At 43.2% G+C, this 72,089-nt stretch overlaps 1 protein-coding gene across 1 annotated transcript; it reads right to left on the reverse strand.

The window, feature by feature from the left end:
• Positions 1 to 788: 788 nt before the first annotated feature.
• On the reverse strand, positions 789 to 35,612 carry LOC126344004 (keratinocyte proline-rich protein-like). Its single transcript, XM_050001986.1, has 2 exons — positions 35,494 to 35,612; positions 789 to 2,649 (listed from the first exon to the last, which is right to left on the reverse strand). Exons 1-2 carry the CDS (start codon positions 35,506 to 35,508, stop codon positions 1,687 to 1,689), a joined length of 978 nt encoding a protein of 325 aa, XP_049857943.1. The 5' UTR covers positions 35,509 to 35,612; the 3' UTR covers positions 789 to 1,686.
• Between the last annotated feature and the right edge of the window lie 36,477 nt (positions 35,613 to 72,089).

Below are 72,089 nucleotides of genomic sequence, written 5' to 3' on the forward strand. Positions count from 1 at the left end.
TTGTACCACATCACATCCCCAGGATGGGAGGGAGGAGACATCGTGGACAGGCCTCGGGTCGCGACCCCTGCCCACCTCGCCTCCGCCAGCACCCTACCTGACCCATCTCAAAAAAAAAAAAAAAAAAGACGCTTTTTACTTTCTGGTTCAGATAGTTTATAAAGCTGTTACTGATATCCTCTTTATCTCCTACAACAATTCTAGACCACTCCTCTGTTTCCAATATTTGTAAACATAAATTATTTCAGAAACATTACACTGATATATATGGTATGACTAATTTCCATTTCATTCTTCAACAATCAATTTCGCACTAGTGTTGCATCTGTAATGAGGGCAATAACGACACCTCAGTATCTAAATATCCGCGAACGGAATATTGAAGGCCTCTGATACAGTTAAGAAAGAGACAAAAATTTAAAAAAGTTTCCTCATTGATTCCCTAGGTCCACAAGAGTAATCCCTAACATGCTACTTCCTGCAGACAGTTTAAAGGCATACGTTCGTTAACTTTCAACGTACAGTTGACTGGAGATACTATCTCAGAGTAATAGGAAGCCTAAGTGCCTTGACTAGCCCTTCTCCACAAACCGTCAGGTGGCTTGCGGAGTAAGATGTGGATGTAGATATATCGTTTTATTGAAACCATAATAAATAGAGCACGTGGATATAGGAGTCACGCGAACTTAATATTACGCATTGAGTTATGTCAATAATTTCGAAGAACTTAGTGGAAAGGATGGGAACATTCGACAAATGCTTGGAAATTTTAAGGGAAATGACAGTAGTTTTTGTTAAAAACACAAACATTTTATTGTTTACGCACCACATTATTTGTGAGCACATTGTTATACACGTCAGTACAGATACAACAGGAATTTATAACCTTATTCAGTTCATAGCACCTTGACCCCTAGGTCTTTGAATGGTTTATGGATCAAGGCTCGCTTAACGCTGTCGACATCAAAATCAACACGTTTCAGAAAAAATGGAAATTGAAATGCTACTTAACAACTTTCTATTGAACTAAGCAAATATGCAATGTGTAACAAAAAGGTGAAGAACTTCCAAGAATTTTAGAGTGTATGCCGAGGAATAAAATGAGGATGTGACCCATTTTGATGCAATGGGACGAAGAAGCTGTAGGGGGAATGTGCATTTGCGTCATTCTTGGACTCGTTCCTCTCCATCTAACGTAGTACATGGTGTCAGGCACAGAGCAATAAATTCCACTTGCTCTCTAACAGCGTACAAAGTCGAGTTTGTTGCCTGAAGGTTGATTAGCGGCTTATTTTTCGGAACAGGGTTTCCTAAAGTTAAATTTTTCCTTAAGAGGTTGTACAACCACTGAAATGTACGCAGAGTAGACATACTGCCTAAGTCAAACAGAGTGACCATCTTGTAGAAATAATAATATTAGTAATAGATTTGCAGCTTCAGGTCATACAGATGATATCTTTACCAGTGTCGACTCACTATTAATTCGTCATCATGTGATCTACTTTAAAAGGAGATGACTTGGTAGGAAGCTGAAACAGGTAATGCTACAAACTATGTGACCTGAGGACAGAATAAGTAGTATAAAAGAAATTTCCTCGTAGTTCGTCAGTATGGTTTTGTTCAAACTGCGAAGAAAAAAATAAATCACAGAAAGGGACATGCATATGTGTAAGCGTTATCTAGTCTTTAGCAAGGATGTACAGTGTAACACAGATTTGGCATGGTAGGTTGTTGTGGGACACAGCCAGGGTTGTACCATGGTCCGCAGCTGGGAGGTTGGGGACACTGCAGGAAAGGCCACCACGGTATCGGACGGCACTGCTGTGGGATGTCGTACAGTACCTCTTGCGTTTGGGACCGTCGCTGAGGTTGGAACTGTGGATATAAGATCTGTTGGGGAACGGCGTAAGGCTGGGACCCCGAGATGGGGAAAGGGACTGGCCAGGGCTGCGAAATGGGAATGGACTGTGACTGAGGCACGGGGATGGGCTGCGGTTGTGGAATGGGGATGGGTTGTGGCTGAGAAATGGAGACACGTTGTGGCTGTACAAGTGGGTAAGGTTGTGGCTGTGGAATCGGAATGGCTTGCTGCTGTGGAATGGGGATAGCTTGTTGCTGTGGAATGGGCATGGGACGTAGCTGTGGGAAAGGCATGGGCTGTGCCTGTGGCAGAGGTATAGCCTCGGGCAATGGGTACGGGAAGAACGGCCGCAGCTGCCTTTGTTGGGGAGTCGTCAGGGGCTGCTGGGGGAAGGTGTAGGGCATGTACTGGGAACAGCACGACCAACAGCAGGGCCCGCCGAAGCCCGCCTGCCAGCACTGGGAGCAGTTGACGCGCGAGCACGCCTCCGGGGGGCAGAAGGGCCCGCACGGCGGCAGCCCGTCGCAGCCCACGTCGTTCTCGTCGCAGTCGGACAGCAGGCAGTCGCCCGTCGGGGACGGCTGAGGCTGCAGCACCAGCCTGGCCGAGGTGTCGTTGCCATGCTGCACGGTGCGCGTCACGTCCACCGTCGGTGGTACGTTCACCACAATGGTCTGGTTCACCTCGCCGGGCTTTATTGGTGGCACCTTAATGATTGTTGAGCTGCACGTCGCCTTGTCAAGCGACACTGCGAGCATCAGCAGCAGCACGGTCAGACCCATCTTCGTCTGAAACATGGACGTAGTACTTTTTGTTGAGGCATTTAAACTATAACAGCATCGTTTAAACTATAACAGCATGTTACGACAGTTAAAAAAATGTTCATATGTGTGTGAAATCTTATGCTAAGGTCATCAGTCCCTAAGCTTACACACTACCTAACCTAAATTATCCTCAGGACAAACACACACACACATGCCCGAGGGAGGACTCGAACCTCCGCCGCGATCAGCCACACAGTACATGACTGCAGCGCCTTAGACCACTCGGCTAGTAACTATAGTTACTCTCAAACTAAATATCTCCTACTCTTTATAGTGACTAAGTGTCTACGCCAGTTTACGTATCAGTACTAATAAACCTGGTCAGCTACTGCTCACTAGTAGGCGTACCAACGTTCATGGATAGTGGCAGGAGGTATTTATTACACGTTTGCATTAGCTTCTCATAAAATTTTATATGAAGTATTTTGTAAGTAATTATTAGTACATACTTTATCTTCCTGTAACTGTGCTTTATAAACATGAGGTCACTTCTCTACTTAATAAATCATCATTACAGTGAAATGAACATACTTAGCTGCTTACAGGCGTTGACATACGTCAATGGGGATAGATGAGAATCTGTGCCCCGAATAGGACTCGAACCAGCGATTTCCTGCTTACATGGCAGACGCTCTATCCAACTGAGCCGCCGAGGACACATAGCGTAGCGCGCCTGCAGGGATTTATCTCTGGCACGCCTCCTGCGAAACTCACATTCTCAACGTATTGTCCCGCACTACATTCATAGTGCCCCTGCCCATTATACTCATTACTCTCGGCCCGTTGCTGATTCCCGTAAGAGTTCGGGCACTGTTTGTGCATTCGCACAGAAGAAGAAGATGGTCAAGTGGCCGGTGAGCCGTATATATATATATATATATATATATATATATATATATATATATATATATATATATATATATACTAAGATGGTATATGTTCTTTCGGACATGTCCGAAAGAACAAAAGAACAGGATACCATCTTAGTATATAAATCACCATTGTCGGTTCAGTGGGCGGTTAAAAAATTTTACTCCTAACAGAGATACAAAAGTAGGTGGTAGCAAAAAATGTGGATAACCCTTGCACTACATCAATTCCCTGATTATCCTAGTGTGGAATATCTTGTTTGTGTATCACTTCTGCTTGTGAAACGTAGCTCTAACCGAAATGTCTGTGAACTGGAATTTGACCATCTAAGTCTGGTACATACAGTTAAGAATCTATGTTCGACATGGAAGAGAGGGAATACGCAGTGACCGAGAAATTGTTTATCACAAGCATAGATGCACTGAGCTGCATAGTTAGAGTACGAAGCACAAAACACATTTTATTGTACTGATGTTCCAATTCCCCGGAAAATTAGAGCAGATGTCAGGAAAATGACGATGAAAAATAGAAAAAAATGGACGATTATTTCCCGAAAATCAACTGAAATTACGTGATACGAAATACAGTTTATTCTAAATGTAATTTTGTTTATAATCTGTCAGTCTCCGACGAGTAAAGTATAAGTAATGCTGTGGGATTTCAAACCTAACACGCAGCATGATTCAGAAATGCAGTAAATAGCAGTTTCCGATGAAAACATGTGTATTTTGATCTACCGTGTTTCTCGATTTTCCGTGCAGTCTACAAATTTTGATCTTACTGCTAATGTCTTCTTCGTGTCGTTGTCCTGTGACTGGCAGCAGCAGCAGAAGAAGAGAGTTCCTAATCTCTGAACAGAGATGTGTTATTGAATCGCTCACTGCAGAACAAATTGCGTCAATTTTGGTGACGACGCTGATTTAAAATTCGGTGCGTAAGCGATGCTTTGTGAGATCAGTTGATAGGTTCGGTCAAGCATAGTCGATTCTCGAGATTGGCGTCTCAGTCGTTACGGGTGTTGGTACGTTTATTAAAAGTAGGAAAAAGTTGACTGGCGCCGCGTGACCTTACGTGTCTCTGTGCTATGTGTTCCTGGCTCGTACCGCCGCTCGCAGAGTGAGCGTGACGATTTGTGCACTGTTGGTAGTGAGAGCACACGAACAAGACCACATGTAAAGATATACAATTCTCTGGAGGCATCAATATGAGCCTTACTGAGTTACAGTAATTAGCCAGTGTTACCTAAGCGTTGATTGCTATTTTTATTCCATTCTTTCATTCTTTTCATGTGTAACATAGTACATACGATGGTGTTAATTTCTCTATCTGTCCAAGCGGTTCTAGGCGCTTCAGCCCGGAACCGCGCTGCTGCTACGGTCACAGGTTCGAATCCTGCCTCAGACATGGATGTGTGTGATGTCGTTCGGTTAGTCAGGTTTAAGTCGTTCTAAATCCAGGGGACTGATGACGTCAGATGTTAAGTCCCATAGAGCCATTTGAAGCATTTTTCTTTTCTTTTCCTGTTTTACTTTGTGACTCAAAAATTTCGTAAGGCAGAGATAAGTTCCAATTTTCATGGCGATATTCGTTATCAGCGCTATGAAACTCTTTCATGTAATTTACACTTTCGTTAATGCACGGTGTCGTTTGCCTGTACTGAAAAGATTTAATGCAGGCACTGATCACCGGTTACTTCCCGTTATTGTCACCTTCAATCCGAAAAGACTGCGTTCAAGATTAGCAAAGTTTAATACTTCGCTCCTGAAGAAAAGCGAAGTACAGATCCATCAAAAGTTTCATAAGAAACCTCGCTCTAAGCAAACTTGATGAAATGGATCTGAGACTGTCAGACTCTTAGATCCGATAGTTTCATGTATTCATGAGCCTTAGAAATTCAACAAAAAGTCCAATAGTTCCTGAGGCATCTTCAGACTCCTCTAACAATGAACGTACATGGAGAGACGTACAGCGGAGTATGAAGGTATCCGCTAGAATGTTGACAAAAATAGGAAAGGACATTCGCAATTTACCAAACATTTTACCACGCAAATAATAGAGGAAAACGAAAACAAGAAAATTTTGAAATGCATGGTGCCAGTCGGAAGAACTATAGTAACCAACGAGGGTTTAAAACCGGATGCGTATACTTCGAGTATTGTCGCAATACCTGAAAAACAATCATTTGACAACAATTCAGAGAAAATGATAACGAGAAGGCTACAGGACAAAACAACGAGGAAAAAGAAGTCTTAAAATTAGAAAAAAAAGATCTGTTAGTTCCTCCAACAGCACACATCACTAAATTTACTAAGATGAGGGAAACATTAAAAATGCTGCAGTTATACTGTCGTTGAAGAACGTTTCAGAGGAAGTCCTGAGAATTACCATCCTCCAAGAAAACCCTCGTTCTGCCAAAAGCTTTGTCAAAGAGATCGGTGGAGTGAAAAGTTTCAGGTCGCCCTCTTGACCTTGCGATACAAAACTGACACTGAAATCCAGGAGGAGACTTTCACTCTGCAGCGGAGTGTGCGCTGATATGAAACTCCCTGGCAGATTAAAACTGTGTGCCCGACCGAGACTCGAACTCGGTACCTTTGCCTTTCGCGGGCAGAAGTAAAGCTGTGAGTACCGGGCGTGAGTCGTGCTTCGGTAGCAGTCTGCCGCCGCAAGTGCTGCGAGGCGGTCACGCGCCAGAGCGCTGCGCGCGAGGCGCGCACGTTGTGTTTGTGTTTACTTCGGCCGCTGTAAGTGCCGTTTTCCCTTCTACACCACCATGGCGCACAACTATCGGAAGAAGACATTACGTTTCAACTTTTGTTCCGACTTTGCCCGACCCAAGGCCCTGCAGGTAGAACGATTTATTCGCGATGAAGTTAAGATACCACCAACGTATCTAATTGGTATCCACTTGTCGATAGTTAGCAGTACCGTCTACGTCAAAATGATCAACGATGCGGCGTGCGACAAGGTGCTTCAAGAGGCAAAACGTGGACTGCGCTTCTGCCATTCCGACGGAAACGTCGGACCCGTTGTCGTCGATCACGCAGGTCTCGGCACACGGACGATAAGGATCTTCGAACTGCCGTTCGAACCACCTGCAGACGTCGTCATCGAGGCGCTCCGTCCCTATGGCAACGTTCTGGAACATGTTGCCGAACGATGGGTACAATTTCAGACCTATCCCGTTTTAAACGGTGTTAGACAGGTCCGCATCGATTTGCAGAAACACGTGCCTTCTTATCTACATTTCGGAGGCTGCCGTGCCATTATAATGTACGACGGCCAACCTCGAACCTGTTCCGGTTGCGGGAAAGAAGGTCACCTACGGGCTGAATGCATTCGACGACGTGTCGCGCAGCACCCGTTGTCGGAAGCGTCCGTCACACCCACGATGACCGCCCTACCGGTCACTTACGCAGCGGCTCTTGCCACGTCTACAGTTTCGTCCAGTCCGTCACCCGGTCCTTCCGATCGGCACGTCCCACCGTTCAAGTCACATATGGACGGTGCGGGCGTCCCACCTGACGACCTTGCCGCCCAACAGGCTCCCGCACCGGACGCTGAGGAGAACAGTACTTCTTCACAACACCTGTTTGACAATTTCATTGTACCCACCGACGCATTCGAACCAGGTCGACGCTCTTCCTTGCCGTCGTCCGACACTGAGGAACACGTGCGCAAACAACGCTCGCCACGTAGGCGCAAACGCCGTCGCCGTTCACCCACGGGCTCTCAAAGCGTCGCCACCAGCGACGACGAAGACGACACCCAACCAGCCGACATTTCCATGCAGAAGTCGGCGGACAACTTTCAGGATGATCAAGACATTTCGCAGGACGGGACCACTATGGAGGTCGCCACGCACAATGTAACGATCGCTGCGCCGGTTGAGACCCCTGTCTCCCCGCCGACGACTCCAGATCTCTCTCACCACGACGCAATTCCTATGGACATTGGACGGACCCATGGCACAGGAGCATGGGCCGACGAGATTGAGGAAGATACGCCCCCTCCTCCGGATGAGTTTCCTCCGCCGGACAAGGCTGCCTGTTAACATCAAAAGAGAGGCCCTGCAGCTGATGGGATGGGACTTCCTGTCGGTGCCCTCCTCTTACTTCCCTTGGTGATGGTAGATGCGCGTCCACCACCGCTGAAACAAACGTACCGGTTTGCCACACTGAGCATCAACATGATCGGCACTGTACCCAAGCTGCAACTCCTATGTGACATGCTTCGGACCTCTGACGTCGACGTCGACCTTCTTCAGTAAGTACGCGTTGCCACACTACCACCAGTTTACGGCTACGACTCATGCACGTCCACATGTGATCAATCAGGGCGTGGCGTGGCTTTCTACATACGCGAAGGAATCCCACTCAAGGACACGACAATCCTTCCCTGTGGAAGAGGCATGGCTGTTACCATCTTCGACACGCACGTCATCAATATCTACACTCCGTCTGGCTCCAAGAACCGTCGGCAGCGGTCCACTTCCTTCGGACATGACGTGGCGCCCCTGTTTTCTGGACGCTATGATCGCCTTATCATGGGAGGCGATTTCAACTGTGTCCACCATCCGCAGGACCAAATGCCTGGTTATTCGCCATGCCCGGCGCTTCTCACCTTAATTGAAGATTTTCATCTAGTGGACGTTTAGGAGAAAATTCAAGGCAATACCCCCGGTTTCACGGATTATACAGCACATTCTGCGAGCAGACTGGACCGGTTATATGTCTCTGCCCACCTTGGCAATGACGTCGCCCAAGCTGAACGGTGGCCCCTTGCATTTTCGGACCACTGCGCCGTCATTTGCTCCCTGGCTCTGCCACCTCAGTCAGTGTGGCGCAGCAGAGGTTACTGGAAGCTTAATACCTCCCTCCTTAATGATCCACACTGCCCACAATGTATTGCCACTACGTGGGCGTCTTGCGAAAGACGCCTTCCGCAGTACACATTCACGTTCCATTCGTGGCTCAAATGTGCCAAACCTGCGATCAGAAAGGCCTTCACACAATGTGGCAAAGAAGCAGCAGCATGGAGACACCACAAATTTTCACTACGCCGTCCTCCGTGAGCTCGGTGCGCTCCCTCCATCACCTGACACCCATAGGGAACGACAACGTACTAAAGCTCGTCTCCTCTCTCTTCAACGTGCACGACTGCATGGTGTCGGGGTGCGTACCCGACGACAAGACCTACTCCACGACGAAACCCCATCCACAATCCATGCCGCATCCGACCATAGTCGTCGACGTCGACTTTTCGTCTCCAACATCACGACCTCCGATGGTGTTCACCACACAACACAGGCGGCGGTGGTGTCTGCCTTTGCTGAATATTATCGCCAATTTTATGATGATGAGCAGATGGCGACGCCCATTCCTGATGATCTCCGTCCTTCCCCTGACCGGACCCTCACCGTAGCGGAGTCAACGTCCATGATGTCTGCAATCACCGCAGAAGAGGTAGTAGATGCGATCAACAGAGGGGCCATGAACAAATCACCAGGACCAGATGGTCTCCCAGTGGAATTTTACCGGGCGTTCACCACGTTAATGCTTCCTCGCTGGACGGAAATGATTCAGGAACTCTTTGCTCCATCCTTCCCAATTCCACCTGAGTTCGTCACTGGCATTCTTCTACCTGGGCCTAAACCGAAGGGAGGGTCTCATGTCTCTGCATATCGCCCCCTTACACTACTGAATGCAGACGATAAAATCTATGCACGCCTCTTAGCAGCGCGCATGCGCACCGTCTTACCTACGGTCCTTTCACCTGAGCAGACTGCACGTGGTTGTGGGGCCACCTTACAAACAGCCCTAGGAGAATGCCGTGACCTCATTGCACTGGCGTCCGTTTGTCGCCTTCGTGCAGCACTGGTATCCGTCGATTTCACGAGTGCCTTTGATCGCGTTCGGCACCCATTCCTCCTCATGGTGGCGACACGTATGGGGTTCCCATTACTTTTTGTCGATGCCATTCGCCGGTTACTACTTCCCGCTGTTTCGATGGTACAAGTCAATGGGAGGCTTGTAGGACCGATTCCTATACGCCGCTCTGTACGTCAAGGATGCCGTATGTCTACTTTACTATATGCCATTGCACTTGAGCCACTCATCACTGGACTTATCTCTAAACTGCAGGGCATCACTTTGCGTAACTACACCTTTCACTGTAGGGCTTATGCGGACGATCTCTTTCTCACCTGCTCCTCCACGGAACTCAATGACGCCATCCAATGGATCCACCAGTATGGACGTCTTTCTGGTAGCATTCTTAATTTCCGTAAATCGACTATGATGCAAATTGGGCGCGGCCTCCCGGCTATGGTGCTGAACCCACTCCCAGTCAGTACCACCCTTCGTTACTTGGGTATCGAATTTACGAGCTCCACACACCGCACAGTGGCCCTGGCATACCGGCGGCTTTTGCAATCGATTCTGCACCATGTCCGCGGTCGAGTGCAACGTAACTTTAACCAACTCCAACGTGTGTCCTATGTCAACATGTATGTAGCCCCTAAACTGGTACACGTCGCCCAGATCCTCCCAATGCCGTTACTCCTTGGCCGCCGCATCCAATCAGCCTTTGGATACTTCGTGTCAGCAGGGGCACTTTTCAAAGTCCGCTACAACACTCTAACATTGCCTCCTGCAAAAGGTGGCCTCGGACTCGTCAACGTGCGGGCACGATCTTCTGCACTCTTTGTCCACACTCTGTTGCGGCACTGGCAGGGGACGGTTCCGTCCTTAACACGCAGTCTCATCGATATCCTCCGACCAGCTTCTCTCGATCCACCGATCAATGTGGCACCTATTTCTCCGTTATAGTACCACGTCACCAATTGTTTCATAGAACTCAGCTACGTTCGGGCCGATCTTCCAGTCACTCGTCCTCCCCGTACAAAAGATTATTATCGTTTGTTTATGCTGTCCAACCCTTGCTACCCCATGGTGCTACGGCATCCTGACATTAGCTGGCGCTCGGTCTGGGGGTGTGTGCATGCACCCTTTTTACCGTCGTCCGTGTCTGCACTCTGGTATGTTTTAGTTTATGGAAAATTCCCGACTAACAGTCGACTTTATCGCATAGGACTGGCCACCTCCCCACTCTGCCCTGACTGTCAGCTCGAAGACACCGACGAGCACCATCGTACGTGACCCCTGAAACAAAACGTATGGCTCCTCATCCAACGAATCGTGGGCTTTTACCTCCGCGCCCCGCCAACGACGGTAACCCCGGATATCCTGTTGTTGCCCCAGACATTTCATTATCCTCTTGCTAAGCACCATACCCTCATCTGGTATCGAGGACTGGCTTTAGAATACCTCTTTCAAAATGGTCCGCATACAGTCCTTGACTTCTGGTACAAAGTTGTGACCTCGCATAGCACCCTCACCCGAAAACCATCTTACCGACAAACTTTTGCCGGTTATCTCCTCAGCGTCTTCCTTGACCTCCCTCAAAGCTGGGGTGTACCATGCATGCCTGTCACATGATGCAACACCCTTATCCGCGTTACCATGCATCGACAAAAAAAAATTAAAAAAAAGCAAGAAGGCAGAATATGTTATATTTTGTTGTATTTAATGTTTTCCTTTTTAATGTATTTATTTTTTTTTTTTTTGCTTAACTAACAGTCATTTGTATATGTTTAAATGGAATGTTACCTTGAAGAACTCTTGCATAGTGAATATATATGTACTTTTAGTTTCTTCAATACAAAAAAAAAGAAAAAAGTTGGTATAGCACTTGCCCGCGAAAGGCAAAGGTCCCGAGTTCGAGTCTCGGTCGGGCACACAGTTTTAATTTGACAATGAAACGCTGAAAAATCAACAATGATCATCGTTATATGGACGCAGAAGGCAATGGAAGCAACTGCCAGAGAGATATTACTTGTATCGACAGCACATGTGGCTCGTAATTAAAAATGTATCAGAAAGATCACTTCATAGGCTAACGATCCTGGGTTAGTCCCCTATTCGAACCTCCTGGAGGCGAGTGTCAAGCGCGAGGAAACCAAGAACAGGAAAACCAACGAAAATATAACAATCTACGAGTCGAGGCGTGGAATGTAAGAATTTTGAGCGTCGCAAGGAAACTAAATTCTTGCTGTTGAGAAGAGCTATCACACTCGATTGTTCAAAGAACCTATAGAAATACACAAATATGACGAAAGCTTCAACAAGAAAGAAGAAAGCCTAAAGGTGAACGGATCCTTGATTTTCGTGCTGCAGCGAACGAACGCTCCAGGTAGCAAGGGTTGAACCGTAGCGGAAATGACAACAGAAAAGCCTTGGGCGTTGGTGCCCCAGACACGTATAATTTGCGGCCGCGAGTTCAATTACAGTCTACCACTAGCAATGGAGGGTGAAGCTTTGATAACGCCAGGCGCACGTGCTGGTGTAGCGTCGGAAAAATCAAAGAAACCGAGACGGAAGCCAACGGGAAATTTGCCAGACTGAAGTTTGACAGAATCATCTGGAAGACCTAATATGGAACTAAGTGGGATGCTGAAATACTGAGGAATGATAAGATGCGTTTTAAATTGTCTGAAGCATCAGGAACTGTGATAACGAGCATCATAGTTGGCAGCTTAGCTGCAGAGGAGTGAACATATCTAAAATGGCTATAAGAAAGCTCGACAGAAAAATATAATTGCAAAGTAGGTAACTGAATATACCTTGGGTAACTGAAGTAGTACTTCAAGTGATCGACGAAAGAAAAGAAATACAAAGACGAGCAGGAACAGACAGGAATACAGAATATGCAGAAAAGCCAAGACGAAATGGGTGCAGGAAAAGTGTGAAGAAATCTAAACTGGAATGTTAAATGGAAGGATAGATTCAGCAAACAGAAAAACGAAAACAACGTTCTGAGGGAACAATAAGAATGGACGACGAAGAACGAAATGTTCTGATTATAAACGATATAGGATAGGGACGCCATCTTTCACCAGTACTGCTTAAATTACACATCGAAGAAGTAATGACGGAAATAAAAGGAAGATTCGAGAGTGTGATTGAAATTCGTGTAGAAGGGTATCAGTGATAAGATTAGCACGTAACTCTGCTATCCTCAGTAAAGGAGATGAAAGCAGGACCTGTTGAAATAAATATTATGTCTAATGTGCACAGAAAATGGATAATGTGGATAGAAAATAAACTAACGGAACAAGAAAGTAATGAAGTTTAACATAAGTTAGTGATGAACTTCACACAAATTAGTGGACCACGAAGCAGTAGAATTTAAGAAGTGTTACTACCTTCGAAGGGAGATAACGTATTTAGGTGTAGCGCTTCATATCGCGCCTATGTTAAGTAAGAGACGGTAGTAGGCAAACAGCTTCAGATAATAAGTCATGGTTATTGCATGACAGATGCGCTCTGATCCAGTAGCTAGTTACAAGTAGCTCCGACTATGGCCGAAAGCTGGTAGCTTCTTACGGACTATAAAAGTTTCAATTTGTTAAAACCTTTTTTTGCAACAAAACAGTATTTATTGTGATCATTACTACCCTCATTAATTGTCCAATTTTTATTAATGTGAATGATGGTGTGAATGGAAGGTAAGATATTAAATAAATATTCTTATAGCTAGTACACATTTGTGTTGGGAACTTTGATTGTACAGAGAAATTAAATTATACTTTCCGGGCAGTTTAGTAATGCACGAATAGCCAGTTTATGGCGCTGGGAGAACAAGAAACGTTTATGATAATTCTGTTATTTAAAGAGGGAGTTATTCTAATATTTGTGGATTTTCTAAATCCGTTCATTTAGTAAACTGTTCACAAAAGCTATTGACGATAGCGCAGTTTAATACTACTGTCGGATTGGTAATGATATGTATCACTCAATCAAAGGACAGTACGTCCGCATGTATTTTGTTGCATGTTATACAAGCTGTGACCGCAAACAGAACATTTTTAGTGATCAAATCGCGTAATATTTGAGCGGGCATTCTGTCACAGAGAATCTGTTTGGTAATTGGTTCGGTTAGTCACCATAAACTAGCTATTACGAGTGACTGTGATTACGTCTGAGTGTTGAAACTTCAAATTCGATAGGATTTGGAAGTGTTAGTATATCGAAGTCTTCATCCACATACTACCTCTCTATTAATCGATCATTAAATTTGATACTGAGAAACTTTTCTTTCGCCCGTTGGGTTCCTAGAACGTCATTAGTAGAAAGACAAATACCAAGAGAGTGAATCGTGTAAGTAAAGGGGTGATAGTACTCCATTTTACAGGAAAATCTTGCAGATATGTGTTTAAGCTTCAGACACAGAAGGTTTTGATATGTGGGGAGCTGTACACGATGCGCTGGAAGAACACAAAGTAATTATATTAGGGAAAAGACACGACACCCAGTAGTTTTTCTGAGGATTCAAGATGAAGTGCAGTGCTTAGCTGACAGCGGCATTGATCTTTGTGCTGTCAGTCAGAAGTTGTTAGATGCTTTACCTAATAATAAGGAGTTTGTAATAACGCTTATCATCGGTATTCAAATAATTGTAACCACTGGAAATGTAAAGAATCCTGTTAAATTTGAAATGATTTACTTATTAACTTAAGTGGTGTCCAGTTGTGTAGCAACTTTCTCATAACTTCCGGTTTGAAGATCGACATGTAGATAGTGGTAGCTTTCTTTAAAAAATACAAGGGCAAGCTGGATTTCAGTGACGATTGTGTGTCTTTGTAAGTAAAGGGGTGATAGTACTCCATTTTACAGGAAAAGGAATCTCACAGGTGAGGAAAGTGACAATAATCGTATAAGGTATTGCAGGAAAAGGATATGGAAGGGTGTAATGAATACAGTGAAGAAATGGGGATGATCCAGAATAATCATTGGTAGCAGAAAAGCAAAAGGAGAAAACAACACATGAAAATATTAAGATAAACGCTTTAGCGAGAAACAGATGGCATGACGCTAAAGCATTTCCTACCAGCTTTCAGACTGGAGACCTAGTCTTGGTCGAAAGCGAAAAAATCTAAGAAGATAATGGTAGAAACCAAATTCTTTACTGATGAGTAACCGCGTCCGACCACCCTTATTTAGGTTTCCCATGATTTCCCTAAATCGTTTCAGGCAAATACCGGGATGGTTCCTTTGAAAGGGCACGGCCGACGTCCTTCCCCATCCTTCCCTAATCAGATGAGAACGACGACCTCGCTGTTTAGTTCCCTTCGACAAGTCAATCAACCAACCAACCAGACCACCAACTGGTTAGTACATGGTGACTGAGAAACCACATCCAAATGCCTATATGTTAGATTACTAGAAAACAGGAAAACTCTTAGAACTTCTCAAAACTGACTAAGAGAGATATGTACATCGAGGAGAGGAACAGGGAACGAAGATCTCAGAGGGCTTTGCACTCTTTGCAATCTCAGGTTACTGATGATCACCAGGTACTCTAGTTAATGGCGATATTATTTTGTTTTCATTTCATGTTGTCAATCTTACTCTTTTGTCTATCATCTTTCACCACCTTCACTATTGAGCGAAAAGAAGAGAGATTGCAGGATGTTGTGTCAAAGTTAATTATAGGAAAAATAAAGACATTCAGAGTAAAATATTTAGAAATTTGGAAAACTGATAATGAGGTCTATGATTAGCGAAGAAAGTAATTAATGGATATATTAAGTAATTTTTTCCTGAGAAGGGTGTGTTGTTGTCGTGAAAAATAGGCAAATGGATGTTGAAGTAGTGGTGTAATGATAAAAACTACAGGTGACATGTGAATGAAGTGATCAGTACAAGGAAATATATGGTAGAATTACCTGACTTGAGGTAGAATGGTGTTTTATTTGGTTGAAAAATAGCCAAGATGTTGTTGATGGTTCAAATGGTTCAAATGGCTCTGAGCACTATGGGACTTAACATCTAAGGTCATCAGTCCCCTAGAACTTAGTATTACTTAAACCTAACTAACCTAAGGACATCACACAACACCCAGCCATCACGAGGCAGAGAAAATCCCTGACCCCGCCGGGAATCGAACCCGGGAACCCGGGCGTGGGAAGTGAGATCGCCTCCGCAGGACCACGAGATGCGGGCTCAAGATGTTGTTGAACAGTGAGTTAAATAATACCCGATGCGGTTTATCAGGAATCTTAGTATAGGTAAACTAACTATTTATGGAATGAAGTACTGATTTTAGAAGACGTGTTGTTCTGATGAAAAATGATTAATGCGTTTTGGAATCGTAACGAAATACTTACAGGATGTGACAAAATAAACTGCTTGGTATGATAAAGTAGAGTTTTCGTCGGAATATTAAATAGTTTTCCTAACGTGACTAAACCCAAATGTGTGTGTGAGAGAGTGACAGAGAGAGAGAGAGAGAGAGAAAGAGAGAGAGAGAGAGAGAGTGGGCCAAAGATTGTGATATGAAGAATTTTGTAAATAACTTTATGATCTTGGACGTAATTTTCTTTATTAGGTTAAATATTTCATTGTGATTATTTTGAGAGACTTCCTAGCCTACCAAAAATATATTTGACTATATATAAACTGAAGAGAAACGGGTAAAAACAGTGCCAACTGTTTTATGCTTGTAACTTTGTAAAGGAATGATTTATGCAAGTTTTAAGCTCTTTTGAAAAAAATTGTAAAACCTAGTTAAGTAATATTTACTGAGTCATTTAAGTAAATATTTAAAATGCTTTCAAGTGGTTCAAATGGCTCTGAGCACTATGGGACTTAACAGCTCAGGCCATCAGTCCCCTAGAACTTAGAACTACTTAAACCTAACTAAGCTAAGGACGTCACACACATCCATGCCCAAGGCAGGATTTAAACCTGCGACCGTAACGGTCGCGCGGTTTCAGACTGAAGCGCCTAGAACCGCTCGGCCACACCGGCTGGCTAAAATGCTTTTACTAACATCCAGTTTTACTAATTTTATTGATGTTTTTCACTTTGGAAGTTCATGTTTTTCAAGGATATTCGTATTTGTGTCCTTTGAAGATGCCAGTTAAAGAAAAATTCCACCATTAATTTACTCTCTAAGACAAGAAGCAAACAACCCAAAACTGTAGCTGAAAATATAAAGCAAAATAATAAATTTAAGGAAAACACATGTACTAATATTTATCTTTCAGTAAGATACTGTATAAAATAGTAGTCTTAGATAAGTATGGTTTCAGGGAAATGGCCAAGCAACTGCAGCCTTGACTGCATTGTAAATAGAGGTAAAGTGTTAGGGAAACCACACAAGTAAGGCGCTGTGATGACCTAAGGAAAACGACTTCAAATGTAGGACACTACTGACGTGACGTACATAAGGTAGGTGTGGACCTATAATTATACACAGACTCATTACTGAGTGAAAATAGTAGAAGTACTTGGAGATGAAGTAAAAAAAATTGGAGAGAGTGTAAATAAATAAATATTTTGAAATTGAAAGAGAACATAAATTCCTTATTTAACTGAAATTCTGTAAGCAATCTGAATCGCTTTCGAAACAAATTAATTTTGTGTTTCGAAAAAGAATTTGTGTAAAGGACGTTAGGGAAAATGAGTTTTTGTAAATTAATAGACAAGATTAGTTTTAGAACTGGCAAGTCCAGAGTAAGAATTGTGTAGCTTATTTCACTAAGTTTGCTGTTGCAAAGTTGTCATGTTGCATAATGATAAAAATTGTTTATAAAATATGTTATAATTATAGGAAGTGTGAGTCACAGCGATTTATATCGAACTTATATTAAGTAAGAGACGGTAGTGGGCAGACAGCTTCAGAAAATGAGTCCTGGTTATCGCACGACAGATGCGTTATGATCCGATAGCTAGCTGCCAGCAGCTACGACTGTCGACCGAAAGCTCTCAGATACTTACGGACTATGAAACTTTGGAAACAAAACTATTAATTGCGCGTATTGTGGCTGTCAAATATCCTAATTTGTTTATTAATGTGAATGATAGTGTGAACGGAAAGTAAGATATTAAATAAATACTGTAATGTCTATTAAGTGGATACACATTAGAGTGAGAACTGTGATTGTGCAGAGAAAGCGAATTATACCCAGGGGAATTTTGAAATGTACAAATAGGAAGTTTATGGGCCTGGGAAAACAAGAAACGTTTCACGATAATCCTGTTATTGAAAGAGGGAGTTATTTTAATATTTACGGAGTTTCTAAAGTCGTCATATAGTAAATTTTCGTAAAAACTATTAAGGTGTGATTGCTCAAACATAAAAGTTACGGGATTGCGCGGTTTAATATTAATATTGGATTGGCTATGGTGTATATCAGCCAATCAGAGGAAGGTACTCTGGCACATATTTTTTCGTCTAAAGAATTTCTTTATTATGTCTAAAGAGTGGAGTTCGGAACTCAGCCACTATCATGTTTGTTTGCGAATATAAGGAGCCCTGAACACATGTGATAATTTTGCAGCATAATAACTACAAGTTGGCCGTGGGGTGCCGCAGAGTCGATGCTAACGTGAGAGAAATACGAAGATGTGAAATTCCGAATTGAATAACTGTAATTTGACTTGAATAACCAAAATCCGCGTAGCATACTACACAAGCCGTGACCGCAACCTGGACATTCGTAGTGGCCAAATTGTGTAATGTTAGAAGTAGTATTCTGTCACACACGCTTGATAAACTTTTTGGTGACGGGTTCTGTTGATTACAATAAGGTGGCTATTAGGAGTGACTGATTACGTGTGAGTGATGAAACTTAAGGCTAACATGGGCTTGGCAGTGTTTTTTCATAAAAAAAGTGCCAGTATATCGAAGGTTTCACTCACGAACTACCTTTTAATTAGTCGCTCAGCTAACCTGACACTGAAAAAGATTTGTAGCACCTGTTAAACTCGTACAATACTGCTGGTTACACTACAAATTTTCCAGTAGAGGAACATGTTTCGTTTTCAACAGGAAAGGCGCGTGGACAGGACTGCAGAGTAAGAAATCATCAGAAGGTGACTGAACATTATTTCTGAAGGACGAGCACATAGAAATTGCGAAATTGCAGCATGGCAAAAGACCATAAAGGCCATTAACAGCCGACTAGCACCGGAAAAGAGGACATTCCTGGACAAAAGAAGTCTACTACTATAAAATATAGGCCTTATTTTGGGAAAGAAATTTCTCAGGATATACGTTTGCAGCGCTACATTGTACGATAGTGAATTGTGGAAAAACGAGAAAAAAGAGAATCGGAGCTTGTGAGAAGTGTTGCTATAGAAGGTTGTTGAATACATGACGGACGAATCACATGGGAAATGAAACGACTCTTCGCAGAAGCTGCGAAAAAACGGAAAATACGGATTACACCGACAAGAAGAAGGGATGGGATGACAGGACGTAATGCCTCAGGGCATAACTTCCGTGGTACAATAGGGAGCTGTAGATGGTGACACCAACAACTATGGATGCAAAGTTGAAGGTTAGAGCCCATATAACATCATGTGTTATTTTCTGTTACTAGTTCATTGACAATCCGCGTAGCATACTACACAAGCCGTGACCGCAACCTGTACATTCGTAGAGGCCAAATTGTGTAATGTTAGAAGTAGTATTCTGTCACACACGCTTGAAAAACTTTTTGGTGACGGGTTCTGTTGATTACAATAAGGTGGCTATTAGGAGTGACTGATTACGTGTGAGTGTTGAAACTTAAGGCTAACATGGGCTTGGCAGTGTTTTTTCATAAAAAAAAGTGCCAGTATATCGAAGGTTTCATTCACGAACTACATTTTAATTAGTCGCTCAGCTAACCTGACACTGAAAAAGATTTGTAGCACCTGTTAAACTCGTAAAATATTGCTGGTTACACTACAGATTTTCCAGTAGAGGAACATGTTTCGTTTTCAACAGGAAAGGCGCGTGGACAGGACAGCAGAGGAAGAAATCATCAGAAGGCGACTGAACATTATTTCTGAAGGACGAGCACATAGAAATTGCGAAATTGCAGCATGGCAAAAGACCATAAAGGCCATCAGCAGCCGACTAGCACCGGAAAAGAGGACATTCCTGGACAAAAGAAGTCTACTACTATAAAAGATAGGCCTTATTTTGGGAAAGAAATTTCTCAGGATATACGTTTGCAGCGCAACATTGTACGATAGTGAATTGTGGAAAAACGAGAAAAAAGAGAATCGGAGCTTGTGAGAAGTGTTGCTATAGAAGGTTGTTGAATACATGACGGACGAATCACTTGGGAAATGAAACGACTCTTCGCAGAAGCTGCGAAAAAACGGAAAATACGGATTACACCGACAAGAAGAAAGGGATGGGATGACAGGACGTAATGCCTCAGGGCATAACTTCCGTGGTACAATAGGGAGCTGTAGATGGTGACACCAACAACTATGGATGCAAAGTTGAAGGTTAGAGCCCATGTAACATCATGTGTCATTTTCTGTTACTAATTCATTGACATAAATACCGATGAAACAGGTAGGCCTTTGGCAACGACAATTTCCGTTGGTTACAAAACAGATTGAGCGAGATATCAGATCTCAACAATAGGGCAATAAGAGCAGGCAGGCCTTGGTTAATAAGAGTTCAAGAAAACCCAAATTACTAAACTGCTCTTAATTAAAAAGGGAACAAGTAGGACTTCATTACTGGAGAGGTTAATGATCTGATGATACATGAGCAGTTTAATAAATATCCAAACTTGGCTTTTATTTTCACATGTTTCCACCTTTCAACCAATTCATTCTCGCTGAGGAGAACTACCCCAGCCTACAATAACAATTTACACTACACTAGACAGCAAATGAACCTCTGGTCAGCGATCACCACTGGACCAGGAAACACAACAACTAGGGATCAGTGCACCACTACGCGCTATGCTATCGGTATGCAAAATCATCAGCCCAAACTATTCATTTCTCGCGCAGCAGAGCTTAAATAGCTTTTATGCCTTAAGAGGGCTACATTCTGTAGTAATCCAGCTTAACGCGGCTAAATTTGCATAGACAGCACTTATGCTAGGTGACTAACCAGTACACTATCTTGAGAGGGGGAGAGTTGTGCACTCACACCTAACTTAGAATTAGGGGGCGGATCTGTTGGGTACAAGAAATTTTCTTACACTCTAACCCTTAATTTAATTGAACACAACACTGGCAAACAGTATGAAACGGCCACGCCAACTACACTTCATCGAATCACAGATTCATCAGTTCTTTGCACACGCTCAATGTGGCAAACAGACTTCCTGGTATATTTCACTGGGATACGTACGGAGTGTAATTCTTCCACAGGCATTGCCGCTAATGGCGCAACACTCTGCTTTTATCGCCGTGGCGCCCAAAAAAACAAATCTGGACAAGAACATCAAATGCAATCTTCCACGACCAACACACATGCGTAAAACCAGTATTATGTTCCGCCACAGGAATGTAAAACGTCACTGTGGACACTTACAGCAATCAAAACAGGGAGAGAAAGAGGGGGGGGGGGGGGAATTAGAGAGAATGAACGGCCATGTCTTGCTATTAGCCTAAAGCCAGATACAGAACAACAGCGATACCGTGCGACAACACTGGAACAACTGACGTCCGTGCTAACATGTGGCACTAGACACAGACAACACTAACCTTGTTCCGTGCCTGTTTATGGAGCACAACACCCACCACGGAAAGCTCAGCTAATCTGCAGCATCTCCTGCCAAGATGCTTCCATAGGATTATTCTTGATCGCTGCATTTGCAACAGCACCTTTTTTCACTGTAAGATGGTTTCTCTAACCAATAGCGAAAACTCGCCAAAACAGCAAGGCCAAGGAGCATCCAGTAACAGTAACGATGCAACAAAATGCGCACTGCACGCCACTCACAATTTCGCCGACCGGAGCGTGTCTACGGAAAACTACGACCAACCTCGGCGACGACTCTGCACTAAAACACTCAATAGCAGACCTGTGGTGCGACACGAAACCAGTCATATTAACGTAAATGGTCTACATTCAGTACGCTGGTATACGTCTTTTGCATCAAGAACCCCGCACACGATTTTAATATCCTCCCATCAAACCGACAGTTCAACAAATCGTGCGGAGTTCACAGAGCAAAAACTGCAGATCAAAGATGCGGCCAAGGACACCAGCCATTAACACCTGTCTGCCCAGGCTACGCTCGAAAAACGCACTCGAGTTAAGCCACTAAAGGCGACGCCAGCAATCCTGCCACGCGTCAGATGGTAAAGACAGCAGGAGAAGACAGAGATAGAAATATATCCAATGAATATCTGAGGACATAGAGAGTAGAGCTACTCTGAGATGAGAGTAACTCGCTGCGGGCCCCATAGAACTCGCCAGGAAGCCTATGACTCAAAATAAAGGCTCTTTACGTGCTTCTAACTCATCATCTGCAATTTACTCATTGAACAAGGATATGTCTAACAACCAGTATAACAAGCAGGATTTTGCAGTGTTTGTCTCAACCGTGGACCATATCCAAGTCATCGGCCTTATTCTTAAAACACAATGGAATAAATAAATATAGCGTAGCTGAGTATAAGAAATCATTTGACTCACTGGAGACGTTTTAGCGGCAATGATATTCATTATGATTCCTAGTGTCATTCAGAAGTACTTAATTTTCATACAGTCCTATTTACTAGCAGGCAACGACATAGTTGGAGTAGATTAAACTCTCATAACAATCAAAATCGAAGAAGCCGAATGATTTCGCCAGGAGGAAACAACATCTCCGAAGTTAATTAAGCTTGTATTGGATCATTGTTCGGAAGCTAACTCGTATTCTGTATATCAACAACAGCTTTGAGACTGTAAGCGTTTCTTACTGTCTTTCTGATCGATCCAAACCATAAAATTCCATTTTTTCTAAATTTTCGCTTCTTTGTTGTTGTTTTCGTTGGGTAATAGCCTGCAGGTGCCGTTAGCTTCGTTGTTTAGTGTTGTTTAGTGGTCTTTTTTCTTACCTACCCTTTATCACAAAGTCTTACATCTCTGAAGTGGATAGAGCTGCCATAAACACATCGCTGGCGTCTATCAAATATTTTCTGTTTTTTACATACCAGTTAAAGTATCTCTATTCCTGTACTATGACTTGATTTCTGTTCTGTAATCAGTGTGTACTTCAAAACTCATTGAGTTCTTACGTTTCGTACGCTCTGTGTTGTACTATCACAAGTGCTTTCCCCACTTGCTACGGTATTAATAAGATTACGCGTTACTTCCAGCATAATTATTCCGTCGAATGTGATGAGTTTCATCCTTGATTAGTTATTCATTGTCTCCCTAGACAAGATACGACTGTAATGAAATGAGTTCCAGTTGTAGATATTTATCGCACGCTACTGTAACGAATATTGACGGAAAGAAATTTGAGGAAACATCGGGCGCTCATTTGACAGGCGGCAAATCAGCGGAACGATAGGAATTATTCCAGTCGCGTCGTTCGTTTTCAGCCGCGAATCAATGCATCGTCATACCGCAGATCCATAGCAGAATTTCAGTACTGTACAGACAGCTACGCTAACTGTACATTTCCATATTCTTCATTTCGTGCGCTCGCGGCAGCTCCCTATTTGCGTAATTAATCCGTACGAGTTCCTGGAAATTGGATAAATTATTCAGACCTTTTGCACGGGCTAATTACCATTCTAATCAACAACAGCAAAACAAGAGTGCGCTCCGCATGTACCTGGGAAGCGTTGCGGAGTTGTAGCAATTTTAAACGAAGATTTATGTCACGAGCCAAGGGGTGCTTTATTACCGTAATCTGGGTGGGTGCAGCTAGCATGATTGGATTGTGTTTTAACGTGACGTCACGTTGAATGATTGCAAATGCGTGCGCGGTTACGCTCGCACAATGTTTTGTTGTTAGCGGCACTGAGGGGGGCCGTCATTCTGCGTGGTCAGAGTGCCACACCCTGCATTGGGCACAGGAAGCAGCGTACAGAACGGAAGTGTTTGCTACATGGACCCGTGTAACGGTAAGACGTCCAGCTATTGCCGTAACTAAATAACAAATGTAGGGCACCTGGAAAAAGAGAGATTAATTTCTTTATAATGGGACTAAATGAAAGCTGTGTGGTTTATCATGCAGATTTTGCAGTAACTTCCTTTATAATTGCTAATTATCGAAGAGTTCTTGGTGTAGTGTTCACACGAGGTGACTCTGATGTTTGTAGGTTATTTTATACGATGAGAAAAAAATCGCGTTGTAAATATTCAATCACCTGTAGATATGAGGGTGTGCTGAAAAGTACTGCCTCCTAATTTTTTATCCTTTTCTCGCTATCGGTTAAAGTATTAAATATGATGCATATTACTCGATCGACTCTCGCGCTTAATTGCAACACTTTGCCGCTAGAAGGCTCCAAACTGTAGCGTGTAACATGGTGGTGTGTAACGGAACTATGTCGGTGCATGAGACACTCTTAGAAAATTGGGAGCACGAATTCGAAGAGTACGTCCACGCATGGACCACTGTCCCATTATGACAGTGCTAGACCACACACGAGCAAACTGACATCTGCAAGATCGGCGTGGGTTCGCTGTTGTCGATCATCCTCCATACAGTGCCGAGTTGGCCCCATCCGATATTCATGTTTCCAAAACTTAAAGAACAGCTTCCGGAACTTCACTTTGATAGCGACGAGGCGATTCAAGCCGAGGTGAAGTTGTGGTTCCGTCATGGGAGTCAAACTTTCTACAGTTACTAGGATGACTGTTTAGAAATAAATATCTAGGAATTTGGCGCTCTGGCTAAACTTTAGCTGCATAAATGACGCAGTAAATCGTAAAATTAGTAGCATTGGTAGGTAAGGAAAGATACAATGAATGTATAAGAGAGACATTGGGGACCGTTGAAATTTGTTTGTTTGTTATTTGTTTGGTTATTTGTTGTGCACCGCATATCACTTAGCAATAGTCCACCAGGTATTTTGTATTCTTACAGAAAGTTTATATGAGTTTTCACATAAAATAATTCGGAGACTGTACTTTTCAGAACACCCGCGTACTACCCTAAAAATAAATGCGACCCTTTAAAAACAACAAAGAGACTTGAAACGGATTCGGCACAGAAGCCTTTCTAATTTATAAACGAAAAGTAGAAGGAAATCCGGAAATACTTGTGGTATCAACGTTCGATACCACATTTGTTAGGGGTTACAGATATCGACCGCGGTCTATAATAGATATCGCTGGACCCGCGGGTCGCGACTAGCGCCGCTCTGCGGCTTGTGACTAGTATCTAGCGAGCTCTCGTCAACTAAGAATGTAGCATATCCTTCAGTTTATAGGAAGTAACCTCTAACGAGGCCCTTAGTCGAGTATGGCATAAGTAATGCCTCTCTAGATATGTTTGTAATTACATGTATGTAGCATATGAAGAAGCCTGTAACACAAGTTAAGTACAATATATATTATTTTTTACCAACGACTTCTAACTATTTCAGTCGTTTCAGATACAGACTATGCAGGCAGCTCCTTACCGACTTCACTGCCAAACCTGCAATATATCTTTCTATTTAGCATAGGCCACCTGTCTTTCTATTTAGCATACGCAACAACTGAAGACGAGAATCATAACAGTACTCACATTCAGTGATTTAGGGACTACACTCTTTCGGCAATAAAGTAACCGAACTGTAATGGATCAGTTAGTCTATTTATACACAACAGATGTCCGCCCCCGGTAGCTGAGTGGTCAATCCTAAGGGCCGTGCTTCGATTCCCGGCTGTGTCGGAGATTTTCTCTGCTCAGGCACTGGGTGTTGTCCTAATCACCATCATTTCATCCCCATCGACTCGCAAGTCACCGAAGTGGTGTCAGATCAAAAGACTTGCACCCGGCAGGTGGCTCTAGTCCCAAGACAACACAATAGGTTACATTTATTTCCGTCCAACATCAACTTCCTGTCCCTGATACAATCATCCATTCTCTGCATGTCTTTATGGATTTCGCAACATTCTTCTGGCTTTGCACCCTTTCGTATATACAACCGTATCTTCTGAGGAAAGTCTCATAGAGCTCCAGACGTTGTTCATTGGATCATTAATGTATAATGTAAATGGCTCTGTAACACTCCGCGCGGATACTCCAGAAAGATACTTGTACATCTGTTGCATGCTATCCAAAACAATAAATGTACTATCCAAATTCTAAAATCAGATTCTCTGTCATTATGCATTAGGTCGCCCACGTTCCCCACATGGTGTTCTGATCAGAAAGTGAAGGAAACAAAGTCAATGTGCAGTAGGTACGTCTGCTGGGGGTCCTCATCCGAGAAGTGGAGGAGGCCCTGCCTTCGGCTATCGAGCATGCAGGATGCAATCATCTGCTGGTCATGGTTCACGTCGGCACCGGTGACGGCTGTCAGTTGGGATCTGCAGCCAGTTCATACGAGTGACTGGAAGGCTCTGGTTTCGCGCGTGAGTGAAAGCAGATGACCCAATTTGCAGCAATGTCCCAAGAGTTGATCGGGTTCCGTTGGTTTGAAGCCGAATGGAGGGTCTCAACGAAAGGCTCTGTGGCGGTCTTGGCTGCAGATTTCTGGGCGTGCATTTGTCAGGCGGAGAACTGTAGAGCTCCCCTTGTCAGGCGTGCACTACACAAAGGAAGCAGATACTTGGTGGCAGAGTACTTGTGGAGTGCACATGTGGATTTTGTTAAGCTAGGCGTTAGTTTCAGGTACTCTGAACACTCGACACTCTGATCGAGAAACCAGACGGCGTTTACAGTAAAGACTTTTTGACTGTCAAAATTTTATCAGTTAACTGTCGAAGTATTCGTAATAAATTTCTCGAACTGGTTTCCCTCTAGGAAATTAGTTACGCTCAAATCACTCTCGGGACTGAGATATTATGAAATACGGAATAGAACGTTCGGAAATATTTAGGAAGTCATGGAACATATATCGTAAAAATACGTTAAACGCCACAGCAAGGGGAGAGTTCATTGCAGTCGACAAAAATATTGTCTCTATTGAGGTCGAATTGGAGTGTGAGTGTGGAGGTATCTGGAGGAGTGTAAGATTCAAATGGCTCTGAGCACTATGGGACTCAACTTCTGAGGTAATTATCCCCCTAGAACTAAGAACTAGTGAAACCTAACTAACCAAAGGACATCACACACATCCATGCCTGAGACAAGATTCGAACCTGCGACCGTAGACGTCTCGCGCTTCCAGACTGCAGCGCCTAGAACCGCACGGCCACTTCGGCCGGCGAAGTGTAAGACTTCTCGGTTAAATCAAATTACTTGCTGGATGTTTTTAATGGCCACCCGATTCCGCCGAAACAGTTTCCCAGTCATTCAAAGGAAGTATACACTCTGAAGGGCGGGAATATCCAGACTATGCAATTGTAGTTGCAGACAGCTTAAACCTACCAAGTATAGTATGGTACAGTATAGTATATAGTTATCGCAGGGGTACTTTTGAAAAACTATCTTGAACAGGTAGTTAGAACACTTACACGCAGGGGAAATACTTTGGATCTTGTAGCTGTAAACAGGCCTGACCTTGCCGACGTCGTCAGTCTAGGGACAGAAATTAGTGACGCTGATGTCATCGTACCTACGATGGTTACCAAAGTTAAAATGTCAGTCAAGAAGGCTAGGAGAGTATTTTTGTTGAAAAGAGCAGATAAGCAGTTGTTAGCATGCCACTTAAACAATGAATGGACATCATTCAGTTACAGTATGATAGACGTAGAGGAATTAAGAGCAAATTTTAAATGGATTGAAAGCACGCTCTGAAGAGGTATATGACGAGTAAGTGGATTAAGAACAGAAACGATCCATGGTGATTTAATAACAAAAATTCCGATAAAATTGAGAAAGCAAAGACTGTTGCACTCCGAGTGCGAACGAGAGCGCGCAAATGAAAATAGTCTAAAGTTAGCAGAGGTCAGTGCGTCTGTAAACAAATCGACGCGCGAAGCATACATAAGCTACCACCGTAATACATTAGCAAAAGACGTTGACGATAGGCCGAAAAAATTCTGATCCTACGTAAGATCGCTAAGTGAGTAGAAGGTTTCCATTCAGTCACTCGTTGAGCAGTCTGGTGTGCCAATAGAAGACAGCAAAAGGAAAGCTGAAGTATTAAATTTTGCGTTTAAGGAATCATTCACGGAGGAGTATCGTACAAACATATCGTCGTTAGACCGTTGTACAGACTCCCGTATGGGGAACGTAATACCAGACGTCTCCGCCGTAGAAAAGCAGCTGAAAAAGATGAAAACATATAAGTCACCAGGTGCAGATGGAATCGTAATTCGGTTTTACAAAGAGTACTCTATGCCTATGGTCCCTTACTTAGCTTGCAGGTGTTGCAAATCTCTCACCAAGCACTAAGTTCCAAGCGACTGGAAAAACCGCAAGTGATTACTTTATATAAGAATGGTAAAAGAAGAGACCCGTAAAATTGCACATCAGCATCCTTAACATCGGTTTGCTGCAGTATAATTGAACGTAGACTCATTTAGAATGTAATAAATTTTCTCGAGGCGATTAGCATTTGTCCACAAATCAGAACGCAATTAGAAATCATTGCTCGTGAAAAACTCAGCTTACCCTTTTCTCACATTATATCCTGCGAACTGTGGATGAAGGTGCAAGAGACGGATTCCATACTCCTGGTTTTCCGAAAAGCGGTTTACAAGTTTTCTCGCACCTTTCGTAAGCTGTTGATGTTGTAGAGAAGTTTAGATAGTTTATGAAATGGGTTAATAACATGGAAAGGTAAAATCATTATGGCAGTCGTTGTGTGTGTGTGTGTGTGTGTGTGTGTGTGTGTGTGTGTGTTTGTGTGTGTGTGTGTATGTGTGTGTGAGTGTGTTTGTATGTTCCTCCGTTTGTGAGGTATGTGAGTGAGTGAGAGGGTGGGTGAATGGGTGGGTACAAACACACATATTTAGTTCTAAGTCTTATCGGCTCATCTAATGTACACTGAAGCGCCAAAGAAACTGGTATAGGTATGCGTATTCAAATACAGAGGTATAAAAACAAGCATAAAACGGTGCTGCGGTATGCAACGCCTACACTGTACAAATGCCTGGAGCAGTTGTTACTGCTCCTAAAATGGCAGGTTATCAAGATTTAGGTGAGTTTGAGCGTGGTGTTATAGTCGGCGCACGAGCGATGGGGGACATCATCACCGCGGTAGCGATGAAGTGGGGATTTATCCGTACGACGTTTTCACGAGTGTACCGTGTCTATCAGGAATCCGGTAAAACACCAAATCTCCGACATCGCCACGGTTGGAAAAAAGTCCTGCAAGAACAAGACCAACGACGAGCGTCTGAAGAGAATCGTTCAACGGGACAGAAGTGCAACCCTTTCCAAAATGTCTGCAGATTTCAGTGCTGGGCCATCAACAAGACTCAGCACGCGAACCATTCAATGAAACATCATTGATATGGGATTTCTGAGCAGAACCGGCCGGTGTCGCTGAGCGGTTCTAGACGCTTCAGTCCGGAACCGCGCCTCCGCTACTGTCGCAGATTCGAATCCTGCCTCGGGCATGGATGTGTGTGATGTTCTTAGGTTAGTTGGGTTTAAGTAGTTCTAAGTTCTAGGGGACTGATGACCTCAGAAGTTAGGGCCCATAGTGCTCAGAGCCATTTGAACCATTTCTTTAATCTCGAAATAAGGAAGGATATATACAGTATTTTGGGTAAAAACGTTTTCCCTTTACCTTTGCATTATGTCTGCACAAGAGGAATTTGCAGTACCTTCTTTTTTTTGCGGTGCGCGGAAAAACAGATATTATTAGCGTACCAGGAGTACAGTGTTATCCAGAGCAAAGGTTGAGGTCGGAGTAACGAGGGCAGTGTCAGGGATGATGTAATACTCAAATACGTCAGTTGATGACTCTCCCAAGTGGCATTCAGGGTGGTAAGTTACAGACGATTCAAGGTGAACAATTTTCAGACGATGAAGAACGACCACCCAGAATCATAGTCACAGACATTATTCGCTGGTGTTGCACCTGTGAGGAGAAGTACCTTGTACGCAATGTATTAGTTGTAGTGCAACAATTACAAATGAGTTTACACGGCAGAGCAGCCTGAGTATACGTATAAGAGAGCCTATGCTTTTGTTAATGCTTTAAGTAAAAGCGTAGAATATGCTACTTCCTCAGTGCTACAAGATTGTTCCGTCCGAAACTGAATGTCGCATTAACAAAACTGATGATTGTTGGTAGAAGGAAAAGACACACACACACAAACACACACACACACACACACACACACACACACACACACACACTCACACACACAAGCACACGCGCGCGAATTATCAGAGGTGAATGAAATAACTTGTCATCATGCAGCGGTCTATGTAAATTACGAGTGTTGGAACTTGTCAGCATTATTTATTCACCTTTTATGTAACGGTCGTCCGCCAGATTTGGCACTCAAGTTATTTATTTTAACAGTAACTCTTTTTTTTCCGTCGACTAAAGCTGACCTTCTCGTCATTCAGAATATGCCACCTACGTACACAAGCAATCAATAAAGAGAGATATTCAGAATCAAAATGAACTCTTTGAACTATCAGATATCTAATTACCTATAGTGCAAGATACAAAATTTGTGTAGCAATAGACAGTGATACATGTTCGAAAGTTTACAGTTGATATTTAGCAGCCGGCCGCGGTGGCCGTGCGGTTCTGGCGCTGCAGTCCGGAACCGCGGGGCTGCTACGGTCGTAGGTTCGAATCCTGCCTCGGGCATGGGTGTGTGTGATGTCCTTAGGTTAGTTAGGTTTAAGTAGTTCTACGTTCTAGGGGACTTATGACCTAAGATGTTGAGTCCCATAGTGCTCAGAGCCATTTGAACCATTTTTTTTATATTTAGTACAGGGTCTCAGTTTGATTCAGTAATAGAGAGGTTCCGCTAAAATTATTAGTCAGATGTTTGATATTGTTACGAGGAACATTAGCTGAAATGACCACAGTCACATCATCAATTCATGCACAACCTTTCATCTGTACATTCTGCTCTCCAGTACCGGCAGAGACAGTAAATCAACAGCACACAGAACACCCTTCAGCAGGTAAGTATCCTATGGTTCTGTCATGCATCACATGCACACGCAATCTACAATTATCCTCCACGCCATAAACTAAAGCACGTGAACAGGATGGTCTACAGAACCCACCAATAAGGGTGCCACTGAATCGCCGTAAGCGACAGATGTCTGTTATCTCTCTAGTAACCTTAGCTCAAACGCGGACGTTGATGAAACAAACTCAGTATTCTGTTGAGATACGCTCAGACACATGGACAACAGATTTCTCGTAAGGAGCAGTCGAACAAAAACGTTGGTAACTGTTTATCAACTTAAAAGTACTCGTCATAACTGTTAATAAATTTACTACAATGTGAAATAAGACGGTGAACGCCTTCATGGGAAAGTACACACATCAAAAAAAGTTTTGCACCACCTCGGTTCCGAGAGTTCCGGAACCTGTACAAAAAATTAGAAAAGAGATCAACATAAACATTATTTCCGCCCTTTTTATTGCTCATCGAAATCATACATAGCATGTTGTACCACCATACAGCGAGACCTTCAGAGATGATGGTCCAGATTGCTGTACACGCCTGTACCACTAATACCCAGTACCACGTCCTCTTGTATTGATGCATGCCTGTATTCGTCGTGCCATACTATCCACAAGTTCATCAAGACACTGTGGGTCCAGATTGTCCCACTCCTCAACGGCGATTCGGCGTAGATCCCTTAGAGTGGTTAGTGCGTCACATCGTCCACAAACAACCCTTTTCAATCTATCCCAGGCATTTTCGATAGGGTTCATGTCTGGAGAACATGCTGGCCACTCTAAGGGAGCGATGTCGTTATCCTGAAAGAAGTCATTAACAAGATGTGCACGATGGGGGCGGGAATTGTCGTCCATGAAGACGAATGCCTCGCCAATATGCTGCCGATATGGTTGCACTATCGGTCAGAGGATGGCATTCACGTATCGTACAGCCGATACGTCGCCTTCCATGAGCACCAGCGGCGTACGTAGGCCCCACATTATGCTACCTCAAAACAGCGGGGGACCTCCACCCTGCTGCACTCGCTAGGCAGTCTGGCTATGGCGTTCAGCCTGACCGGCTTGCCTCCAAGTACGTTTCCGACGATTGTCTGGTTGAAGGCATATGCGACACTCATCGGTGAAGAGAATGTGATGTCGAGCCTGAGCGGTCTAATCGACATGTTGTTGGGCTTCTGTACCGCGCTCCACGGTGTCGTTGTTGCAAAGATGGACCTCACTAACCATGGAGGTCGGGAGTGAAGTTACGCATCAGGCAGCCTATTGCGCACAATTTGGGTCGTAACTCGACGTCCTGTGGCTGTACGGAAAGCATTATTCAACACGGTGGCCATAATCCGTAGGTAGCGGTCATCCACTGCAGTAGTAGGGCCCTTGTTACCGAAAGTTCCTCTCTGTCTATTTTTCCTCCATGTCGAAACACATCGCTTGGTTCACTCCGAGACGCCGGACCCTTCCCTTGTTGAGAGCCTTTCCTGTCACAAAGTAATAATGCGAACGCGATCGAACCGAGGTATCGACAGTCTAGGCATGTCAGAACTACAGACGAGCCGCGACCTCCTACCTGGTGGAATGATTGGAACTGATCGGCTGTCGGACCCCCTCCGTCTAATAGTCGCTGCCCATGCATGGTTGTTCACATCTTTGAGTGCGTTTAGTGACATCTCTGAACAGTCAAAGCGACTGTGTCTGTGGTATAATATCCACAGTCATCGTCTACCTTCAGGAGTTCTGGGAACCGGGGTGATGCAAGACTTCTTTTGATGTGTGTATCAGCTATTGCCTAAGAAATCATGGTTATACTCAGCCGTGTACTTCTACGTCGGAAGCAAGAATGTCTTTTGTCAGGGCTCCAACAATATGGAAATCACATGGAGAGAGATCGGAGCTGTATAAAGGATCTGTATGGCCTTCCCAACGTAGCTTTTGCAGCATAGTCGAAACAACCTTGGCAACACGTGTGCGTGTCACCGATTTGTTCCGAACGAAGCGGTGCACACCTGGGTACAACCGTGTTTCTGTAGGCTACCGCTAATATCTTCCCATGAAAGCATTTGCCGTCTTGCCTCATATTGGGATAAATCTACTAGCACTTACGGCGATTACATTTGAAATAACTTACTTTTCTACCATGTGGTTTGTTTTCATTTGACAGCTCCTTACATTAGGATGATTCAGTCGCTACCGAAGGCCCTTTCATTAATAAAAAAATCTGATGAAGGAAGTCTCACAGTGGCAGTACTCTGTTATATAAGCAACAATGGAACTTCTCTTACGGGTACAAGAAATAAACTAATTATTGTAGTCTGAATAACGCACCAGATGATAATGATAAGATCACTTGTTGGATAGGTGCCAGTAGACATGTCTGTTTCTAATATCTTGATGGGCAACTTACAGTGGCTATAAATGTCAAGTCTGACGTACGACTATAATCGCCCAGTTGCTGCACTCTGACGAATCCATCTGATGTTTTTTATTCACGGTTACAAAAGTCTTAGGTTGTAGTTGCTTAATACATTTCCCGGTGATTTGGAGAGTGTTCAGAAAATTTCCATTAATTTCTTGACTTGCTTTCTTTAATAAGAAGGATGGGACCCTAATACCTATTCAGAAGCAAGTCCTCCATTTATACTACGAGTTGTAATGAGAACTGTTAGGGGTCACAGACAGATATTGCCTACGTTAAGTGGTATTTACATGTGTAATTCAAATCCATCCCCTGTAATACTGTCCGATATGCAAAATTTCGACATTCTTTGTAGCTCAATACTCAAGAAAGCCAACATAGTAGCAGTAAAGGTGATCGTATTAGAAATTAAGCAGCAACGTCCCAGCAAAAAGTAATGTGCGTTGTCATCTTATAAAGTCGATCGCTCAAAACTCGTCCTGGCACGTGCAACGGCTTAGTGGTAGCATCACTGGATTTTTAAAGAATGAGGAAGAGGGAAGAATGACTTGTGGTATTTAAGAAGGCGACAGAGGGTTGTTGAGAAAATCTGAAGTCAACTAAGCCAAGGTGTAAAAATTATGTGAAGAAGTCGCGCGATCTCCAGGATGTTACGGTTCGACTTTCCAGCCCAAATAAGAAGCAACATACTCAGAATAAACATTTAATACACATAAATCTGCTATTATGCATCTTAAGTTGTCCAGAGATATCAATCGATATTCGTTGATTTCTTGTAACTGTCATCTTTTGAAAATGTATTAGTCACAGAAATCTGAGAAGATGGTCCTTCAGTTTCTATTCATTCAGCTGCTCCTTTCAGCCACCTCGCCAAGAGGCCTCTTATGGTGTTCGTACAGTTTCGAAGAAGGACGTTTTGTTTTAATTGATACAAGTTTTAATTAGCGCTCACGTTCGGACAACACAATGTGGTTACGAAGAAGGGACACAACGTCACACTTGTACGAGAAAACTAGGCGTATTCTAGTTTACTTTCCGTCTATTCTTAAAAGAAAAGTTTATTAATGTTCATTGATAATAATGCCAGCTCATTCCATCTTCCGATGCCAAACTTTGAGGTCATATGCATAGAATTCAAGGAAAAGGCCCGTGAATCACCTAATTAGACTTGCTCGCTGACTTTGTACGTGGTCACGTATTTGACCCAGAGTTGTGGATCAGCGGTCTTCATCAGAGTCGGCTCATGTAATGAACGAAAGATGATAAATCTTTTATTATGATCTTCCTTTGCAAGGTCGTTGTGTAAACACAGTTACTGGATTACTGGTTTCGACATTGTGTATTGCGATCCTCAGATCCACAAATCCGGGCAGTAATAGCTGCACCACACAATGCGTGCACCATTCTGTCACATGAGGACTGTAATTACAATATGCACAAAAGAGTCGAGGCATCACATGTGAGAACGTTGGTGTAACCGTTTTCTGACGTAGCTAGCAGTGCCCGGTTTTATGGATTTGAGAATGGCAACACATATTTCCGTAACTAATAACACATTAATTGCATTTATATAGTGATCTTTGTAAAGAAACTGGCTTTCGGAAGAACACTACAATACAAAATTATAGATCGCCTCCTGCACTGACTGACCATATCAAGTAACAATAATAAATACAGTTAGTGATTTAGACGAAAAATACATTGTAGTACACATAATGATGGCGGACTTGTACAAGGAATTTCACTCGTTTATGAATAAAGGTGAAGAATTTTGTGAAATTCTAGTGGATCATATTGGCGAAACGTTGTTCGCACGTATTACATCGTCACTCAATTCTATCAAAAATGCATCATAAAAGTGACTATTGACGTTCAGTTCTCGCTAAACGTTTAGTCAGTGACAGTTTACAGATAAGGATATCGGAACACACACTTTCGATATCTCTTTCTGTATCATTCTGTGTCTTAAATAGCACACCGCTGCAGGTTTGGTCATGACTTCTCTTTACCTTGTCGGGTAATACACACATATTGCCACAATATAAACGGCGACCCTGGTCGAGACATCTACAGATACAATGCGAGCGTTCATATATCCTTGACATCTTACATTTCTAACGATTAAAAATAAGTAGATGTGTGTGTGAAATCTTATGGGACTTAACTGTTAAGGTCATCAGTCCCTAAGCTTACACACTACTTAACCTAAATTATCCTAAGGACAAACACACACACCCATGCCCGAGGGAGGACTCGAACCTCCGCCGGGTCTAGCCCCACAGTAAGTAGATGACCAGACGTGCTCTTAACGATCCACGATCAGAGGAACACGGGTGGCGATCAAAATATTGGGCAGTATTTATACTGTCTCACATTAAAAGTGAAGGAAACTGGTGGTGCCGGGTACAAGACGCCTGTGCTGTGCAGAGCGCTCACGAAAACACCGCCCCTCTGTGGACAATGTTACAGAACACGCAGTACGTGCAAACGTTGCAGAGTGCTTACCAGTGCGAACGGCATGTCTGCGAGAAGCGGTCGGTCAGTCGGCCGCTGGAGGCCGTGTCTCGCGAGGGATTGAGTGCGTCGCGCCTGGGCAGATAACCCGCACCAAGAGCTACGATAAGAAGGCGCCCGCCTCCCAAAATTTATCTCCCACGCCACGCCGAACGACCGTCAAGGATGAACTGGCGCACAGCTCCCCGACGCATGACTGTTTCCACGTCACGCGGTCTAGTACATCGATCACTAACATATCTGCATGCAGGATTAAACTGGAGTTAGTAATTTCACAAACAAAGCGTGACGATAACGAGGAGATAACTGCAACTGCAGCTGGTTTCGTCTTACACTACAGAAAGTTGTCATAAGGACGGCAGAGGTAAAGTATATCCTCTCAGTGAAATCTTTGAGTGTATTTCGTCTTATTAGTGGTTGTCCTCGCAACAATATTTAATCTTCTGTATTTGTGAAACAACAATCCGAACGTTTCGTGGCCAAGTCGAGACAACCACAAATAATTATTTATACAGGGCTATTACAAATGAATGATTGAAGCGATTTCATAAATTCACTGTCGCTCCATTCATTGACATATGGTCACGACACACTACAGATACGTAGAAAAACTCATAAAGTTTTGTTCGGCTGAAGCCGCACTTCAGGTTTCTGCCGCCAGAGCGCTCGAGAGCGCAGTGAGACAAAATGGCGACAGCAGCCGAGAAAGCGTATGTCGTGCTTGAACTGCACTCACACCAGTCAGTCATAACAGTGCAATGACACTTCAGGACGAAGTTCAACAAAGATCCACCAACTGCTAACTCCATTCGGCGATGGCATGCGCAGTTTAAAGCTTCTGGATGCCTCTGTAAGGGGAAATCAACGGGTCGGCCTGCAATGAGCGAAGAAACGGTTGAACGCGTGCGGGCAAGTTTCACGCGTAGCCCGCGGAAGTCGACGAATAAAGCAAGCAGGGAGCTAAACGTACCACAGCCGACGGTTTGGGAAATCTTACGGAAAAGGCTAAAGCAGAAGCCTTACAGTTTACAATTGCTACAAGCCCTGACACCCGATGACAAAGTCAAACGCTTTGACTTTCGGCGCGGTTGCAACAGCTCATGGAAGAGGATGCGTTCAGTGCGAAACTTGTTTTTAGTGATGAAGCAACATTTTTTCTTAATGGTGAAGTGAACAGACACAATGTGCGAATCTGGGCGGTAGAGAATCCTCACGCATTCGTGCAGCAAATTCGCAATTCACCAAAAGTTAACGTGTTTTGTGCAATCTCACGGTTTAAAGTTTACGGCCCCTTTTTCTTCTGCGAAAAAAAAGTTACAGGACACGTGTATCTGGATATGCTGGAAAATTGGCTCATGCCACAACTGGAGACCGACAGCGCCGACTTCATCTTTCAACAGGATGGTGCTCCACCGCACTTCCATCATGATGTTCGGCATTTCTTAAACAGGAGATTGGAAAACCGATGGATCGGTCGTGGTGGAGATCATGATCAGCAATTCATGTCATTGCCTCCACGCTCTCCCGACTTATCCCCATGCGAATTCTTTCTGTGGGGTTATGTGAAAGATTCAGTGTTTAAACCGCCTCTATCAAAAAACGTGCCAGAACTGGGAGCTCGCATCAACGATGCTTTCGAACTCATTTATGGGGACATGCTGCGCCGAGTGTGGTAGGAACTTGATTATCGGCTTGATGTCTACCGAATGACTAAAGGGGCACATATCGAACATTTGTGAATGCCTAAAAAAAACTTTTTGAGTTTTTGTATGTGTGTGCAAAGCATATATTCGTTAACCTTGTCAGAGACTAAATCCGCACAACACTAACAACTGTTTAAAGGACGTCAAATTCTGCTTATGGGCGAAGAAGTTTTTATATTTGCTATTGTAATTTCATCATTATGTCATTGTCAAGAAAAATAAACAGATGCTATTTCACAGCGCAGATATAACGGTACTTAACAGCCTATTAACAAATCGTAGGCACGTACAAATGTTGTGTTAACAGGCTGCAAAATGGGACGCAGTGCCTACAACGATACCGTTATTTATGATTCATACCTGTAGCGTAAAATAAAAAAAAAATTTAAAAAAGTTCAAATGTGTCTAATCATATGGGACTTAACTGCTAAGGTCATCAGTCCCTAAGATTACATACTATTTAACCAAAATTATCCTAAGGACAAACACACACACCCATGCCCGAGGGAGGACTCGAACCTCCGCCGGGACCAGCCGCCAAGTCCATGACTGCAGCGCTTCAGACCACTCGGTTAATCCCGCGCGGTACCTGTGCCGTAACATGACACCAATCCATTGCGCGTGGCAATGGCAAGAGAGGAATTTTCAATAATAAAATAAAAATTTCACACCCATCTATTGTTAAGCAATAGATACAGACCGTAGAAAAAGATCACAAGGACTTAACTAACAACTATATCGTTTATTATCTTCTTCTTGAAGATTTTGTTCCCCCGATGTGCGTTGGAACTAAAAAGGAAGACAAAACTGGAGATTCTTGTCACACGGAGTTATCTCTGACTCTCATTTATACAGAACAGGCTTATTTCCTGTCTGTCGATCGCCGTTTTTATTTTAAATTGTCCGGTTACGGACAATGTCTTCCATCTTCAGATTATATCTCATACTTTATAGAACTAAATAAGGCCTTATGCTAGTGTCGTGAATGACGGTGAAACTGATAGTTCCACGAAGACTGGTTACTTTGTAATTACTAGATACGATTTGAAGATGGGCGACATTGTACGAAACCGATCATTCTGAAATAAAAAAGAGCGACTGAAAGAAAAGTGTCACATATTGTACAAAATCAAAATATTGATTCTGAAGAAAATGTACTGACAGCAAATATATTCCTAACCAATAGTAAAGAGCAGCTTGTGTCTGTTAGTAACGCAACAGAAGAAATTTGTACGAAATGATGAATCGTCGTAGGGGCTGTGACGCTGAGATGGGAATTTGTGTACATGTCACGTTCCTGGCTAACGATATATAACACAGTGCTGACTCTGTGGCTCGTTAGGGCTAACACCAAGAGTTTTGGTAGCTCACAAAATAGCAGCAGACTTCATAAAGTATCTTGCACAGTGCGATATCTTGTGCACTGAAGGAACATCTGAAATGGTATCATTCTGTATCAGCATGGTACTTATCCTGCCCACGAACTTGCAACGTGGCTCGGAGTTATTTAGGTAATCGTTTTGAAATAGCCTTCTCATAATCTGGTGTGAATCCCAACGAATGTGCCTGGGAAGAAATACTGTAGTGGTTGTGTGCCAGATAAATTCGCTGAAAACTTGGAAACGAGTATTCACTTTCCACCAGTACGTACGTAAGGAATTTCGCCTTACCTGAACGAAATAAGTAAATAAATAAAAAAAATTAGTAGGATGGGGACAAAATTTGGGCATACAGAAAGAAGATAAATGAAATTGACTGTGTGGCGTTTAGTCTTGTGTTTGGAAGGTCAGCAAAAGGAAGGATGAAGAGAGATTCTGGGACTCATTGCCAGCGCAAAGCACTACGCACAATTTACGTCTGCTCCTGGGTATGTATCACCAGCAACGCTTGCGTCCTCACTACGCATTTATTTACGAACAGTAATTAAAGACAATACGCTTTACAAAACAGTGAGGAACTAAAGAAATTCATCTTCTGAACTGCCGGAACATACATTATTGGTAGCCGTTTTCAGTTCGACATGTGTATCTTTTTCCGATCAGAATATTGCAATAGGCAGTTTGTAGTTAACAAAAATATATAAGGTGGCGCACTATAAGACACCTGATTTGTTTCATGAATAACACATTTGCTGTTGACAAGATTTGTAATTTATTGATGTAGAAGTAAAGAATTCAGCTTGGAAATACAACCTAATGAATCACCTTGCAAATTGCAGTCTCTGCTCCTTATCTCTCGCACTAAACTCATGCACCATAGTCATCTTGTATAGATACAAGCGACGGTCGGATTGAATAATTCTCTGTACAGATCAGGGTGAAATTCCTAACTCGGCACTGGCTCTTCTTGTTGATTTACTCGGACTACAAGTCAAAGTCACTCGAACCGCTTCAATGTTTTGAGGCGAATGTACGGTACTTGAATGTGGACGCTGACACTCCAAAACAGATTCAATACCTTCAAATTTTTATGTAATTTGCGTATTGTCTATGAGCTGGGATCAAACCGTGTGCCAGAATGAACAAAAAACCTTCTGTGTGTCAATGTCGCGCTATTCGCCACCGCGAACAACAACAGAATCTTCGTCTTTTGTGTAACTGTCCACTGTCCTTCGTCCGCCATCGCGGCGAACTGAAATGGTGGACCCACAACAGAAGCGATGAACTCGCAACGACATCTGGCGTAATTTTCATGAACTGCACGAAGTTGAGCGCACAGTTTGAAAGCTATTGCCCCAATAGTATACTTATAGGATGAAAATTCAATCTGGTGACTTATCGTGTATGGTGGTACAGCCAGTAAAAGTACGAGCGGTCTGCTCGTTTATTACTTAAACGTAGGTGAAAGATAGCACCCGATACCTGAAAATTAATTAATTAATACAACGTACTCATAGTGGTACCTAAAGAAAACAATATTTAAGCGTTTTCCATGAAAAATATAAAATCAAGCCGTCAAGTGAAAGTTAATATCGTGCATTATTCTAAATAACTCCAAAATACAAAGTTTAAGTATCTGAGAATGATGAAGCATAAAGACAAATATGTCAAAGTAAGATAATCTTAAGTATAAACTTCAGTGATCTACAACCATGCTTTATGCCGCTAGTAAGCCAACGCTATATATAAAGCTATTAGAAGAAAGGTAGTTCAGTAGCACCACAGAGAATAACGGTCGATCATTGTCAGCAGAAGGATAAATGCATTACATGATTTCGATTTTAGCCGAACATAGGTTCTCATTCATCACTATTTCTGGTACATGTTTCAGTGCTGTTACCACATTACCAGTTTCCTTTTTATGTCAAGTAGATGGTGCTACCGTCTCCCTTATTGTATGCTGGCAATGATTATCTTCGTTATATGCACTATTTCTTCCATGCTGCTATTATAAATACATTTATTTATTTTTGTATTTTCGCTTTTGTTCGGCTTCAGCGCTTTTTGGCAAAAATATGCATCTTTTGTTTCAGTTACTGGTTATTTTTCAAGTAACCACAATTAAACATGCACTACTCGCCAATGCCATTTGTATGGAAAATTGTGAACAATGGGATATTGTGTTTTAGTCAAGAAAGAATTCCTCAAATATATTAACCGAAAGGGCTGACCTCATGGGACATATCACATAATGAATTCGGTCTCAGCTCAGTCGGTAAAACATGACGAACAGGTCTGCAGCTCGTGGTCGTGCGGTAGCGTTCCCGCTTCCCGCGCCCGGGTTCCCGGGTTTGATTCCCGGCGGGCTCAGGGATTTTCTCTGCCTCGTGATGACTGGGTGTTGTGTGATGTCCTTAGGTTAGTTAGGTTTAATTAGTTCTAAGTTCTAGGGGACTGATGACCGTAGATGTTAAGTCGCATAGTGCTCAGAGCCATTTGAACTAGGTCTGTAATTTACCCCTAATACATGTGCACACAGTTTTATGAGTTGACGCTTTCGCCATTTTACACATGGTAGCCAATACAGCTGATACCGTAGCACGACTTTAAATCCAGTCGGGCGGTTCAAAGTTACCACAACTCAGCGACATGAGCACAGATGCGTCAAGGGTGATGTATAATTAGTACAAGTGTTCAGTACGTTGTATTTGAACTCAATTTTCTTTATTGTTAGCTACAGGGCTCTCTAGTAGGGACCACCAAATACCGATACAGACAGAGTAAACCTTCAACAAAGTGCGCCAAACAGGACCGAGTAAGGCTAGATAAAACTCGGCGACGGAAGGAATGGCAAATATTTGCGTCGAGTCGCGACTGAGAAGTGAACGGCGCGTTGCGTAATCCGCCACGGCCTGGATTTTTCTGTGGGATACAACGTAGCCAGCGGATATGGGCGCGGCGGCCGCGATAACGGAAGGAGGACGCGAGGCCCTGGGGCTTGTGCTACCGTGTCAACGCTCGGGACACGTGTGGGGCGCGCGCGGGAGCGGGTGTGGGGCGCCGGCCGCACATCCATATACGACACTACTTGACGCACACTACACCTCCCTGACGACAGTATACGGGCTGTATCAAAAAGTACGCTACAACTTCAATACGTATTAGCACCCAAACTAACTAAGGTATTCACACCATGTTTGGCTTAAGTCACTGACTCACAAAGTTTAGTTTGTGTGTGCGCCAACTCGTGAGTGTATTAGAGTGATGACGGTTCAATAAAAGGCTTAGTGGTGTGTGGAGTGGTCTACCCAGAACAAATCGGACACGCAGGTTCAAAGGAACTCCCGAACACATTATGGAAAGCATCTACCCTCGCTGGCGTCGATACGTCGGTAGTAACGGAATGTTACTGAAGAGAAGCATCACACTCAGTGCTCCTGGAACGAGTGAAAGCGACACTGAGTCAATACGATGGGCCTTCCATTGTTCACCGCAGAAGCCTTGTACACTAAAGCACCAAAGAAAGTGGTATAGGCAAGCGTATTCAGATACAGAGGTGTGTAAACTGGCAGAATACGGCGCTGCGATCGGCAACGCTCATATAAGACAACAAACACCTGGCCCAGTTCAAATGGCTCTGAGCACTATGGGACTTAACATCTATGGTCATCAGTCCCCTAGAACTTAGAACTACTTAAACCTAACTAACCTAAGGACAGCACACAACACCCAGTCATCACAAGGCAGAGAAAATCCCTGACCCCGCCGGGAATCGAACCCGGGAACCCTGGGCCAGTTCTTAGATCGGTTACTGCTCGTGAATCGCAGAGTATCAAGGTTTAAGTGAGTATGAACATGGTGTTATAGACGGCGCAGGAACGATCGGACATAGCATCTCCGAGATCGCGGTGAAGTGAATATTTTCACATAAGACCATTTCACGAGTTTACCGTGAATATCAGGATACATCAAATCTGCGACATCGCTACGGCCGGAAAAAAATCCTGCAAGAACGGGACCAACGACGACTGAAGAGAACTGTTCAACGGGACAGAATTGGAACACTTCCGCGAATTTCTGCGGATCGCAATGCTAGACCATCAAAAAGTATCAGCGTGCGAACCATTCAACGAAACATCATCGATATGGGCTTTCCGAGGTGAAAGGCCACTCGTGTACCCTTGATGACTGCACGACAAAAAGCTTTACACCTCGCCTGCACCAGTCAACACCGACTTGGACTGTTGATGGCTGCAGACTTGTTGCCTGGTCGCACGAGTCTCGTTTCATATTTTATCGAGCTGCTGGACATGTATATGAATGGAGACAACCTCATGAACCCATGGACCCTGCATGTCAGCTGGGGACTATTCAAGCTGGTGGAGGCTCTGTAATGATATGGGCCGTGAGTAGTTGGAGTGATGTGGGAACCCTGATATGTCTAGATACGACTATGACAGTTGACACGTACGTAAGCATCCTGTCTGATCACCTGCAACCATTCTCGTCCATTGTGCATTCTGATGGACTTGGGCAATTCCAGCAGGACAATGCAGCATCTACACGTCCAGAATTGCAACAGAGTGTCTCCAGGAACACTCTTCTGAGTTTAAACACTTCCACTGGCCACCAAACTTCCCAGATATGAACATTATTGAGTATATCTGGGATGCCTCACAGTATGCTGTTAAGAAGATATCTCCGCCCCCTCGTACTCTTACGGACTTACAGACAGCCCTGCAGGATTCATGGTGTCAGTTCCCTCCAGCACCACTTCAGACATTAGACGAGTCCTTGCCATGTCGTGTAGTGGCACCTGTACGTGCTCGCGGCGGCCTTACATGATATTAGCCAGGTGTACCAGTTTCTTTGGCTCTTCATTGTAGGACGGCATCGCTGGAGCTGCAAATGCCTAGGTCCTTCCGAAACGTTTACAGATGCAGCCATACTGATTGCATGCATTGAAACCAGACAACCAGCCACAATGTACACAGTTACCTATGGATGTTCTTCATCGTCTATGGGAGGATGAAAAGTTTTAAACAACATGGTTTTTTTCTGACGAACCAATGTTTCACGTGTGTGATTAGGTACACAAACAAGAACGACTCCATTTAGGGCAAAACTAAATCGCTACTGTGACGGAGAAGGTACGCGACAGCGTGACTGTGAATTTGTGGTGTCCTTTGATGGCTAATCGTATTGTGGGACCATTCCTTTTCTCAGAAGTAACAGTTAATTCTAAACACTACTTTTACACTCATTCTCATAAATTATGGATAATGCTGATACGTAATGAACAACGCTCTGGTGGGCGGTTTGCGGATTTAAATCACCTCGTGGCATGACGATGCGGTGCATTTGACCTGCGGTCATCGCACGGTGGCGCTGGCAGCAGTCCACATACGCAAAGGTGTGTTGGTGCATATCAGAGTACGGTGCAGCAAGCAAGTACGCACACGTTTTCAGACGTACTAATGGTGACTGTGTGTTGAAAATGGTTCAAAGAACACATATTGATGATTTATGAGAGGAAGAATACTAGGATGACTGGAGGCTGGTCAAACACAGCAGGTCGTACCACAGGCCCTCCGTGTGCCACAAAGCGTGATCTCAAGATTATGGCAACGTTTTCAGCAGACAGGAAACGTGTCCAGGTGCTACAGTACTGGACGTCTGCAGACGGACACGGAGTACTGCAGGTAGTCTTGCCATATCCACTGGAACAGTTGTCTGCAGACACACAGTCTACAGATATGGTTTATTCACCCGGAGACCTTGAAGGTGCATTCTTCTGACTCCTGGTCACAGAAGAGCCTGGAAAGCCTGGTTTCAAGAGTACATGGTCATTGGAACAGTAGTCCCAGGTTATGTTCACGGACGAATCCAAGTATAGTCTGAACAGTGATTCTCGCCGGGTTTTCATCTGGCGTGAATCAGGAACCTGATACCAACCCCTTTATGAAAGGGATTTGTATGGAGGTCGTGGTTTGATGGTGTGGGGTGGGATTATAATTGGTGCACGTACACTCCTGCATGTCTTTGACAGAGGAACTGTAACAGGTCAGGTGTATCGGGACGTCATTTTGCGCCAGTATGTCCGCCTTTTCAGGGGTGCAGTGGGTGCGGCCTTCCTCCTGATGGATGATAACGCACGGTCCCACCGAGCTACCATCGTGGAAGACTACCTTGAAACAAAATATATCAGGCGAATGGAGTGGCCTGCCTGTTCTCCAGACCTAAACACAATCGAGCACGTCTGGGATGCTCTCGGTCGACGGATTTCGGCACGACTTCTAATCCCTACGACACTTCAGTAGCTCCGACAGGCACTGGTGCAAGAATTGGAGGCTATTCCCCAACAGCTGCTCGACCATCTGATCAAGAGTATGTCAACCCGCTGCGAGGCCTCTGTATTTGTGCATGGTGATCATATCCCATATTGATGTCGAGGTACATGCGGAGTAAACAGTAGTGTTTTGTAGCACTAGTGTTTCCGGACGATTTTTCAACTTGTCACCAGTACCGTGGACTTACAGATCTGTGTCGTGTGTGTTCCCTATGTGCCTATACTATTAGCGCCAGTTTTGTGTAGTGCCACGTTGTGTGGCGCCACATTCTGCAATCATCCGTAATTTATGAGCATGAATGTGTATGCTAAATCTGTCTGTATTATCTGTCTGGCCGACTTCCAAGACACAGCAAGATAGTACACCGCCTTAATGGGCTCAAACTGTAAGAGATGTTGCAGACCAGATGATTCCAGATCGATGGATTGGCAGGGGTGGTCCAAGCCTCCTGGACCGTCTGACATTACGCCGATGGAATCCTTTCTACAGCGATATGTCAAGGACAGAGTCTGCCAGAAGCCATTCAGCCATACCAATTATTTAAAAACCAGAATCGTTAATGCTATTGTCACTGCTGATGCGGATATGTTGCGCCGAGACTGGATGCCGTTGAAACTGATTGAATGGTATACAAACATTGTGAGATAGTGTGTCAAACATGCCAAACATGACGTGAACGTCTTAATTAGTTTGAATGCTGTAGTATATAAAAATTGTACCGAATCTTTTGAGACATCCTGTACACTGCCTGACTTAAAATTTCTCACAGAATACATGGCCGAATATCAATGCAATTTCGTACATGTACGCACCATCGGCGGCTGTGTAAATGATTAGGCTTGCGATTCTCTGTGACAAGTAGAATAGCCACCAGTGTGCATTAGTATTGTTTGTATTCAGTGTTGTTATCAGGCCATCTGACTTTCGGAAAAGCATCATCCACACAATTCCGAAGACGGCAAGAGCTGACAAGTGCGAGAATTATCGCACAATCAGCTTAACAGCTCATGCATCGAAGCTGCTTACAAGAATAATATACAGAAGAATGGAAAAGAAAATTGAGAATGCGGTAGGTGACAACTAGTTTGGCTTTAGGAAAAGTAAAGGCACGAGAGAGGCAATTCTGACGTTACGGCTAATAATGGAAGCAAGGCTAAAGAAAAATCAAGACACGTTCGTTGGATTTGTCGACCTGGAAAAGGCGTTCGACAATATAAAATGGTGCAAGCTGTTCGAGATTCTGAAAAAAGTAGGGGTAAGCTATAGGGAGAGACGGGTCATATACAATATGTACAACAACCAGGAGGGAATAATAAGAGTGGACGATCAAGAACGAAGTGGTCGTATTAAGAAGGGAGTAAGACAAGGCTGTAGCCTTTCGCCCCTACTCTTCAATCTGTACATCGAGGAAGCATTGATGGAAATAAAAGAAAGGTTCAGGAGTGGAATTAAAATACAAGGTGAAAGGATATCAATGATACGATTCGCTGATTACATTGCTATCCTGAGTGAAAGTGAAGAAGAATTAAATGATCTGCTGAACGGAATGAACAGTCTAATGAGTACCCAGTATGGTTTGAGAGTAAATCGGAGAAAGACGAAGGTAATGAGAAGTATTAGAAATGAGAACAGCGAGAAACTTAACATCAGGATTGATGGTCACGAAGTCAATGAAGTTAAGGAATTCTGCTACCCAGGCAGTAAAATAACCAATGACGGACGGAGCAAGGAGGACATCAAAAGCAGACTCGCTATGGCAAAAAAGGCATTTCTGGCCAAGATAAGTCTACTAATATCAAATACCGGCCTTAATTTGAGGAAGAAATTTCTGAGGATGTACGTCTTGAGTACAGCATTGTATGGTAGTGAAACATGGACTGTGGGAAAACGGAAACAGAAGAGAATCGAAGCGTTTGAGATGTGGTGCTATAGACGAATGTTGAAAATTAGGTGGACTGATAAGGTAAGGAATGAGGAGGTTCTACGCAGAATCGGAGAGGAAAGGAATATGTGGAAAACACTGATAAGGAGAAGGGACAGGATGATAGGACTTCTGCTTAGACATGAGGGAATGACTTCCATGGTACTAAAGGGAGCTGTAGAGAGCAAAAACTGTAGAGGAAGACAGAGATTGGAATATATCAAGCAAATAATTGAGGACGTAGGTTGCAAGTGCTACTCTGAGATGAAGAGGTTAGCACAGGAAAGGAATTCGTGGCGGGCCGCGTCAAACCAGTGAGTATACTGATGACCAAACACAAAAAAATAAAAAATAAAATCAGGTCTGATGGCTAAGGGGGTTGAACACTGTCAGATGCTAAGTGATAACTTTGAGGACACAGATGCTCGTATGAAAGCATTATCAGCACCTGACAGAGCGTTTGATGATCTTCGCTGTGGGTCTCAATTCGTCCAGGCGTTCGAATCGTGCAGTATCCATAGTCGTGTGGCATTCGGATGTGGCGTTGACGCGACGTTGAGCTGCCTCAGAACGTGAGGGCGGACATACTCGTCATCAGAGTTTTGGTCAACAGTCGACCACATCTGACCCCATAAGTGAGGTTCGTTATATTGTGCTGCAAGTGCATAATAAGGCCCTCCACGTCTGCTCCTGTCACCCAAGAACAAGTAATGTCTCTTCCGACCATTGGTCGCAGACTAGCAGCTGCCCAATTACTGAATTACCGCCGCAAGCGTAGGCTACTGTAACACCACGACACGAGCGGCAGCCTTTGGAGTGGTGCCGTGAACAGCAAGGCTGGCCTTTTGACGGACGGCGTCACGTTGAGTTCAGCGATGATCATCGTTTGCAAGTATGTCTGCGCATCAGCATTACACTTGGCATCACGATGCGGGTAGCTATCGGGTACGACATCGAGTCACAGCTGGTAGAGACTGAGGGTACTCAGATGGGGCAACGATACTTCTCGGACACACTGCATTCTCATGTGTTAAAAATGATGGGGCAGAGCAGTACCATTTTTCACCAGGACAATGCTCGTCCACACATGGCACATTTCTGTGAATGCTTGATCTTGAGATACCCCCATTGCCAGCAGTATCTCCAGATCTGTGTGTGATAGAATATGTATTGGTCCAGCTTTGACATAAACCCCATTCCAGTAGCAGCATACAACATTAAGGACCTGTTACAGGAGTTGTGGGTCAGTTTGCCTCAGGAGAGGATCCAAAGGCTTAATGACACCCATCCCATCTGAGACAGAACATGCGTCCAGGCCAACAGGGGTGCAACGCCTTACTAATCAACTATCTCATACAGCCAAGTTCTCTGTAAATTTGACTTGATTTTGCAATCGCTGGAATAACATCACATACCCTTTCAACCTGTGACTTTCATTTCGTTTCCTCTTCGTCTCCTCGGTACCTTCCATTATTTGTCAGGCAGTGAAAGTGAAAATCCCTGTGGTTTAGACACTGTACTAATTATGTGGAAATTTGGGTTAAAATCTCGGTACTGCCACACGCTGATATTCCATAGTTTGCCAAAATCACGTCAGGTGAATGTTAGAATTTGAATCTCCATATTCTCGCTGTTTATTACTTGATTCATAAAATTTCAGGAAAAGCTGCGCAGCTATACTTGTTTACTGCTAATATTTCGTCTATAAACCTTTCAACCATATTCGAAACGAGTCGGAAATACTAACAGTAAAGCTTTCCCGTCCACCGTATGTACCGTAGAGTGAATCAATTGTGCTTGCGGAAACGGTGTATGATAATGGAAAAAATACCACTCGGGCGGCAGTGATCTTGTTACGGAGAGCCCATCTGTGATGGGTATTACGCCACAAATTCTGATCGAATGGAGAACAGTACCGTTATCTTTGAGAGCTAGATACTGCCAGTTCCAGCTACCAAATTCTGTCAAGATTAATACCCTTATCGCTATAAATTAAATCACAAGTCAAACGCATTTTATTTGCTTTCCCTAAAACGGAATCCCAGGCGGGCTTAACAGATGTTTGAACGTTGCCCTTGTGCGTAGCGTGGTCTGCCTGTATACAGAGCTCAGTTACGTACGTTTGTCAGTCTGCAGCAGGCAGGTGTAGCTTCGATGTTCTACCCATTGTTATCGAACTGTACGTAAAATAACTGAAACCTCGAAATTTCCGGCCTTTTATCTTATTTCGCTTTCACTGCTTACCATGCGTTTTTAGCGGAACATACTTTTGCACAAATTTGAAGAGCATTATATTTGCTTCAAATTTAACTGTTCAAAAGTATTTTTAACAGAGGAGTTACCGAGATAAAGTAGTTAAAAATATAATAAATTTCTCAGATTATCAAAAATAGAAACAAAACGCAATTTTCACCTTACAACTTTCACTTGTCAATATTTGTGTATAAATTTTCTTAGACACCCATAAATTTTGACACTTCGAAACAATCCAGGATTTAACCCAAAATAAATAATTATGGCTCGCGCGAGAACCTTCCCTATGATCTTGTCTGACCAGAATCATGTCACTTCTGCAAACAGTGACGTAGCCTTTTGTCACGATTTTTTCATATTCCTCAGAATCAGTTTTATCCTTTAAGATGATCATGCCATGGTAATACAGGTTTCGACTCTTGGAGTAGTTGAAATGACCTCTAGGCTGAAGTAGGAGCAGGACCAGACTAGTACCTTACTTCCTGCAGACAACGAGATCATTGGAGGCGGAGTGCAAGCTCAGACTGAGCGCTTTCAAGGAACCATCCAGCCATTTGTCTTAAGCGATTTAGAGAAATTACGGGAAACCTAAATCAGAATGACCATACGCGAGTTTGAACAGCAGTCCTGTTCAGATGTTCAAATCTGTGTGAAATCTTATGGGACTTAACTGCTAAGGTCATCAGTCCCTAAGCTTACACACTACTTAACCTAAATTATCCTAAGGTGCAACACACACATCCATACCCGTGGGAGGTCTCGAACCTCCGCCGGGACCAGCCGAACACAACAGTCGTCCTCCCGAAGGAGAGTCTAATATGCTAACAACTCCACTACCTCACTTGGTATGGAAGTAGATATCCGAGAGGGATGTTCCAGTTACCCTTACGTCCAGCTCCGGATATTTTTTTCATTAGGGTGCACATGCGAAAGCATTGCATCCACAGGTCACAGTTGGCCTTCTATTCTCAATTTCTTTCAGCCGTTTCGTGGATTTAAGTTTCACAGCATGCAGTGCTGGAGCCTCAGAATGTATCTTGTATTCATCAGAAGAATCGATCATTGTATCCCGTACGAAAAAGTCTTCTTCTTTCAACCCCAAAAGTTCACTTATCTGTCCACTCAAAGCGGAGTAAGCAAGGTTCAGATGGTTCAAATGGCTCTGAGCACTATGAGACTTAACTGCTGAGGTCACCAGTCCCCTAGAACTTAGAACGACTTAAACCTAACTCACCTAAGGACATCACGCACATCCATGCCCTTGCCAGGATTCGAACCTGCGACCGTAGCAGTCTCGCGGTTCCGGACTGGAGAGCCTAGAACCGCTAGGCCACAGCGGCCGGCGCCTAAGCAAGGCTGCGTGCACGTAAACCCATAGTGTAAGCATGTCCAGATAGTACTTTAACCCATGCACGTGCCAATTACTTATAATTACCTCAAATGCCAATGAAGCTCAGTGTTGTGGTTGGCAGGAGAGCCAACACCGTGTTACTAGAGGAGGCCGAAAGACACGCGATTTAGCTCACGCAGACTGTCGTGAGGTCTGGAACAGGACAAGGAAATTAGAATTTAGAAACAACGGACGTAGCTGGTGGAATACTTAACTTTAATCCATTAATGACGAACGTCGCTATTGACGGTACATGTTTCATAATATCAATAGTAACTGATTATGGCGCCTTGCTAGGTCGTAGCAAATGACGTAGCTGAAGGCTATGCTAACTATCGTCTCGGCAAATGAGAGCGTAGAAGTCAGTGTACCATCACTAGCAAAGTCGGCTTACAACTGGGGCGAGTGCTAGGAAGTCTCTCTAGACCTGCCGTGTGGCGGCACTCGGTCTGCAATCATTGATAGTGGCGACACGCGGGTCCGACGTATACTAACGGACCGCGGCCGATTTAAAGGCTACCACCTAGCATGTGTGGTGTCTGGCGGTCACACCACAATCAGTACTTAATGTCTACGAACAGGCAAAGTAAACATACAAAATGAAAATAATTACGATATTATGCCTTTCCGACCAATCAGTTAACTATAGCTGAAAAATAATGAGAAGTGGTATTACCCTGTGAATGAGGATTAATCCATTACCTCATGCAAAGTCACAAATTCATCAAAGCAAGTACTTGGCAATTAGCGTCTTCAATACTTCACGTTGCTTCTCACAGAGAAAGAAAATGTATATTGTTGAAACAAAGTGGTTTTTTTCCTTTAAATTCGTAGATTTGTATTATCGTTTTATAGCACCTTATGTATTATCGTTTTATAGCACCTTATCGCAAACAATCTGAAATATTACTCATAAGAGAAACACATCAAAATACAATCAGCAAAGTATGCACCAAGGGTTACACCATCACGTAATCCCTAACAACCCCTAACATCAATATTTCATACTTATTATAAATCATAAATGTCTCCATAATAACCATAAAATGTTCGCTATCCTCATTCCTTATTATCTCATCATATCTTCATAAAAATCCATAAATCATTGCTTCACATACTTCATCTATAAGAAATCATTAAGTTTTCACTTTACTTATGACACCTGTAGTAAATTTCTTATAGTTAATGAAGAAAGCCTGACAAAGGCTCAGTGTTAGAATATGTTAGTGCTAGTCGCTCAAATTAAATATCTCCTTCAATTTTTGACAGTATATCTTATACCTGTGCAAATATATATACGCTACCTGTTTTATCTTTCCTATCTAGAGTCAATTATTGCATACTTTTGTATGTTAGCCTGTAAATGGAAATGTATTAAGACGAGCAAAATTCGATGTTACTGTTTCTCATGTTGCTTTTAGCTTCTATGAAGCCCTTCCCTTCAGCGAAAATACCACTCCTATCTTCTTTTACGTAACTTTTGCTTCTAAAGGGGACTGTAAGGATCTGGGACAGTTATTTTATAACATGACGTTGTGTATTCTCTGTAACATTCATTGTGTCTATTACACAAAAGTCATGACAAGTGAAAATAAAGACACGAAATGGCTTATACTTAAAGTACTGCATCAAGGAAAACAAAAAATTGTTATTGTTATGTACAAATACATGCGAAGAAAGAAAACCTGGAGATAAAGCTTAACTGCTAAGTATGTACAAACTGTTGATGTCAAAAGAAAATGAAATACATGTTGTCACAGCGTGACTTATACATCGGTGCGTTGTTGCCCTCATTAGGAAAAAAGGAAGTCAGATAATTATTCAATAAATGGTTTTATACTGGTGATGTGATGAAGAACTCTTGAAGCTTTCGTTCGGAGTGTTGCAAGATGCACTACCTAGGGATGTGGAATTCGTCTAGTCTGGAAGGGTCTGTTATAAATTAATGCAAATGTCTGACACTTGTTCTTTGCTTTACAAGATGGGTGTTCTCTTGAACAAAAACTTTTTGTCCAACTTCGAATTTCCTAGAGAGACTGCTTTTGTAGCATTTTTCTCTTTTGAGCTGCCTTTTTTATATTCGTAATTGCATTGTCAAGATATAAACACTGTGACGTGGGGAATGAAACAAATTTTACATTTTGTCTTGCAGACTTTTATTCTTCAACACTAAATGAGGTGACAGTACATTATGAGGAATTGAATTAATGGTGTTCTGAATAATATGAATATACCTGTCCCATTCACTGTGTCGTTTTTGGTAATAAAGTCTACACAGATTTCCTGTCTTCTTCATTATACTCTGACGAGAGTTAGAGGAAGCCTGGTACCTGGAAATAAAAATGGGTTTAACCCTTATGTCGTGCAATGTACATGTCCAAGTAGTAGAACGAAATTGTGGTAATTTGGCAGATATAACCTCTTCTGTATGTGCTACGTGTGGCAAAAAATCCTTAGTGAATTCACATGAAACAGTTTCAGCCGCAGCTGTGCCGACAGGCGTAAAGGAAACAAATTTAGATGTTAGTTTAGTTGCAGAAATTTGAACGAAAAACCTGTTTCACTCTCTGGATTATGACAGTAGAGGTCGACGCTGCTGAATGACGTAATTTAATGCGGATAATTGGGAAAAATGAAGCCAAATGTGATGTAGCGGAAAATTTTGATTGTTGGTAGAGTTCTCATCTCACCAGAACATTCCTAATTCTCATCTGCGTGTTCATGAAACAACAGATTAAATCATGAACTTTACTGTTAATTTCTTCAATTAAGGGGGGACGGAAGGCAATTTTATCCCTATTCTGCCAATGCTATTTTACCCTTTGTACAGGTACACTTTTCAAAAGAACTATAAGTGAAAAAACAATGAAATTTTTACAGCATATATATATAATACATCTTAAGGTTTTGAAGGAAAAAATTTTTATTCTTCCAGTAGTAAAATTTAACTTTTTTGTAGATTAATTATTATAAAACAGTTTTTGATTGTTTGATGGTTATCAATTTACTTGTAATAACTTATTACGATCTGCAGTACAAATTGACCAAATTTCATGTTTCTAACCCCGCTAGTTTATCAAATAATGGTACCTGAAAGTAAAAACACGTAGTTTTGAGAAAAATCTATTTAAAGTTTGATATTGCAATTCTAGTATAGTTATTGATGAGAATTACTTACCACTAATATTTTCCTACGCCATACTGAGCATCATCTGAATCATACTGATCTTGTTTTCTTCTCCTGGTCCCTCTTGTTTTCTGTCTGGGTGCTTTTGTGCATGTTAAATGAGCAATATCGGCTTTGCAGATTCTGTCTTTATCTATCTGCACCAAGGATTTTGCAGTATTTCCACTAGATTTTATGCCCAATAATTCCGAAACATCCAGTTTTCTAATTACACCATTATTGAAGCATAAAATAGCGTCATAAACACCAAATTTGAGGGTTGGAATCTGAACAAATACAGTTTTCAGTAATCGGTTCCAAATGACATAATTAAATTTTGGGTTTTCGCATAAAGACGTTTCTTCAACAAGGTATCTTTACAATGGTCACTAAATATGGGTTTAATTTCATTCATTACTGATGCAGGTAAAGAATATTTGTGGCCACATCTGGCACTTCTCCTGTACTTGCACCAAGTGTTAGGATGATTCAGGCAGAGACTGTGCATGGGATTTTCATTTGTGGTAAGCTAATGGAAAAAGATAACCCATACAGCATTTTTCATGTTTTCTAAATTCGCTACATTTCTTCTTATGGCCAAGCCATAATAATTCTATAATCTATCGATTTCAACATTTGTCAGGCGACCTTTACCACCTATCTTCTTACATTCTTCCGATACTATTTTTGACTTTTCTCTCAATAATCATCTCAACTTGGACCCCAGTCTCTTCTGGACATGCCCAATGCACTCTAATTTCGAAATTGTGACGTAATGAAAAATCGTAAGTTCCCTTGTATGAAGGTCTCATTCAACAATGGTTTCAGACTACACATGACTGCAATGCGACTAAATAAGGACGATTGCCTTCATTTTTCCTCATATGCTTTTCTAATCCCATTTCAGTCTAAGTCACTAATCGAACTTTCTCCTTTGTTTCACAATACTCAAACGCAAATCATTTTGCTTCAACACAGATGTATTTAACTTTACGTCTACACTGCCACGAGTACTCTGTTAGGCGCCTGTCTCACTTCTCCTCTGACGATATAACTCTCGCGCTTCTCGCTGCCAAGCAGCGGCGATAGAACAAAATCATATTCGATCGACACAGCTACTCTGACCAAGGACTGTGCACGAATAATCAACAAATTCAAAATTGTGGTCTAGCGTTTAAGACATCCAATGTACGTAAAAATTCAAGAAATAAAAATAATAAACTCCTAATGGATATGTTTCCCTATAATGTAATCACGAACAGGTGCTTTGATGACTGGCAGACACACACTCTTGGAGCATTCGCATATCTCTCCCTGTGTCTTCAGTTCCATGATCAATACTAACTGATGGCTGATGATGAATGCTTGTTATTTCCATAGAGCCAGGCGTTGCATGGCTAGCATAATGGCATTTCTTCTTCCACGATTTCAGTCAGTACTGTTTATTTCTCAAAATCATCGACTGCAAGAAGAGAAGCAATGACCCGGAGACTGCTGAACACATTGGAACTGATATCCTCCAAAATAATTTTGTCTTCAGTTTTCACATTTCGAGTCCTTTTTTGGTGAGGATCTCCTTTTTTGTCTTTCGATTACCATTTGTCAGACAAAATTTTGTGACCAGAGATGATTATGAAATTCTTATACTTCTCCTACAGACGCTTTATTACAATTTTAATAGATGGACAAGAATTTTCAAGTACCTCATCATGTAACTATTTTCGTCTGTACTGTTCAGTAACACCTTCTTCGGATAAGATGCACTTATTGTTGAAATCAGATGATAATGATCTCACGTTCACGATATGATGAGGCCAGGATCAATTTCTCGTTTTCATTTTTTTTTTAACAAGCCCTTTATTTCAGCCCTTTTGCGCTTGACACTGGAGGCAAGAAGCATAGGAACTCCTCTGTTAGCTACAGCTACTTCAACGATGTGTTGATACGTAATCAGCATGGTTTCAGAAAACATCGTTCTTGTGCAAAGCAGCTAGCTCTTTATTCGCACGAAGTAGTGGCCGCTGTCGACAGGGGATCTCAAGTTGATTCCGTATTTCTAGATTTCCGGAAAGCTTTTGACACCGTCCTTCACAAGCGACTTCTAATCAAGCTGCGGTCCTATGGGGTATCGTCTCAGTTGTGCTACTGAATTCGTGATTTACTGTCAGGAAGGTCGCAGTTCGTAATAATAGACGGAAAATCATAGAGGAAAATTGAAGTGATATAAGGTGTTCCCCAGGGAAACGTCCTGGGACCTCTGCTGTTCCTGATCTATATAAATGACCTGGGTGACAATCTGAGCAGTTCTCTTAGGTTGTTTGCAGATGATGCTGTAATTTACCGTCTAGTAAGGTCATGGTGTGGGTTCCTGCTATCATGTCCTAGTTCATGAACCACGGGCAACGTATGAGTGGCAAAGTAAGTGGTCCCGACAGTCGGGATACCAGTTACTTTGGAATAAGGCTGTGCATCTCGGATATATTCCGAGTCGTGGCCACCTTTGTGCTCAGACGGCAAAGACTACCAATCCACCGGTTAGTCCCTCAACCGTTAGGGGTAAAACTCAATGGGAGCCAGGGCAAGTAAGGATAGCAACCTGCTTCCCTGGTACTATAAATATGATGCTGGCAACAATCAGAGCAAAATGCCTAGGACCTTTGGAGGTGGCGGAGTCCCACCTCTAATTGACAAACCAGGGACTCCTAAGATACGATTCGGCAAGCGAATGGTAACGAGATGGGGAGCTATTAATATCAATGGGGGCTACTCTGGGAAGAAGGTAGAGCTGCCAGAGGCTGCAAGCAAGATGGGGTTGGACGTTTTAGCTGTTAGTGCCATTCGGGTAAGGGGTGAGAAAGAAGAGGAAGTGGGAGACTACAAGGTCTACCTGTCAGGAGTCAAAGCAGGAATAGCACAATGGGGTGTAGGGCTTTTCATCAGGAAAGAAATGGAACCCAGTGTAGTTGCAATAAAGAATGTAAACGAACGACTGATGTGGATAGATTTGACAGTGTCTAGCAAGCAAATTAGGATTGTGTCAGTATATTCGCATTGTGAAGGGACAGATCAATATAAGATGGATAGTTTTTATGACGCACTGAGTGATGTAGCTGTTAGAGTAAAGGGCAAAGACAGTGTTCTGTTCATGGGTGATTTTAATGCCAGGATTGGAAATCGAACAGAAGGGTATCACAAAGGTTATGGGTAAATTTGGAGAGGATTTGGAGGCCAACAGGAACGGGAAACAGCTCTTGGATTTCTGTGCGAGTATGGGCTTAGTAATCGCAAACTCCTTTTTTAAGCATAAGAACATTCACCGTTATACTTGGGAAGGCAGGGGAACCAGATCTATCATTGACTATATAATAACAGATCAGGAATTCAGGAAGGCTGTGAGGGACACACGTGTATTCAGGAGTTCTTTGATGACACTGATCACTATTTAATCTGCAGTGAAATTGGTATTGTGAGGCCGAAAGTGGAGGAGGTCAGGTCCATGTGTAGGAGGATAAGAATGGAGAAACTTCAGGATAAGGAAATCAGACACGAGTACATAATAGTGATCTCAGAAAGGTACCAGTTAGTTGAATGTAGTCAATTACAGTTGCTGGAAAAGGAATGGATAAGGTACAGGGACACAGTAATAGAAGAGGCCAAAGAATGTCTTGGAACAGTAGTGTGTAAAGGTAGGATCAAGCAAACAGCTTGGTGGAATGGCACAGTCAAGGCAGCATGTAAAAGGAAAAAGAAGGCATATCAAAAATGGCTACATACTAGAACTCAGGAAGACAGATAACTACAGAATCCAAGAAGAAATCTTGGGAAGACTTTGGAAACAGGTTGGAGACCTTGGGTCAAGCTCCTGGAAAACCATTCTGGAGTGTAATTAGCAGTCGTAGAAAGGGAGATAAGAAGGAAATGACAGGTATTTTGGACAGGTCAGGAAAACTGCTGGTGAATCCTGTTGATGCTTTGGGCAGATGGAGGGAATATTTTGAAGAGTTGCTCAATGTAGGTGAAAATACGATCAGTAATGTTTCAGATTTCGATGTACAATGGGACAGGAATGGTGATGGAAATAGTATCACATTTGAGGAAGTAGAGAAAATGGTCAGTAGATTGCAGTCCAATAAAGCGGCTGGGGTGGATGAAATTAAGTCCGAACTCATCAAATACAGTGGAATGTCAGGTCTTAAATGGCTACACAGGATAACTGAAATGGCGTGGGAGTTGGGACAGGTTCCATCAGACTGCACGAAAGCAGTAATCACTTCAATCTTTAAACATGGAAACAAAAAAAGATTGTAACATCTACAGAGGTATCTCTTTCATCAGCGTTGTGGGTAAAATCTTCTCAGGCATTGTTGAAAGGAAAGTGCGAGTATTAGTTGAGGACAAATTGGATGAAAATCAGTGTGTGTTTAGGCCTCTTAGAGGTTGTCAGGACAAGATCTTTAGCTTACGGCAAATAATGGAGAAGTGTTACGAGTGGAACAGGGAATTGTATCTATGTTTTAAAGATCTAGAAAAGGCATATGACCGGGTTCCTAGGAGGAAGTTATTGTCTGTTCTACGTGATTATGGAATAGGAGGTAAACTTTTGCAAGCAATTAAATGTCTTTACATATATAATCAGGCAGCAGTTAGAGTTGACGGTAAATAGAGTTCATGCTTCAGAGTAGTTTCAGGGGTAAGACAAAGCTGCAACCTGTCTCCACTGTTGTTCGTATTATTTATGGATCATATGTTGAAAACAATAGACTGACTGGGTGAGATTAAGATGGGTGAAAACAAAATAAGCAGTCTCGCATATGCGGATGACTTAGTTGTGATGGCAGATTATATTGAAAGTTTGCAAAGTAATATTTCAGAGCTAGATCAGAAATGTAAGGACTATGCTATGAAGATTAGCATCTCCAAAACAAAATAATGTCAGTGGGAAAGAGATATAAACGGACTGAGTGCCAAATAGGAAAAACAAAGTTAGGGCAGGTGGACGGTTTCAAGTCCTTACGATGCATATTCTCACAGGATGGCAACATAGTGAAAGAACTGGAAGCGAGGTGTAGCAAAGCTAATGCAGTGAGCGCTCAGCTACGATCTACTCTCTTCAGCAAGAAGGACGTCAGTACCTAGACTAAGTTATCTGTGCACTGTTCTATCTTTCGACCAACTTTGTTGTATGGGAGCGAAAGCTTGGTGGATTCAGGTTACCTTATCAGCAAGGTTGAGGTTACGGATATGAAAGTAGCTAGGATGATTGCAGGTACTAGTAGATGGGAACAATGGCAGGAGGGTGTCCACAATGAGGAAATCAAAGAAAAACTGGGAATGAACTCTATAGATGTAGCAGTCAGGGCGAACAGGCTTAGATGGTGGGGTCATGTTACACGCATGGGAGAAGCAAGGTTACCCAGGTGACTCATGGGTTCAGCAGTAGAGGGTAGGAGGAGACGGGGTAGACCAAGGAGAAGGTACCTGGATTCGGTTAAGAACGATTTTGAACTAATAGGCTCAACATCAGAAGAGGCACCAATGTTAGCACTGAATAGGGGATCATGGAGGAATTTTATAAGGGGGGAATATGCTCCAGACTGAACGCTGAAAGGCAGAATCAGTCTTAAATGATGATGATGACTCATGGCTTAGAGGTTACAAACAAAATTATAAAAAAATGCCGAAAATTTGCACATTATCATTAAATGTTCAGAATGACGATAAGCAATAGGAACATCCTAATCTTGTCTCAGGGTTTTTGAATGAGTAACGACTATTTTATACTTCACGAGAGGGAAAAATGTTTGAATTTACAGCGTGATGAAATGAAAACTAGCAACCTACATTCCTCCATTTTACTGAGAGCACGGCTCTATGCTACACGTGGAGTGACGGGAACCAAACGATGCCTATATAATCTTATCACAATAACTAAGCTTCACCATAGCAAAGAATTTGAAATGGTCTCACTCAGCTCTTCATTCATTATAAAAGAGGGGTCTCCCCACACACCCTCCAAAAAAAAAAAAAAAAAAAAAAAAAAAAAAAGGATAACCTTGCGTTGGCCGCAACTTGTGTAGTATGCATTTCTGTCGGTAAGCGTCTATAGCGTAATTCATAGCTAGTTCACTGCCGTCTGTGTTGTTCTATTCATCTGCAGTGATTGTGTATGCTAGCGCTGTTTTGTTCTTGTTTCGTTTTTTATGTCAGGGTTAAGTGAACAAAGTGCAGCTGTGAAACTTACCACTGAAACTTTTTAATGTTGAAAACGGCTTACCAAGATGACGCTATGGAAAAATCTCCAGTGCACGAGTGGTTTTCTCGATTTAAAAACGACCAAATTGATGACAAACCTCGTTCTGGACGACCATTAATCTCCCGAATCGACGAAAATATCGAAAAAAAACGAGGGCTTGTACTCACAGACTGTCGACAGACAATTGATCAGGTGTCAGAGATTTGTGAGTTGTCTTGAAGCAACAGCATTCGTCAAAAAAGACCCGATTTGTCGCACAGGAGACTGGTTCTCTGGTTCTTCCACCACCAAAGCGCACCTGCACATACAGTATTATTTTTATTCGTAAAATTTTAATGTTTTCCTTTTAATGAAATCACTGATTGACCTAAAGCATACTAACAATGGGAAGACTACTGTGTGCATTGGTAGATTGGCAAAGCAATACGAGGGGACAGGATTTGTTGTGTTGTGTCGGATGATGCGCCTCTGATGTTGTGGCCCGACAGGACGCCTGACCTCACACTAATTGATGTTTTCTGTTGGGGTTGTGTTCAAAAAAATGTTCAAATGTGTGTGAAATCTTATGGGACTCAACTGCTAAGGTCGTCAGTCCCTAAGCTTACACACTACTTAACCTAAATTATCCTAAGGACAAATACACACACCCATGTCCGAGGGAGGACTCGAACCTCCACCGGGAGCGGCCGCACAGTCCATGACTGCAGCGCCCTAGACCGCTCGGCTAATCCCGCGTGGCTTGGGGTTGTGTGAAGGACATGGGTTACTTTCCCCATTCCCGCAGAGCTTCCGACAGCTAAGGCTCTCTACAGTCGGCGCAGGTAACTTTATAAATAGGGATACATTGGAATGTGTCTGACAGGAAATCCAGTACCGGACAGAAACCTGCCATGTCACAGATGTAGCCCGCATCAAACATATGCGTACTTCCACAGGAACTGTGGAAGTTAACCTTTTAGTCTACATGTGTATTTCTGAAAGAAAGTCATTAATGTAGTCAGAGGAATGCTTTCTTATTGTCTCATTCATTTTGAATCGCCCTGCACTTACATTCTTGACCCTATAGTTGTTGAAATGAAGTAAGAATGAGGCACGTTGTCTGATTAGATATCGAGAGCAGACACCCTGATTGATTTACTGCTTTATCAAATCCAGCAGACTTGTATGGAAAAATACATTCTTCGTAGTGTTGTACAACACTTGGCTACTACTGCACAAGTCGTCTGCTTAAAACAGATTGAAAGTAAGTATAAAGAGGTCTGAAATGCAAAAGAACGAAATCAGGCAATGCCTCGGCCACAACATTCACTTTGATAATGAGAAAACTGAGGTGCCTGGAGAGCCAGTCATTTGACAAGAATTGGCAAGCTCTAATATTTTCTTGTCTTGTAATATCTTTTCTAAATACTCATGGTGGTGTCTGTTTGTTCTATATCGTGTCTCCCTACCACTTTCGCGCAACGACGCTTTGAGCGTGTTTTTTAGGGAACTGACTAGTTTGAACCTGGGACCTGTTGCTGGTAAGGAGACGCCAGACCATACATGACATGTAGAATTCAGAAGAGTTCAGTGAGACTAGCGATAATATAACCAAATACTTAATGATTTCAGCGTCAGCTCCACTGCACTCCCTGTAAAAGAATCTTAATACTAACTAAACTTAGTGGAAGGGGTTCAAGGCTTTCCTATTTTTAGTTAGCTGGTAAAATAACGTCGAAAAAGCAGTTAAGTTTACGATTGAAAATTTTATTCTACTCACAAAACATCGTTTATAAATTACACTATTGATAAAAGGAAATGTTTTAATACAGGATGGTAAAAACCAACTGCGTTCAACAAAAATGTGAACGAATATTCCCTGAGTGTGTTTCCAAGTTCTACATTCGATCGAAGGATGACCTATGCCATATCACATCTATAATCTAGGTTTACATTAAGTCTCACAAAAGAGAAAACTATCAAAATGGTCTACAGTGACCGTCAATTATCTTTAATTACTTATCTAACTTGTCGTAAATTACAGTGGCTGATGTGGCTTCTCGGTAGTTATATAACAGAGAAATCATCGCGTTTCAGATTTATACTTTAAGTGGCAAATGTGAACACCATGAGCTTTTATTTACGATCGACACTAGTATTACGCAAAAAGGGGGTGTAACAGATGAGACTTCTGCAGTTCTGAGTGAAGCCTTATGCGCTCAAAAATGCGGCATCACGTGCGTTCATTACCTTGTCGGTGTTTAGGCAGCGTCAGGGCGGCGGGCAGCACAGCTCCTCTCACCTCGCCATCTCGGAACTAACTCCCACCTCACTTATTCTTACTATAATTTACCGAAGTTGGTTTAAAAAAAACTATCTGGCTGAGTTTTCATCTGACCAATCAGGGTCTCAATGTTAACCTTAAGCTCTGCCTACAAAAATTCTGTCTATCCAATGAGAACCGTTATACTTTTCGTGGTGGGGCAATGTTTTTAAAGTTTGCAACATAACAGAGACGCGAAAATGTTTCACGCTAAAACCTGCAGCTGGTGTGGTCCTTTTAGCGTTATCGTAAGATCTATACTGTTCTTCTGGAGGGCTCTATCTTTTAACATGGGCTGGGGGGTGGTCCTAATGTAACAGACACGAGAAGAAGTCTCACGCTAAAACTTGCTGGTGGTAGTGGCCCTTTTTGTGTTATCGTAAGATCTATACTGTTTTTCTGGAGGGCTCTAGCTTTTAACATGGGCTGTGGGGTGGTCCTTGACGTAACAGAGACGCGAAACATTCTCACGCTAAAACGTGCGGGTTGTGTGACCCTAGTGGTTAGCTGGCGACGTGGGTGTCCAGTCCGTCCCTTATCGTAGGGCCTTCTAGCTTAACACGGTTCTGTTCTCGGCTTCTGTTCTCGTTTCTCCCCTAGGAACTGCGTCTGTCTCACGGTGGGAAGGTATGACATGCATTTAGGCATTCTTGTGTTTGTCTGTGGTATTCCATTTGCTCACTCGTTACTCGTATTACTTTGGTTAATTTAATGTCACGATTTATTCGGAGCTATGTGACATACTGCTGGATTTGCGTATCATGTCAGGGTTTTCATGGAAGGTGTTGGATTTGCCTGACACCTTACACTTTTAGTATTCATAAGATACCATGTTTAACGTAGATGTTTATTTTGCAGCTTTCATAATCAGGGATGGCCTCCATAAACCTATAAACGTTATAAAAATTGCGTTTCTGTAAACTGAGATTCAATTGAAAATAAGTGTATTTTAGTATAAAAGACACAGTCTTCCTCTTCCAAACCGATAAACAATCATTTCATACTGTTGTCACTACTGATACATATGCGTCAAAATAATACACTGTCACTCCAAAAATTTCCTAGACTGATATTATTCCTGGTGTATAGAGTTTTTTGAAGTTTTTAACCAGGTGGGTGACCAGCCGCCTATGGTCATATGACTGGTCCTTTTTTTACCCCAAAAAACATACTCTTGTCATATACCCAACAAGTTTTGCTGGCCTCTTAGCCATCGTAAATGCTCGCAAGTTAGTTAGCTTCAGCCCATCCTCAATGTCGCCCGCCCCTACCACGTGGGGGTGGACGATAATTAACAAACATGTTGGATACAATGTCAATTTGTTTTTAGCGAGAAATGCTAATGATATAAACTAAGGAAAAGAAACAAAGTACATGCAATTGGATTACTTATAAACTATTCCTAATCTACTATTCTTAACCCATAGGGGTCTCGGATGTAAGTTGGTAGTTGGTAGGTTGAAGGATTTAGTGGAATTTTGGGTGTTAGGTTAGCAGATGGTACGGCTGTCCGCCTCTAGCCAGGGCGTGGGGGAAGGGGGGGGGGGGGGGTGGAGGGCTCGGAGGAATATTTCTTCGGGGCGTTCATTCTCTGCCCGCTACGTTTCATTATGGCATTACAGATACTGAAAGTGTTCCATCCTCACGTTGGTGTGAAAAGCAGAGGGTAGACCGGGATGTCTACGATCGTCTTATTATGGTGTTGATTTCATCGTTACGGTGATTAAGGTAGGTATTGCTGTATTGTTGCTGTTGACACTAGTTCCGAAGACCTCGGATAATCTGTACAGAGCGCTTCTTTGTCCCTTCCTTACGCTCTTCCTGTACGTTGCCAGATGTAGCCTGTGGACGATGGCTCTAGCCTCAAAGAGCACGCAGTGATATCTCCTGACTGTTGTTAACGGTAGCCTGTAATATGCTGCGTTCAGTCTGGTGAGTTTGTGCACTATCTTAGCCGCCTTGTCGGTCGTTATTTTTATGTGCTCGTTAAACGTCAGTCGCACACCTTGTAACGTTCCCATAGAACACTTATAAATGATTGTGCTTTAACTGACACACAATATTTTTAGCGCAACGCAATCTGACTTTCAAAAATAAACAGCATACTTACAACCTTATCTCCCAAACAAAAATACTGGCGAGTGTGAAAATGCGTACATTTCTGTACAGGAGAAATGATAACGGGTGAAACATCACAACACAGCTGACGTTCAACCCAATGTGTAGCTTGCTAGCAACTATCCGCATCTGCATTTGCAGTCTTTCTATACAAATTGTGTAGCGCATGTTATCAGCAGTACTATATAGATGTAATACCTGACAGAAAACACAGTTGGCCATTAAAATTGCTACAACAGGAAGATGACTTGCTGCAGATGCGAAATTTAACCAACAGGAAGAAGATGCTGTAATATGCAAATTATTAGATTTTCAGAGCATTCACACAAAGTTGGCGCCGGTGGCGACACCTACAACGTTCTGACTTGAGGAAAGTTTCCAACCGATTTCTCATACACAAACAGCAGTTGACCGGCGTTGCCTGGTGAAACATTGTTGTGATGCCTCCTGTGAGGAGGAGAAATGCGTACCATCACGTTTCCGACTTTGATAAAGGTCGGATTGTAGCCTATCGCGATTGCGGTTTATCGTATCGCGATATTGCTGCTCGCTTTGGTCGAGAACCAATGACTGTTAGGAGAATATGAAATCGGTGGGTTCAGGAGGGTAATCGCTACGCCGTGCGGGATCCCAACGACCGTTGACGCTGCATCACAGACAGGAGCGCCTCCGATGGTGTACTCAAAGATGAAACTTGGTGCACGAATGGCAAAACGTAATTTTTTCGGATGAATCCAGATTCTGTTTACAGCGTCGTGATGGTCGCATCCGTTTTTGGCGACATCGCGGTGAACGCACATTGGCAGCGTGTATTTGTCATCGCCATGCTGACGTATCACCCGGCGTAATGGTACGGGGTGCCATTGGTTACACGTCTCGGTCACCTCTTGTTCGCATTGACGTTACTTTGAACAGTGGACGTTACATTTCAGATGTGTTACGACCCGTGGCTCTACCCTTCATTCAATTCCGGAAAACCCTACATTTCAGCAGGATAATGACGACCACATGTTGCAGGTCCTGTACGGGCATTTCTGGATACAGAAAGTGTTCGACTGCTGCCCTGACCATCACATTCCCCAGATCTCTCACCAACTGAACACGTCTGGTCAATGGTGGCCGAGAAACTGGCTCGTCACAATACTCCAATCACTACCTTTGATGAGCTATGGTATCGTGTTGAAGCTGCATGGGCAGCTGTTCCTGTATACGCTATCCAAGCTCTGTTTGACTCAATGCCCAGGCGTATCAAGGCCGTTATTACGGCCACAGGTGGTTGGTCTGGGCACTGATTTCTCAAGATCTACGCACCCAAATTGCGTGAAAATGTAATCACCTGTCAGTTCTAGTATAATATATTTGTCCAATGAAAGCCCGTTTACCTGCATTTCTGCTTGGTGTAGCAATTTTAATGGCTAGTAGTGTATCATGTATAGAGAACCAAAGGTGTAAACACACTCATGTTCAGGAAAAACAGAGTGTCTTGACGACTAGTCATAGGACGTTCATATTCACAGCACGTATATATTAGTATGTTCTGCAGAAACGATTGGCATTTGAACAAAGTCGCCCCGGGGGTTCAAGGTCAACTCTGATATTGCGGCGAAACACCGTCCACCAGTAAAACGTGCCTGCGGCTCTCGTTGTCGCTATAAACCGAACGTAATGGATCAGTGTGACTTTGTGCAGACGTGCAGGATGCCTCGCAGACGTATGCGCGAATCCAACCGTCCAGTCAGTGAATTTGAAAGCGGGCGCATTATTGGCATGACAGAATGTGATGCAACGATCCGGGAAATTGCTGCTCTTGTGGGACGAAGTGTTTCGGCACTGCAACGGGTGTGTGCCGAATGGTTCACGGGAGGCCTACCTTTGACTTTGACGAATGTGCAGAAACGTGCTGTACTGCGATGATGTGTGGAACGACGTGACTGAGGAAACGAATGGCATCAGATAGTGTTTTCGGACGAATGCAGGTTCTGTTTATTTGAAAATGATGGCCGCGTTTTGGTTCGCCACAGACACAGGGAGCGGCATCACAGTGACGGCATTCGCACAAGACATACAGCGGCCACTCAAGGCGTTATGGTGTGGGGTGCTAATGGGTACAACCACAAATCACAGTTGGTGCAAGTCCAGACCCCTGTGAGCAGCGTGACCACCGTGAATGACATCCTGCGACCCGAGGCCATACCCTTTCTGTGCAACATCCAAGACGCCAATTTTCAGCAAGATAATGCACGACCACTTGTTGCTACACGAACACGTGCCTTCTTTGTGTCACAGGATGTGAACCTTTTGCTCTGGCCCGCTAGATCACCAGGCTTGTCACCAATCGGAGGAAATGTGTGAAATATGGAGAAACGATGGGTGCAGCTCTGTGACCCTATGCCAACTTTGAAACCAGGTGAGTGCGGTATGGCTACACCTCAGGACGCTATTCGCTCCTTATACACGCCGATTCCATCACCCGTGAAACAAGTTATCAGGGCCGGTGATGGACCCAGTGCCTACTAGGCACGCATGCTGAACCGAGGTGACTGAAATGCTAACCATATGAAACTTCCTGACAGATTAAATCTGTGTGCCAGACCGAGACTCGAACTCGGGAACGAGTTCGAGTCTCGGTTCGGCACACAGTTTCAATATGTCAGGAAGTTTCATATCAGCGCACGCTCCGCTGCAGAGAAAATCTCATTCCGTATGCTAACCATATTTTGAGAACATACTAATGTCTATGTTTTGTGAATATGAATGTCGCATCTCTTGTCATTCAACATGTTCTGTCTTTCCTGAACATGAGTGTACTACATCAAGCATACTAGGAACGAATTCGACACAGAATTTTTTCTTTAGAACTTACATTGTTTTATCAACATCAAAATAAAATAAAAACATTTTTGCACAAATGTATCTGTTTCTGTTTTATCCATTGGGCGCGTATTGGAGGCTGTCCCTAGTCTTTTTCTTAACAGCTGTGCGTCCCAGCTTTATCTGATCGAATATGTTTTAGCCGCACCATTAAGACTAAACTGAAAGGTGAAGCTCCCCAGTATGTGAAATCTGCTTGAATCTAGAAGCGACATGGAAAATGTTAGAATTTCATATGGTAACTCGGCAAAAAGGATTCTTTACACGAACAGAACTAACAAAAGTGAAATTTCTTTTACCGACAATTCGATTGTATCAAAGTGTTTCGGAGTTTATTACTTCCTTGTAATGTTCTGAGAATGGCTGTTGATGCCAGAAACCAGTATTTTCTTTTGTTGAAATTATATGTAATTGTGCTAGATAATAAACTACTTTAAAAAAGAAATTTTTTTTCCTGCTCCATTATATTAACAATCTCCCTGTCGTTGAAGGTTTTTGGATACTCACGTACAAACAGATAATTTTCGTAGGATAATTTATCCGCTTGAAAGCACATTTCGAATTATGTGGTTGCAGGAAAACGTGAATTAACCCATTAGTGACGGAATTAATTTTTTCGTGATTTTTTTTTTTTGAAAAAATTGCGTTATTATGTGTGTAAAAGGCATAAATTACACAACAGAGTAGTTTCGACGAAAGTCATTACCGCCATTAGCGAGATATTTGATGTTGCCATATGGCAACGCTTGGCGTTTTCACTACCTAAATTTATATGGATAACAACTTTAACTAAAATAAGTAGGTTATTGAAATGTCTTATAACATATACAATTTTTGTGCAAATTTATTATTCAGTCTTCATCATACAATTGATAATTTATAACACAGTACAATTAATAATCAAAAATCAAACCTTGAACTCATCATTATTTTACATGAAATGTAATAATACAGTCAATACACAATCCCACATAACACTTTGAACACATTGTTCTCACAATAGATTTACAGTCCTTGTGTGCACACCTTTTCTTCTTCTTTCCCTCTGTGTGCTGGACGAGGTGGTCAGTTTTATCAAACCTAATTGAATCTGTGGCTGTCGGAACATGCCCTCGATGCAGATGGTCTCCCAGCTCCTTTTGGTAAAGCTTGATGTCTTTGCAAGTACACTGTTGCTACTTCTCTCTTGAAACTCAGCTGATAAATAGTTTGGTTTGTTGCTTTATTACACAAAATCCAACTGTTTGTATGGTGACATCTAACATCCATGTAAAGAGACACCAGTAGCAGCCGGCGGATTACAGCGCTCATAATCAGCACCGTTATTTTGCATCCTTATTTCAGCATTAGTGCGTAGTTGACGAGAGGACAGGTTGTCTAATAATCTGTAAAAATAAGAAATGAAATAGCAAATCATAATAAACTCGGCATCAGTATACAAACAATTACAAACCAATGACAGGCATACTTGCCGGCCAACATGTTCATTTCCCGAATATTCATCTGTGTCTACATTCGGATCTAGGGGCTCAACAAACACATCACCTTCAATATCGTCATTACAAAGAATCTCCAGCACCTCAGCAAGCGAGAAACCTCCTCTAAAACAAAAAAGAGAGAATTCGTCCTTTTACTGAGTACAAGCGCCTAGCGTTGCCATATTGCAACGCCGCCTTTCAACTTCCAAAGAATATATATTTGAGTATTTAAAGCACAAGCATACTAAAAAACCAAATTATATATCGTACGTTACTGTGTAAAACATACTTACTCACATTATACTCCATTTTTCTTCGTCATTCAGCAAACAACGACTTTCAACAGTGCTTACACCACAGAATTTGAATGTATTGTTAAACCGGTTGCATTGTAGTGATCTTTACAGTCTTGCGGAACGGAATCCAGTGCTGCCAACACTCTCGCTTCTTTGTTGTCGTGGAATCAACGATTTAAAAAAAAAGTGTAACAAACGTTACCATATGGCAACGCACAGCACTATTAAGTAAGTAAGAAAAGTAAGAAAAGAGATGTGCGTCGTGTGTCTAATTACCATAAAAATACAGAGCTGCAAAGCGCAATAATCGAAAACATCACAGTCGTACTGTAAAGGAATGTTACTATAGCGCTAGATAGCTAGAATATCCAGGTCCTAATCACTTTTACCCATAGTGTAAGCACGGAAAATGGCTAAATAACAGGGGGGGGAGGATATATCTTATTTTACCAGGATGATGCGAGAGGAAGATGAACATTTTGTAATATTTATGGACTCTTCTTTTACAAGCGACACATGTTCTTTTTGTTTTCGTGTGAGTATATCGACCTAAAGTAAACACCGATTTTGTTTGTTTAAGCAAGATTGATCACCTAATAAACGGACTGATGAAGAGCGAACCGGCGTACTTTGACGGAATGCCGCCATGTTGTTTCGTGGAAACAGGTATGAAAATTACAGGTCTCATCAGAAAGGGGCCTTAAGAGATAACTAACGGTGATTTATCAGGCGTAGGACGTCATTCGCTGTTTTCATCGCATCACATCGCAGCAACACGGCCGGAAGCGACGTGGTAAGGAAGGTGCCTAAGTGGAAGGGGTTATAAGTTGGGAGGAGGGAGTGGGTGACTCGGGATGGGGAGGGAGGAGGGGTAGACGATAGGCGATAACTGGGTGGACGGACGGCCTTACCGTTACATCCGACGAAGGGCGAGGCGCGATAAATCAAAGTGCTGGGCAGGTACGGCCGGCCCACTGCCCCTTAGGTCGGAGCTCCTCGTAAGACGCGGTAATATGGGCGTGGATTTTTAATTCGTGATAACAATGATGGAGCAAGGTGCGCCATTACGGGCACTATCTGGCGGCTAATCTGGGCCCGCAGGAGACGGCCGCGCCAGCGCGGGTGATTGGGAATCCATCAGGTAATGGAGCTCGTTCTGGCTGTCAGGATGAAAAATTGGCCCCGCTGCCGCTGCCGCCACCGCCACCGCCTCCCTAGCGCCAGGCCCAGTCTGCCCTTGACGGAAGGGCGATGCGATGTGATGGGCCACCGGTGATTCCCCCCGCAGCCAGCGCGTAGCTTCAAGGTGAGCTGTCCCTGGCTCGCTGCTGCAATCTTTGTGCCTCAGAACCTTAACGCGAGCTCACGACTACAGAAAGAGCAGCTGCCAAAACGTGAACATTCTCGATGAATGGCTCACAGCAGCCACTACATACTTCATACATATCATTTTTTACACCCAAACACCTTCGAACTGAATATAAAACCTAGATTCTTCAAACTTATTCCGGAAGTAGTCCATTATCAGGAAGCTGACAGAGGGAGCCAGCGACAAGAAGTAGATCATCACATTATGTAATATAAAGGGGTAACTGAATAAAATATTAGTCACCCCTTAATAGAGTAAGCTGATCGCTTTGGAGCGCAGAGGATGGTGCAGAGCTGGTACCAGGTGCAGATGTGATCCCTTCAGCACTCATGTAATTCATGACAGTGAAGTGGTTTGTTTCTGGTTGCCAGTTGCTTGTATGGTTGCAGCACAGTAATACGAGTAAACATAGAGATGAAACAGGCGACAGAGAAGGCTTACCCAATTGTAAACACTCTGGACTACACCTTGAATGAAGTTGTCTGTTGCTAAGTGCGTCAACACGGACCGTGTAGCGTGTCTACAAGGAACAATGTCTCGCTGACAGCCAAGAGTAGAGAACCAGTGAGAGAACTAGATAACGTTAGCGTTGACGCCAGCATCGACGGCCCACCTAGGCGGCGCTCGAGGTTTGCAAACGAACCGACTGTGTCTGCCGTGTCACTGCTGCGAAATTTCACCTGACTTGCCCCCCCCCCCCCCTCCCCCAGTCACACACAGTCAGAAAATGTCGTATTATGCGAGTTTTGCGAACACACCGACATGGTGTCTTTGGTGTCGCGCTGGCAGCACATGCCGTCGCATGCGGACTTAGTAAAGGGTAGAGAGAGAGAGAGAGAGAGGATGAGAGAAAGAGAGAAATGAAAAAGAAAAACTTGTACCCAAGAATCGAGATTTATATTCTGATCAACCAGGAGATTATGACCATGACCTGCTATCGATATAAACTCGTCAAGGCGATAGCAGCATCAGCTGGCGAGGAATGACTGTTAGCCACACGCACGGTATATGTAGTATCAGTGAACATGCAGGTGTGCAATCTATCTTAGTTTCAAGTACGGCAGATTGCGATGGCCCAGAGCCTCGGAATGAGCATTTCTGAAACTACACGACTTGTAGGGTGTTCGAGGAGTGCTGTAGTGAGTGACTTCAACAGGTGGCGGAACCAAGGTGAAAGTATGTCCAGACACTATGGGGTAGAGCGACCTCCCTTCATGTGGACGACGTAGGCTGAGTAGATTGGTAAAACAGGACAGGCGGTGAACTATGGGGGAACGAACATCAGACTTCAATGCTGGTCAAAGAACAAATTTGTCTGAACACACAGTGCACCGAACACTCCTAATGATGGGCCTCCGCAGCTAACGACCCATGCATGTTCTAATGTCAACACGACAGCGGTGGCAACTATGGCTGAAATTGGCGTGTGACCATCGGTACTAGATGTTGACGCAGTGGCAGTGCTTTGTGTGGTCTGATGAATCCCGGCGCCTTCTTCATCATACCGGTGGGAGGGCGTGAATCCGTCATCCGTTGTCTTCCCGGGGAACAGCTCCTTGTCACCTGCACTGCGAGATGGAGACAAGCTGGCAGCTGCTCCATTATGCTCTGGGGAACATTCAAGAAGGTATCCATGGGTTCAGTGGAGCTCATGAAGGCACCGTGTTGGCCAAGTCCTTCATGAAGATCATGTTTCCCAACGACAGCGGCATTTTTCAACAAGATAATGAGCTCTGTC

Source organism: Schistocerca gregaria, chromosome 1 (assembly GCF_023897955.1).
Source record: "Schistocerca gregaria isolate iqSchGreg1 chromosome 1, iqSchGreg1.2, whole genome shotgun sequence".
NCBI lineage: Eukaryota > Metazoa > Arthropoda > Insecta > Orthoptera > Acrididae > Schistocerca > Schistocerca gregaria.